Source organism: Rhopalosiphum maidis, chromosome 4 (genome assembly GCF_003676215.2).
Source record: "Rhopalosiphum maidis isolate BTI-1 chromosome 4, ASM367621v3, whole genome shotgun sequence".
In the NCBI taxonomy this organism is placed as follows: Eukaryota; Metazoa; Arthropoda; class Insecta; order Hemiptera; family Aphididae; genus Rhopalosiphum; species Rhopalosiphum maidis.
The window spans coordinates 833,767-902,074 of record NC_040880.1 but is presented as its reverse complement, the minus strand read 5'-3'; the positions used below and the strand labels follow the sequence as shown (position 1 = coordinate 902,074).

The 68,308-nt window shown below is 26.0% G+C and overlaps 6 protein-coding genes and 1 pseudogene across 7 annotated transcripts; 2 read left to right on the top strand and 5 right to left on the bottom strand.

The window, feature by feature from the left end:
• Positions 1 to 10,920: 10,920 nt before the first annotated feature.
• On the bottom strand, positions 10,921 to 13,380 carry LOC113550591 (zinc finger protein 512B-like). Its single transcript, XM_026952526.1, has 3 exons — positions 12,458 to 13,380; positions 11,591 to 12,219; positions 10,921 to 11,532 (listed from the first exon to the last, which is right to left on the bottom strand). The coding sequence occupies exons 1-3, from the start codon at positions 13,043 to 13,045 to the stop codon at positions 11,244 to 11,246; spliced, it is 1,506 nt and encodes a 501-aa protein (XP_026808327.1). The 5' UTR covers positions 13,046 to 13,380; the 3' UTR covers positions 10,921 to 11,243.
• A 275-nt stretch (positions 13,381 to 13,655) lies between these two features.
• On the top strand, positions 13,656 to 16,554 carry LOC113550594 (annotated as a pseudogene).
• Positions 16,345 to 22,938, bottom strand: LOC113550592 (transmembrane protein 161B). Its single transcript, XM_026952527.1, has 11 exons — positions 22,571 to 22,938; positions 19,047 to 19,150; positions 18,811 to 18,958; positions 18,195 to 18,388; positions 17,884 to 18,102; positions 17,700 to 17,816; positions 17,461 to 17,634; positions 17,226 to 17,400; positions 17,061 to 17,157; positions 16,873 to 16,988; positions 16,345 to 16,812 (listed from the first exon to the last, which is right to left on the bottom strand). The coding sequence occupies exons 1-11, from the start codon at positions 22,574 to 22,576 to the stop codon at positions 16,693 to 16,695; spliced, it is 1,470 nt and encodes a 489-aa protein (XP_026808328.1). The 5' UTR covers positions 22,577 to 22,938; the 3' UTR covers positions 16,345 to 16,692.
• A 110-nt stretch (positions 22,939 to 23,048) lies between these two features.
• LOC113550593 (MKI67 FHA domain-interacting nucleolar phosphoprotein-like) lies at positions 23,049 to 25,614 on the top strand. The gene is made up of 5 exons (XM_026952528.1): positions 23,049 to 23,209; positions 23,350 to 23,511; positions 23,588 to 23,699; positions 23,765 to 23,982; positions 25,433 to 25,614. Exons 1-5 carry the CDS (start codon positions 23,066 to 23,068, stop codon positions 25,442 to 25,444), a joined length of 648 nt encoding a protein of 215 aa, XP_026808329.1. The 5' UTR covers positions 23,049 to 23,065; the 3' UTR covers positions 25,445 to 25,614.
• A 3,151-nt stretch (positions 25,615 to 28,765) lies between these two features.
• Positions 28,766 to 42,457, bottom strand: LOC113561255. Its single transcript, XM_026967569.1, has 7 exons — positions 42,252 to 42,457; positions 38,250 to 38,449; positions 31,317 to 31,409; positions 30,489 to 30,636; positions 30,284 to 30,417; positions 30,001 to 30,132; positions 28,766 to 29,497 (listed from the first exon to the last, which is right to left on the bottom strand). The coding sequence occupies exons 2-7, from the start codon at positions 38,428 to 38,430 to the stop codon at positions 29,349 to 29,351; spliced, it is 837 nt and encodes a 278-aa protein (XP_026823370.1). The 5' UTR covers positions 38,431 to 38,449; positions 42,252 to 42,457; the 3' UTR covers positions 28,766 to 29,348.
• Positions 42,458 to 44,249: 1,792 nt separating this feature from the next.
• On the bottom strand, positions 44,250 to 47,076 carry LOC113548636. 2 transcript variants are annotated; one of them, XM_026949611.1, is made up of 6 exons: positions 46,516 to 47,072; positions 46,244 to 46,435; positions 46,048 to 46,186; positions 44,871 to 45,032; positions 44,670 to 44,795; positions 44,250 to 44,583 (listed from the first exon to the last, which is right to left on the bottom strand). In XM_026949611.1, exons 1-6 carry the CDS (start codon positions 46,661 to 46,663, stop codon positions 44,403 to 44,405), a joined length of 948 nt encoding a protein of 315 aa, XP_026805412.1. In that variant the 5' UTR covers positions 46,664 to 47,072; the 3' UTR covers positions 44,250 to 44,402. The 2 variants fall into 2 exon arrangements, with proteins under 2 accessions (XP_026805412.1, XP_026805411.1); XM_026949610.1 differs by having other exon boundaries at positions 46,048 to 46,435; positions 46,516 to 47,076.
• Positions 47,077 to 50,443: 3,367 nt separating this feature from the next.
• On the bottom strand, positions 50,444 to 54,548 carry LOC113549688. The gene is made up of 6 exons (XM_026951095.1): positions 53,836 to 54,548; positions 52,260 to 52,356; positions 52,035 to 52,194; positions 51,787 to 51,942; positions 51,526 to 51,698; positions 50,444 to 51,451 (listed from the first exon to the last, which is right to left on the bottom strand). The coding sequence occupies exons 1-6, from the start codon at positions 53,970 to 53,972 to the stop codon at positions 51,188 to 51,190; spliced, it is 987 nt and encodes a 328-aa protein (XP_026806896.1). The 5' UTR covers positions 53,973 to 54,548; the 3' UTR covers positions 50,444 to 51,187.
• Positions 54,549 to 68,308: the final 13,760 nt, after the last annotated feature.

Sequence of the window (68,308 nt, the reverse complement as noted above, 5' to 3'; positions counted from 1 at the left end):
AAATTATGATTTTTGAGCAATTATTTTACAAATATTACATTCAAGGCTAAATAGTAAATATATTCTCTTAAAATAAATTTGTTCCAACGATATTTCTCAACATGTATTTCCCTAAAAACAGCGTAATCAGTAAATACTTTTGCACACATTATACATAAATCTATATGCAATTACTACACATTTTCAGAAAATACATTTCATAGGAAACTATTAATATATCTTATTTTATGATTTTTACATAGGTTTAGGCAAAAGTACTTAACGTACTACGTGATTTTGACTTCTAAACGAACAAAGGAAAGCAGTCTAATAGTAGATTTATACTATCCTTTATTGTTTGGCTTTTTTAATTTCTCAATTTGAGGTATTAAGCACCCTAAGATTTTTTTTTGAAATTGTGCTTATGCATAATATGTAAATAGCATACACTACACATTTATTATTAATTAATCCGTTTAGTATTATTAATATTTAATTTGTTAAATATTGTATACGTATATATATGTGTTGCTATATTGGCTTATGAAGCTTGAATTTTGAAGTAAGGAAAATATATTTAACGGAAACAAATTAGAATTATTTTAATGTTGATAAATATTTTTACCATTCCTGCATATAATTTATATAACTTTTAATTTCAAGTAATGTAAACATATACGTATATAGCTGCTGTTTTACCAAAATATTTTAAAATATGGGTACTTAGTATTTTATAATCCAACATAAATATTGTAATTACTTTTATATTATTCATTTTATTTTATTTATTATTTTATTCTTTGATTTTTAGTAAGAGTATGATTTTATGTATTAATCTTTAACCATATTAAATAGCATTTAATTAGTTTCTTAACAAACTTCATTATTAAACAAAAAATACTTTTTACAAATGATTAAAATAAATAAAAAAACTACATACGAATATATACATTTAAAAGACACTTAATGGTTATATAATTCAAAAAGACAAAAACAGTCTTTGTCTTCTTTAAATTAATATTCTCAAGTGAATCTTAATATTATAATCACCGACCACTAAATAAAATATAGGTATAAGTACCTCCTAGTTCCTACACTTGACACGCCCCATATGCCATTACTATAATTTTTACATATATTATAAAATATTTGACAGCTATAATTGAAGCAATACAAAAATTATTGTTATTATAATTTTTAAGTTAAAAAAAAAATGTTAGAACAGGTATGTATATACTATATATTGTAGTAGTATAGATACATAATTTTATTAGTGAATATGTTTAGAATGATTCACCATAGCATGTTCATCTTTAAACGCTTATTAACCTCCGGTTCATTATATCCTTTAAGAATGTATCGATTTATTCTAATTCAGATTTTTGAAATTTAATGAGTAATTAATGACTGTATTAACATTTAGATTTTCTATTTCCGTTAAGAAGTATTTTGAGGTAAAACTATTCTCAGTGATGGCGTCAAAATATATATTTACCTATATGACAATTGTCATAGATGAATTCATTAGGTAGGGGATCACCTTTGTCATTAAGTGTGCAAATTTACATTAACCTCACCTAGGTGGGTGTCAAAATTGTATGTAGAAGTTTATAATGCCATATGTAAAATTTTTAACTTCGTCGCCACTGACTATTCTTTAAATGAGAACCCCTCGGTTAGGTTATGTTAATTGTAAATTGTTTAGCAAATGATTTTTGTTGATTTAAATCAAGATTTTTATTATTTAATTTTAACTATTTACTATTATTATGAAAAATAATAACGTTTCTAGTTATTAGTTATTAGTAAACTTATCCAACGGCCAACATAGCCAATTTATTGCAAACATTTTTAAAAACAATGAAAACGTCAAAGAAATTAAACTCACCGTTGTTTCACTATTATATATAATTAAATTATTTTAATATTTTTAAGTACACTGAACTATGTTTTTGATTGATTTTAATTATTTTAAAATGTTGATGCATCTAGCCAATAGCCATCTGACATATCACCCGAAGTCCATCTCCTATAAGGATAAATCGGTGTTTACTAGTTGCAATCAAAATCAAAAATTACGTAGGTACCTACTAGTTGCGGTCAATCAATTAAAAGGTTTACCAAAAATGTTTGCGCTTTTATAACTCAAATACTCAATAGTGGGATAAAAGCACAAAAATAAATAAATATTTCTTAAATATATAGTATTTTTATGTTTCAAAAACAATAGTGATCGACTTCAGTTGAAGTTTAGTGTTATAATAAATTATCACATCGTCTTTTATCGTAACAAACTACGGTTACGGTTGATAATCATTTAAGATTACTATACAATATAATATATAGTATTAACTTACATCAAATTATATTTAATAACTCTAAAGTCAACTCCAATATAAAAGCATGGAACTTGTACATATCAAAACAATTTCCAGATTGGACTTAAAAACTGTCAGCTTCAAATTTAAAATTACATTTTTTAGGTACTCATTATACTATCAACTAACATACTAATTACTCCTAATATATAATTTCAATTCCAAATTTTTTAACTCACTTTATAATTACTGTAAAAGCTCAGTCTTTGCTGTGACCGCAACTTATAGATATTACTTACAATTGCAGTGATCGCAACTGTTATATGTGCGCATCTCAAAAATCATCCATGACCGCAGCCGGATACATTTCATACTTAGTACATGGTATACCTACATACAAATATTATGTTAGATATTAATATTTTATGCAATGAATTGTTTTAATAAAGAAATAACCTTTATTTAATACATATTCCTTCAATAATTTTATATTAATTAATTTATGGATTATTTATAATAATTAATAAACTATCTTAAACTTTCAAGTACCTAATTTAAACTTACATATTCAAACTTTTTTGATTTGGTTAAAGTAATATTGTTGATATCGCTAAAAGTAAATATTGAACTCGCTTACTACGTGAACATAGGTAATATATTAACATTATATGGAAAACGGTACCTCCATAACAGGTTTGGTTGTGTTTTATAGTTCATTGTGCTCATTAAAAGTATTTTTTTACCTATGTAACTATGTAAGTAACCAGCAATTATTTAACAAATAAATATTTCTTATTGCATGTTGCTATACTGCAGTATATTATGATATCTAGTTAATCACGTTTTGGTTTATGTTGTCGTCGTTGTCGATTCACCTTTAAAAAATAAAAATTGTTTAAATCGAGATATCCATTGGCCATTATTCATTACATACACCTGAATAGTAAAATAAAATAAAATAAATAAATAACATTTTTTTCCACTGCAAAATATTATCCATTAAAATTAATTTAAATTTTTTGATTATATAGATACTTGCATCGAAAATTGAAATCACATTTTATTTTTTCATGGCTAAAAGTTTTTACTTTGAATTTTTATTATAAGCCATATCTACTTATTTGAATACGAGTAGAATATAACTATACCGCTATACCTATATAATACGTCAAATTTACATTTTAAAGGTTTGCTGTTATAGACTAGGTTCAAAGTATAATTTTATACAAAATTTGAAATAAGTATAGCAAAAATCGACAGAAATTTACTTTTGAAGTTTTAAAACATGTGCATCACGACCATTTTATACAAAATGGTAGTTTTAGAATTTGATTAATTTAATCATTCAAGTATAAGGGTCTACAGGTATACTTGGTAAATCATCCTTTATAGATCCACTACTGATATGAGTAATATGTATAAGTATAATATTACTGTTTGTATAATGTCATAATCTGAGAGAGAAACCAACAATTCTAAAATAACCAGGGTTTCAATAATACCTGTTATATACAATGCCGGATTAATGTATAGGCCAAGCAAGCCCGGGCCTAAGGGCGCCTTAATTTTAAATCACATAAAGGGCGCTGTCTATCGTCTATGACGTCCAGTACAAGTGGCAAAAACACGAAATTGACGTTCCCTTATAAAAGTTCTGACTAGAGTAAATAGTAATAACATTTTAAGTATAAGTATATAGTAATAGTATTTTCAATATTATGCCATTTTTAGAATAACTACAATATGTATTTATAAAAATAAACATATCATGATATGCAAAGATAGAAAATCAAGGAAATAATAAATTTACCATTACTTTAATTAATATTTAATATTACAATTTAGTTACAATAAATTGTAATTTTTAATTATAACACAAATAGGCAGCACATTATATCTGCTCCACAAATCACTATTCCCTCCAAAGATGTGGATAATTATCAACAATTATATTATCGAAGACAGATTTAAGTTAATCAAAATCCATCCAAGTTATTCATTATTTAATTTTAATTAATATTTTATATTCTTATGGCTTTGCAAGCATAGTGCATCATATTTTCGTATAGGAATATGAATATTATGAGCCTTAAAATTCTAAACATCTAATTACAATTATTGTTTTTCTGAATTTTATATAATTTTTAATTTAACTAAATCATGGTAATATAAAATAAACTTTGCAAACAAATTGTATAAGAAGTGTTTTATTAGTATATTAGGGCAAAATGTCCTTATTACTTGTTAATAAACAAAAATGTTTTTTAAGGGCGTTATGTTATACGGGCCTTGGGGCGCCAAATCTCTTAATCCGGCACTGGTTATATAATATATAATATATAACTATATAAAAGAAAAATAGCATATATTATAATTATAATACAATTTGATTAAATTAAAAAGTACTAATATAATCGTCAAGTAATTCTTAGTTAATTTTCGATAACAATGTTAGTAGGACAAGACGAAACTATTATCGTTGCAATAATTGGTAACTCCTTAAACTCATTAAATAAATTTGTATGAATAATTTATTGCCAATGTCATTAATACATTAACTGTATTGTTTAGTTATAGACTATGGTTTATTTTACTATTATTAAAATATATATAACTATCAAAAGACAAACTAAATTTATAAGGAAAAAAGTTGTTAGCCAATGGCCAGGTTTTGATGTTTTTGTATATTATAAGTAATTATAATAATAAAAAAAAATTATTTCTCTAAGAATTATTTATAATAATTATATAGGCATTCTAACCACGGTTAACTCGTTTTAGTAGTTTTAGGCTCATGGAAATTGTATTTAAATAGGTCATTTGGACAAATAACGGAATCTGTATGCGGTGATTTACAATATTGCTGTACTGTACTGCTGTATGGGTACATCAAGTGTTATAACTTATATGTAGGTACATAGTTTATTGTTAGAGTATTGTACTAAAGTAAGGTTACCAATAGTCTTTAACCTATACAAATTATAAAACGCATTTGGATAAATTGTATCTATTGCATATAAAAGGTGTTTCACTGTGTTCATTCTTCGATATCATAACTCTTTATTATTATTATTTTTAAATATGATGTATTTATTGTACTCAAATTTAATTATCTAGCCATAATTTATTATTACCTATTTATTCTTTACCCCTTCGAGTATGCCACTAATTTAATAACTTTACTATAGTTATAGTACTTATTATATAAAACATTCTTTAGGTTTTTAACACTTCTATAGATTAATCTAAGAATTTACTTAGAAGTGAATTGGGTATGGAAGATGGAACCCAGTTCATTGTTTCCGATATGATATAACGGCATCTTTTTTGGCCTATGCCCCGATCTACCTATCCATAATATCGAACAATTATTTACACTTATACAATTTTCCATAATTGTTTATAAGATAAATTTCAGTTTAGTACATAAAATATATACAAATGCAATGGTGTGTAGCCATGTGGTGGTGGTGGGAGCAACGGGCCATGCCGATGGGGATCGGCTGTATCAACTTAATGTAAAAATGAACCGTTTTTATTAATTGTTGATTATGTTTTTTTAGCATTTTGGGTTTACCCCCACCTCATTTTAAATTCCTGGCTACGCCACTCAATAAATGTGCAATAATATTAGCATGAAAGATTTTAATTATATTTCCTAAGAAACGGATATTTAATACTTTATGAAAATAAGTAGGAAATTGGGAATCTACATTTCCGTTTTGGAAAAGAAAAAGTTTATTAGTTAATACAAAATACAATGCTGTGTATTTAGCACAGTATACTACTTTATTGTAGTAAATAAATATTTAATCTAATAATATTTAATAGTTAATACTTTATTACCTATATAAGGTTATAATAATTAATAATATATTTAATATTATAATTGAATATGTTATGTAAAATAATTAAGATAAACGTAGATAAAAACATAATAATAGAGGTAGGTATAAGGTAGGTAAAGGAATACTACAGAAATTTAAGATTTTATTTTAAACTTGTAATTAGTTTTAATTACTTAAAAATTTTAAAGCAAGTTCAGGTAAAAATGAATTTGTAGATATGTAATATTTGATTGTTTCTACAACAATAATAAAAAATTATAATAGGATAAAAATATAAATTATTTAATTAAATTGATTAGGTAAATAAATAAAAAATGATTTACGGATTTATATTTTGAATACATCGTTGACCATTATATATAGTACACTGTAAAATTCATAATACATGTAAAAGTTGTAAGTTATCACGAGGTCACGAATAATGTATTTGAATTATAACATAGGTAACAATTTAACATTGTTATTTAATGTTAATAAAAAATAATAGTGATTGTTTTTTTTTTAGTTTTCAGTTCTATAGTACCTACATCGATTTTATAATATACTATAATAATATATATATTATAAAATCAATGGTATCTATATGAATTATTAGTGAGGAACATTGTGTTTACATTTTTAAACATTATCTAAAAAATTGAAAATTTTACTAAAATACTTATATAGTTAGTAAATTATCATTTATCATGATTTTAAAAAATGTGTTAAAAATTGAACTTTAAATACATATAGTAAAAAGATAGGCAAGTAAATACCGCTCTGTTGTACATTAAGCATTGAGTTGGTCATTATTATGAATGCATTTAATTTGAATCCAATAATACATAATTCACATCACTGTGTATCAAAAACGATTCTGAGCGAAGACCTCCGCTAGCCTAATCACCAAAAATATATTTTATGATACGTTTTTTTTTATTTACCTAGCTATTTAAGTGATGTGTTTTACTTTTAGCATTATAGTAGGTTGATATATTTTTTTCTGAAAGTATGAAATTTATCTATCTAAAATTAAGTATTTATTAAAAAAACCAAAGGTATTGTTATATTAACATATATGTAAAATGCAATCAAATAAATGAATGTTCTATAGTCGTTTCTCCAGTAACTCGTTACAGTGTATTATAATATTATATTCACAATCGTAACACATATAATATTATTAATTGTGAATTATATTTTATGTTATTATACTTATCAGTTCCGCGAAAATGGTTTAATTAGTCATATTATTGGTTATTTAATTATAGCATCATTTTATTCAAATATTCTATATCTATAATAACTATTAATGCTATGATTAAGTCAATGGTCAATATCAATGTAGGTACTACATCTTTTTTTTATCACACCAAAATAACTGAAATCTTTATTTTTTTTTTGTTACATAATATATTTAATTTTGTCAAAATTTGAATTTCACTCATATTTTAAATTTTAAACAATCAAGAAAAAAAATTGTGTATATCCATTTTTAAAATTTATTTTATTAGAATAGTACCTATTTTCATTTTTTTAAGAATACATTTTTGAAAAGCTTTACATTAAATTTTTAAGCTTTTTAAACATTTCTAAATATTAGGTAGGTACCTTAATAAAAATTGCTAACTCTCTGCCATACATATTAAATATTATACTCTAAATATTTCTATAAACGTTTTCACAATCGTCTGAATATAGCTCACACAAATCCATTAATCTACGATTTATCATCCAACATAATTTCTGATAATCCCTCATGACACTTAAAAAGGAAATGGTACAGAGACTTCTTAAACAATTAAATAATAACTAGTTTAATCAAATTTTAATGAAAAAAAAAATTTCAACAGGAAATGTCATTACTATGTGGCTTTTTCTAACAAGTATTTCAATGTCACTGTAAAATAGCATATATTCTTATTGTACACCATGGTCTAAGATACAGATTGTATATCTCTTTCAAAAATATAAAAAAAACAATTATTATCAACATAAAAAAACTCAAGCATTTGAATTGTCTATAAATAACTTGAAAGAGCCAAAATATTTGATGAAAATGTCAAGTCTCATCCATACGATTATTCCTTTTTGAGTACCTAAGAACGAAATCGATTTATAGTCAAAAACTACATGACGATGACGCCATGGTTAATTGTGTTGCACAAATATTTCTTGTTAGTTCTTCGATTCTTTTTCTAAATTCCCAATACTTTAGAAAAGTAATATTATTAATCACTACAAAAGTACAAACTATAAAAAAAAAAATCAAGTCTTTATCGAGTCACCACTTTTAAAGTTGAAGATTGAAGCAAATTCCTGCTCCAAAACGTGATGACACACAATAAATAAAAAACACACATTGTAAAATCAGTTCATTCTACTCTCTGCTCAGAATATAAAATGAAAACGATCAATGTCAATTAAGTAAAATATTCAAGTATGAAGTTTTTAATATTATGCTCTGTTATTTCAATGCCGATCTTGGATTGTATTGACTATTGGATATTTGGTTTGTATATTATTTTCGATTAGACTCACCCAAAGCGTTATAAAATAAAATTATTAAGACCATGAATACACAATTTAATATGCAGCCTAGCCCTGAATATAATATATTGATATATTCACACTCAGACCGTCAGACACTTCTGCAATATTCTTTATGAAAAATAGCATTAAACAAATTGTATAGTAATATACAATTTCTATATCTTGCCGGGTATTTGTTCACGCTAATAGATTTTTTAAAAAATTTTCATTAAACTATATCTGTATTAACTACTGGTAATGTTTCTAAATATTTATCATATTTTTACCTCGTAAGTATCTAACTTATTTGGAAACTTGCTATTTTAATACTTATCTTTTTTTTTTACAAAAAAAATTGATGTGAGTATACCAATACACAATACCTATTCTCGAAAATCAAAAGTATAGATATTCTGATTGAACCGAAGCATATATTGGTTTTATACTTTTATAATGATTACAGTAATTTGTGTAACTTTTAGGAGAAGAAAAATATGATTCGATTCAATCTTAAAACTTGGAACTGGTTTGAGATTTTTATTTTCTAATTGGTAGTACATTTTAAGTAAAATTTAGTACTTTTCAAAATAATCATAAAAAAGAAAAAATGGAAATGATTATGCAAAGCAATATTAATCGATCAAATCGATTTTTTTGTATATTTCAAAAATAAATTATTATAGACTTAATTTTCCACTAAATAATTACACAGACATTATTCTAAAGACATACTTGATACTTCATACATTGTATAGGTAATTTTCTTTTCAAAATCTACTGATTTGTTTTATTGTGTTAGGTATCTAATTATTCTAATTATATATAATAGAAATGAATGCATGTTTTAAAAGCTTGATATTTAATACAACTAATACAAGATATTTCTCATCATATGTTATTAAATTAGAATTTTAAAAAAGTTAAGTATAAAACCATATACATAAATTTTTTTTGTACGATTAAAGTTCAAATTTTGACAACATTGATATTTTAAATGTATACCTAATGATTTATTCTTTCGCTATTATTTTATATATTATTGTTATTAATTAATTAATAACATTTCAAAACACCACTTTATCAGAAATAATGGTGAGTATCATATACTATAAAGAGGTGTTATAATAGCTTAATAAGCTTAATAGCTTTAACTAGTTTTTGACCTAACGTATAAGCTGAAATAATTAAATGCCTATACTATGTACATGAAATTAGTCAAAATATTTTAGATTCTGAGTGGTTGATGTTTTTTTTAAATGAGTTTTGTTATTTACTTTGTCAGTCAAATATGAATTTGTTGGATGTAAATAATTTAAAAAATTACCTAATATTCATATTTAGTTAAACATTTGAAATGGCTGTAACTTTTGTTGATCAAAATAAGCCAAAATATTTTGAAAATTTTATCAGTTCTAGAAGTTCCTAATAAAAAAAATGTGTGAAAATTACCAGACAGTAACTAATTAATAATTAAATATTTTACATATTATGTAAATAATAATTTGATGTAGTAATTATCCCAAAAAAAAGTTGATAAATGACTTTCAAACAATAATATACTATATACTTACTAAAATCTAGGTTATGAAATGTATGCATACAATTAATTGAGTATGATATATGAACGTTCCTTTGTATCATTAAAATTATATAAACATACATTTTGAGTAAAAAAAAAATAAGTTTAAAGAGTGTATTGTATATTAAAAAATTATAACGAAGAGCTAGTCAGTCTGAGCATTGCGTAGCCCCAGAAATACATTTTCTAAACTGTTTATAACCACATGATATAATTATTTTAATTTTTAATGTCTAAATTAATGAAATTCAGTTCATAAATTAATAATATTGTAAGGAAAGCTCACATTACCAACAGTATCTATATCCAAGTATGGTTTTTAAACATAATTATAAAATTGTTGACTATTTATTATTTAATCATTGTATCATCATGTGTGTTTATAATAGCGATCAAATGTAATAAATATACATACAAATTAAAAGAAATTATATAATAGATACAAATTTACCTAACAAAACATTTATACATTCTAAACTAAATTCTGTAAACTTTGTAGTTGTGGTAATAATCTTAAAAATCTTAGTATTATAAATGTTTAAAATACAATATTAACACTTTTTAGATGTCATAAGTGAATTGTGAAAATTGTTGTTAAAGGTTACATGAGTAGCACAATACAAAATAATTATTACACACAAAATGTATAACACATTTTTTAATATGGTTTCAATAATTTTATAAAAATTATGTACTAAAAGAAAGGTAGAAGAAACTAACAGTATTCCTAATACACGGTATAATTAAAAAACAACATTGAATAGATAATCTAAGCTATAAGAAAATAATACAAAACAATTTATATTAATTGTCAAAACCAGGTTTAATTAATTTTTCACGAAGCTACAAAAATGACAAAAAAAAAGAAAGAACATAAATTATTTTTATAGTACAATAATAGTATAATATTGAACTGTTGGCCGATACGAGATAAAATTGAACACGCATAGTGTATTTACAATTTTAATGTAGGTATGTGAGAATATCAACTTAGATCAATATTAATACTTAAAAAATTTCTTCAATTTCTTCATCGTCTTCAATATTTTCTTCATTGGCATCTATTAACAAACTATCTATATTGGATGTATCACTACTATTATGTGATACTAATTTATGACCATCTAAATGTTTTACAGTTTTAAAATGACCATTGCATGCGTCACAGTAATTTGCTACTCTATCTTCTAAATTGCGATCCTTAAAGGACCAGTAAACACTATCCACATGCTCATCTGAATGTTGTTTCATTTCTAGCATGTCCAAAGCTAAATAACTACAATCTGCAGCAGTACATCTAAAAAAAAAAAAAAATAAATAAATAATTCATATGGTTGATAAAATTGATGACTTACCTTATAAATTTGTTACGTAATAGTTCATCACGCCATTTGGTTAAATGGTTGTAAGGTATATCATATGACTTTCGTTTGACAGAATGTTTCTCTTCATATTCTTCATCAACCTCATCAATTTTACGTTTTATAGGCTCTTTATTTTCAGACTGCAATTCTAAGCCATCTTCAGTTTCAACCAATTTAAAACCACACTCCTCTTCTGTTAAGTGTTTGTAACCTTCTTCATGATGATGCAAAAGGTGTGTTTTTAGTTTATTTGATGAAGTGGTTTTACCTCCACAAATAGAACATTCAAATTCATCGTCTAGATATGGTTCAAAACATGTAGCAAAATGATCATTCATATCATCTACATCAAATGACATGTATTTGCAAGAATTATGATTGCAATGTACATAACCATTTTTTAAATCTATTATCCAATCTTTAATTTGAGCATCAGTTGGATTGTTAACATTCACCTCAGAACAGATAGATTCCGTGTCAGCTAAGTCTTCTTGCATTTTCCATTGAGAATATGTTACTATTTTGCTAGCAGGATTTGTAGCACTTGATGTTGGATGTCCATACTGTCCCATTGGGTAAGATTTAATTTTATTATCTTCATCAAAATCATCTTTATTTTCCTAAAATGAATAATAATAAATTTCACATAAATATATTGGTACTTTTTTAATTGATCACCAGAATAGTTATTTTAACTTAAAATATAGAGAACTTCTAGAAATATTCAAATTAAATGTTATCTTAAAAATACAAGATAAAATTTGGAATATTTTAGTGGGCTAAACAATTTAAAAGAAAATAGGACTATAATTTAAATTCTTAATTAATTAATTATAATTAATAAATATACTATCTTACCTGTTTTATAGGAAACAGTAAATCTTTATGATGATTGTTTTGGTGGAATTGTAGAGCTTGTTGGGACGATGTATAACCTTTACAATGACGACATAAAAACTTAGACGACGTGTCTGGATCTTCACCCAGACACTTTTCATAATGTTGCTCAAGCTCAGAAATTTTATAACTAATGAAATGACAATCGGGCATGAAACACTGAGTATATCCACGAGTCTTGATATCAGTTGTCCACAACGTTAATTGTTGTTCAGTGAGCGTGGGTTTGATAATAATTGACATTATATCAGAATCTTTATGATTGTTTTGTTTATGATAATCAAGTGCTTCTTGCGATGTTGTTTGACCACCACAAGTTGGGCACACAAAATTTCCAGCTACTTCTCCGCGACATGTTTTGAAATGTTCTCTCATGTCATCTATGCAATAAGCTATGTAACGGCAATGCTGAAGATGACACCGTACAAACCCGTTTTTGTTTAACATGATGGTCCATGATTTTATGTGCACTGGTCTGCTGCTTCGTTTTCTAAATAAGCCTTGTTGAACTGGTGTAGTAGGAGTAGTAATCATTACTTCTTTGGACATATTACTCTAATTATTAATGCCGTTAAAAATACGTGAGTATTATTTTTAAAAATTTTTTATATTGAATTATCGTATTGAAAATTATTACACATAAATAAATTTGTTAAACATTTTTAATTAAGCTATTTATTAGTTACGTTAGGTTAATTGAAGTTAGTAAAATAAATTGTGTAAATAGTAATTTTAATTTGATTACTATATAACATAGATTAATATCAACTATGTGTTTACTAAAGTTAGTAGTTACAACAACTTCATTGTCTTTATTACTTGGATAGTAAAGTTGGATATTATTGGGAATTATGAGTTAGGATATCGTTATTGATGCGTTGTTACCACCCTGTACCAGACTAAAACCACTTTGGTACTTTTGAAATACTTTAGATTTTTTTCTAGAATATCAAAAATATTTGTTATTTAAGGTTATATTATTCTGTGATAATATTGATAATAGTTTTTTATTCAGTGATACTATTATCATAATTTTATCAACAATCGGATAATAATCAATAGTCACATTTTTTTTGAATTTTATAGAAGGTTTAATAAAATACATTTTTAGTGCAACTATATATAAGAAAGTAGGCGTTAGGCTCAAGCAGTAAGCTACTGAATTATACGATTAATAAAGTTCACACGATCACTTCTGTACGATTTACATTTTACGTATAGTACTATACGGTGTAGATTGTAGAAAAGTTAAATGATATTAGTATATTATTAATAATTTAAAATAAATAAAGATTCATATTTTTACTTTTAATTAAAATACCGAGAACCGGCGATATTATTACTATACTTAAAATGAGTTTTATAACTAATACATTTTATGGTGGATTAACCGCTGGTATACTGATTGGTCTGACTTTTGATATGATTAAGAATTATATTCTTAGGACTAAATGGACAAGTCAAGATGAAAAAAGTGTGAGTGAAGTCAACAGCCCAAATCGTTAATAAATCAAAAAGGAGAATTCAAAATGGCGTTATTGGTTCGTCACGATTTAAAAATGGGCAAAGGCAAAGTTGCAGCTCAAGTGAGACAATATGAATTAAATTCCATTTTAGAATTAAAATATTAAGTTATAATTAATTAGTTGGCATAAAGTTTTATTACATGTCAAAGCCTAAAATTTTGTTTACTGCAAAAAGTAAAGTAGGTATAACATCATATTTTGTAATTTAAAAAATAGATATTTTATTTCTTTACAATATCCATCCATTAAATTTAAATTTCTAAATATTTGTATTTCAAATATATTGTAAGGTTATATAATCTATTAAGATTTGAAATAACTCGTAGCCATTTAATATAATATTAAATTACTCTTTTTTTTTATATTCTTTGCATCAAATATTATGATCCCCATTTTATTAAATATGTCAAATAATAGGCTTATATCATTCATTATAGAATAGTCTATTCTATAATCAATACCCATACTGAAATTAATTTATACTTACTAAAAAAATATGCAAATATATTAAATTCTTAAAATTCTAAAATAGAATATGCATAAAACTAAAACTAACACAATTTATTAAAAATATAAAAATAAAGAAATAATCGTTTGTAATTTTTAAATTTCTTAATTTCAATTGGTTATTAATATTTGATAAAATTTATATAAAATGCTTGACATATGCTTATATATCCATGATATAAAAATATATTTTTATACATTCCTTCTAATAACTAGTCTGGATTTGTTTGTATTGTATAAAGAGTGTCTCATGAAGTCATGAAGATTTATCCATTGTGGTATCTCCTTAACTAACATTGCAATTGCTGAGTTCATTTTTCTGAAAATATTGACGTTTCAACATTTTAATTTCATTAATCTCCTAGTTTTTAATATCATTTTCTAGTTTTGAAAAAAATATTGTATTATTTACTATATAAGTACCAGTTTATCAAACACGTGGCCCACAGGGGGCTCTGGCCGGTGCTCGTATAATAATACAAAAATATAATATATGTTGAAACGTCAACATTTTCAGAAAAATTACAAAATGGCCATCTTTCATTATTTTTTAGCTTTTATCAAAACATTAAATTAAATTAAAATATAAAATACTTGTAGTTCTTATCCCTGTGAGTATTTAAAAAAAACATACTTATGATATCTTTATTATTTCAGGAAATACCATTATGGGTAAATCCTCACGAGACACTGATATGTAATTTTTATTGTGTGAATACAAAAATTCTATTATCTAGTTAAGTTCTAACTTTTTATCATTTCCCATATGAGAAATAATCCTTTTACAGTTTATTATTTAATTAGGTTATCTAATACACTAGAATGACTACAAAGATGTTTTCTCAGAATGATATTATTTAAACTAAGTAAATATGGCTGATTGTCCATTAAATCTTACAAAAAAACTTAAGGCTGGCTCAGAGCTCTTAGAAAAAGTATAATAATTCGAGGAAGATACATTTTGTAAATACTCATAATTTCTCCCCCATTCTTTATGCATTCATATTCTAGAAACTATTAACTTCCATCTTCAATTGGAAATAATTAAATATATTGGGCTTATTAACCACTTTACTGATTTTCTGACATTTTCTTCCTTCTTAGTACAATTTTATTATTCTATAGTGCTCACATGCAATTGTGCACTGTTATGAAGAAGGCTTGAAGTTAAGACCAAAAGAAATTAATAGCTGGGAATCAAACAATAAGGCAGTAAATATATTCAAGGTAGCAGATGAAGAAACTATGTTAGAATTTCAGCAATTAGCCATTGAAAAAGGATTCAATACCTATGTAGTAGTAGATGCAGGTCGTACACAGGTCGCGCCCAGATCTAAAACGGTGATGGCTATAGGTCCAGTTGAAAGTGAAGAAATTGATTTATTCACTCAGAGTCTCCAAGTGTATACTTAATGAACAATTATTATAACTTAAATGTATATTTTTCTATGTAATACAGTTATAAAAAGATAAGTTACCTAGGTAATTTGTTTTTAAAACATTTGATATATTAAATATATTTAATCAAATAAATTATGGTTGTTTTAGTGTGCAGTTGTATCAGTTATTGCGTACAATAAAACTAAATTATGCAATTTACCCTCCAAATGTGCTAGAGTTGTTTTACGTGCACCAGATTTAAAAACATTGGAGTGTATTCAAAAACAATGCAAGTTATTTGACATTCCAACAGCAACTTTTACTGAAAACGATCAAATGACAGTTTTAGCAATTGGTCCAGCTAATGAAACTTCTATAAATGCTCAAGTGTGCAGTTTAAAATTATATTAATATTATTTACTATTAATACTTCAATAGTAAATATTTCCATGCTTTGTATTTAACCATCTATTTAACAATTATTGAAAAGTGTTTACAATTAAAATATAATGAACAAATTATATTTTATCTAACCAACTAAAGTATACATAATACAATGTACAAAAGTTTGCTTATACTTTAAACATATACAAATAATTTAATTGTTAAATGAAAATAAAACTATTAAACTATATATTTCTAATATTGACTGACTTAAACATTTATTGCTTTTCTGCTGTTTAACATTTAAAACTACCTTAAACTTTTTGTTTCCTTACAAAAATTATGTTCAGGAATTGTATTGACGTATTTAAAATCAAAAACACTTTTAATTAGGTCATTTTACTTAGGTGATAAGTAAGATTGATAGAATACTCCAACTGACAGAGATAGAAACCATGAAAAACATATCCACCATGTAGCAAAACCAAAAATTCCTCGATAGACATCTGCTGTTAATATCTAATAAAATTATAAAATTTAAATATATTTCATAATCTTAATTAAGTCAATAATGTTTACTTGTTTTAATGACTGAATAGAAAAATATTCTAGGTTAGCTTCAAGTAATGAATGTTGATTATTATTATCTACTGTCGAAGAAGAATTTACAATAACTTGAACCCAACTGAAATTACCTAAAAAATAAGTTTACAAGATGTTGATAATATATGAATACTTTTGTACTATGTATATGGGCAATTGTTTACCTAATGTTTTGTAAAAAAATATGAAGAATAACATCATTACAAGCGGTATAACATATTGTAACACCACAACACATGTGTAGTAAAAAATCACAGACACCTTAAAATAAATTCAAACAATAAATTTAAATATATAGATATTTTTAAACAAAAACCAATAAATTATACCTGTTTTTGTAAGTCTACATTAGTAATTCTTCCAGCTTCTTTTTTCTGTTGTTCCAAACGCTCTTGAGCCATATTAAGATAAGCTTGCATAAACATAGGCATCAAATATAATCTTTGAAATACCACTAATACTACTATCCAACATCTTAAGCTTTCAAACTGTTCTAATGTAATTCTAAAAAAAATAACAATATTACCTAACAATAGTTAAATATTCATGTTCAAATGTACTTACAATGGTTTATTTAATCCGGAAAGATTTTTTGCAGTCAATAAATCCACGGCTATTGGTTTTACCCAAAGTAAAACGAGTAAAAAATGAGTAATTAAGCTAAAATTCATAAAACCTTTAATGAAAGTTGAACTATAAGAGAAATATTTGCCATGTAGCTCATTGCATTCATAATATCTAAAAAAAAAGTAATAAAAGGTTATTCATTTATTATAATAAATTATAATTTTAAATATAACTACCTAAGACAATCCCAATGCATTTTAGCTGTACGTATTCCAGGAAATACAAACATAGCACCTGTAACTGCACACCATAAAGCTAGGAAAAATTTTACTATTAATTTTGATGCAGGGCCCCTAAAAAATATTTAAAAAAATGTATTTAGTATAAGAATATTAAATCAGATATTATGTTAGTAATTACTGTGAAGATAACCCATGGTTGTGTAAAAATGCTGTTGAAGTTTCATTAAAGCTTCTGTACGCAGTATCCAACCGAACATCAAGTTTAGACTCGTCTATGACTAAAATAATCATAGCAATCACTAAATAAACACAAGCTGCAACTATTACAGTTGAACGTTCACCCGATGATTCAAAACCACCACGGAAGTATTCTAAAGTAAGAGACATAAGTATTTTGCTGAAAATTTAAAAATTCAGGAAAAAGAACAATTTTTAAATATACATAAAAACTATCATTATTATTATTATACTTATTCAATAAAAGGATACAATGCAAAAACAATGACAATTGAACACCATAGCATACTTAGATTAATTTCATTATCAATAGGTGAATAGTAAGAGTATATTTCAGTACTTAAATAGACTAAAGCTGCATATAAAGAGAAATTTACTAGCCATTGATACTCCATAAAATATCTAAGCTGATATATTTCATGTTCTTGAATAGGTTGACTTACCAACTAAAATATATGGGGATATTTAAACAAAAATAAGATTATTTTCATATAATTAATAAATTATCTTGTACATATTATATAATACATAGTAACATAGGTGCCAGGTCATAAAAAAAATAATGGATGCCTTGGTATCATAGGTATAAATGCATAATTTGGGGGATGGGGCCTTAGCTCCCGGTCAATACAATTCCCCTGTAAAATCCAATATTCCAATGCAGTGGTGGCCAAACTTTTTTTATGTAAATATAAAATATTATTGTTCTTTCAAGGGCCAGATATTAAATGATGGCCGGCCGGAGTTGACCGTGGGCCGTAGTTTGACCACCACTATTCTAATGGATGCTCAGCACCCCATAATAATTTTAGTGGGTTCCTGAGCTCCTAGGCACCCATGTACATGTCACCAATGCATAGTTACTTACTTCAATGTCTAAATTTTTGGGTATCTGAAATACATCAATATTGTCATTTTGAGCATGTATAGTTCGTTTACTTAGTTTTGAATCTTTTTTCTTGAGCCCTGAGAGCTGTCTAAGCTCTTTATCTGTAGGATGTAAATAACGGACAAGTCTAAAAAAAATATTAATATGAAACTATGAGATATTAAATTCCTAAAAATAAAATTAATACATTTACTTTTGTATGAATAATTACTTACCCTGTGGAACATAATGTCCATCGAGCAAATGAATAGATAGGACTAAGACGATGTATTAGATTAATGGCTATCATTGTAATAATTAATTGGACACCTAATAAAGTCTAAAACAGATATATTTGAATTATTAATGATGTTCAATATATACAGTTCATTGAATAGAGTTCAGTGAATAATATGCCAAATACTAAACAACAATAATTTATAAAGATCCAATAAAAATACAATTTATACAGAATGATTCTTTTATCAAACAACACTCATTATTTCAAAAAGTATTAATGTTTTTGAAAATATTTTTTTACATAGTTTTAAGTTGTTAAAAAGCAATGTTTTTATTAAAAATTTATATTTTTAAATATTTTTTTAAGTTTTTTACTTTTTTGAATGACATCATAGAGTTTGATTTCATATTCTAAAGCAGAATAATTTTCTGAGTATTTAGATACATAAAATCCGAATTTAGGATGAGTAGTTTATAAGTTATACTTATTTAAAGTTTAGACAAGCGGAGTAGTGGACAAACATTTGGTAACCCCGTACCACTCCACTTCGCGCAAATAAACTTTAAATACGTATAACTCATAAACTACTAGTCCTAAATTCAATTTTTATGTATCAAAATACTCAAAAAATTCTTCTTCTTTGGAATATGAAATTAAAAATCTATGTTGTCATTCAATAAAGTAAAAAACTTAAAAAATTATAAGGATAAAAAATATTTAAAAATATAATTTTTTAAGAAAAACGTTTTTTTAACAATTTGAAACTATGTAAAAAAATATTTTTTGAAATAATGAGTGTTGTTTGATAAAAGAATCACCCTGTATAATAATAATATATTATTAATTTGATAATAAGAATATTTAAATTAATATAAATAGAATACATTATTTACTTAATACCTATAAATTACAATTATTGTTCTAAAGTATTTATAATAGTCATAAGCTACCTAGCTAATCATTTTTAAAAGAAATTTTTTAGTATTTTCTCACTGGAGACTCCATTTTACAAGTAAATAACTTGTATTATTGCAAATTAATAATTGAATACACTCAGTCAAAAAAGTTTCAATACAATTATATTTTAATTTATACAATTTTTATTTATTAACCAAAACATTCCTTAACAATTATTTAATTAATTCCTATAAAAAGGTTAAGTAAAAATATTTATATAAATGCTTTTAGTAAAAAATCGATATAATAAAATTATTTTCGTCAAAAAAATGTTCTAAACACTCACTTTTCCTTTTCCCTTTTTTTTTCATATTTAACTGACAACAGAGGAGGCTCTGTTTGCACAATACTACTCATCTACTGCCATGTTTATTAGTGAATAAATTTGGTAATACACGCAATATATATACACAATACAATACTATCATACAAATACAAAAAACGAATAGATAGAATCTATTGTCCTGTTTGCAACACTCACTTTTCCTGTCGGCTGTCAGTGTACTTACTGTTACAAAATCTAATGAATATTTAGGTAATTTGTAATCTATCATATTTATATTTATTAAATATTTTTTCTTTACTACATACATTTTATGGAAACATTCTTTTTACTACGATAACCATAGAATAAATTACATACTGAAATGTATGCATTAATTATTTGGCTAAGTGAAGAAGGATAATCTTTTCAAAAAATTGCTAAAATTTTAAATAAATTACACTCAACTGTTCAATATATTGTTAACAAAAAAAAAAAAATCAATAGTTTTTGCAATAGGCTTTGTTCAAGTTGTCCTAGAAAATTAGACTTAACTCTACAAAAAGCAATTCTAAGAATAGTAGTAGAAAATCTTAAGACTAGTGTACCAAAATAAGTTGGTATGGTTAACAAAAACTATGGAGTAAATGTGATATCTTAAACAGTGAGAAATGTATTAAAGTGATAATTGGTAAACTTCTAGACCGAAACCATTAATAAGTAAAGTTAACAAAAGGAAACATTAAGATTTTTCAAGAACTCAAAATATTGATAAACCTTTAGTTTCTGAAACTAAATGATTTTTACTGACAAATTAAAGTTTACCGTAATTTCATCTGAAGATAGAAAAAATGTATGGAGAAAACCAAATGAACAATTAAAAACACAGAATTTATGAGCAACTGTTAAACATGGTGGCCATGTGTTAGTATGGGTGTATGAGTGTATCAGAAATAGGAAATGTAGTGTTTGTAAAAATGGATAATGGTAAAATGGATAAATATAAATAAGATATTTTAAAAAATAATTTAAAGAATAGTGTGAACAAATTGAGTTTGGGGAATTAATTTATTTTTCAACAAGACAATAATCCAAACACATGGTAACACATGTCAATAAGTGGTTTACCAGGGGCAGATACAAGGGGGGCTATGGGAGCTAAAGTCCCTCCCTTAGGCATAAGGTACCTACTTAAAATATTTCAAAACTTTAACATAATGCCTATGCTTTTATGTGCTGGGAATAAATTTTCTTATTTAGCCCCCCCTTATTTAATTTTTAGACCCGCACCTGGTTGATACTATTGTTTATCCTAAACAATGTCATACATTCATACCCCCACAGACATCTGATATGAATCCTATCAAAAATCTATAGGATGAAATAGAAAGAAAAATTAAATAACAAAAATCACCTAATGGCAGTCCTACTATCCTACTATCAAAACAAGAAAATTTATCAAATAAATAATTTAACTAAATTATAAAATTATCGTATAAGTGTTTGGAAACATTTTGGTATATTCAATATTTAAACATTTCTAATATGTATTATGTAATTTATTATAATCATATGTTACATTAAAAGTAGTTTATTTTATTGAAATATAAATTATTAGTATTAAATTTATTTATGATACAATTATCAATCCTTTATGTTTTTGATCATAAAATATTTACAAAATATTTTTTTTTAAAAAAGTGTATGGACTTTTTTTGATTGGTTTAAATCAAAATTTTAGATTTTAAAAATTAAACTAAATAATTTTTAATAACAGATTATTAACTGTATTATAAAGTGGATAGTGATTACAACAATTAAATTATAAATCACGGAAAAATTTGATTTGTACAAAATGTATTTGAAATGATCTTTACACTTGTACGGGAAATAAATTGTTCACATAGGCTTATTAAAAGTATAGAAGACACAAGTACTAAAAATGATCTACATATTTTAATACATATAGATCAAAAATTGAAATTTGACTTTGATTACAGATAAAAACTAAAAAGAAAAAAATATTAAAATGGTTAAATCAATTTTTTTAATGTCATTATTATAATTTCCAAATTTTTATGTTCCAACAGCTAATATTTAACAGAACTAACAAATATTTAGGGAAGTGCCTATTACATATAGTAAGTATAAAATAAAATCACTTAAAAGTGCCTGATAGATTGGTTTTAAGCATCCCAAAAATGGCAAAAATAATAAGTTGGCGATTATTAAAATGGAACTATTTATTATTTCCACTCTAAAAATATTTAAATAGTATGCCTGAATAAAATATAGTTTACCGCCATTGCAAAGGAGTTGATGAGTTGGTTGTAAACTTGTAAATCGACGTCGCTGCAAAACAGAAGAGCTGCCTGGATTGACTATTAATAGACTGACAGAAAAATGCGGGATTCAGATTTTAGGCCGGCTCTAGCCCGAATTGGTCATCAACAGTTTCGCTTTGATCAAACGATGGATTTTTTACTCCTAATATAATAACTGTCATCGTATAATACTGTTTGCGGTTTCATCAATTAGATGATCTAAAAGAATCTATTCAATATATCATATTATTTCTCTTTGCTTCCTTTTTCAATACAAGAAATATATTAGGTTCGATTCGATTTTAAAATTTCAAACACCGTCGGACCGTCTTATCAATAAAATAAATAATTATAAAATGTATTATTTATTTCGTATTCAAATATATGGTTCCTAAAGTGGTCGACCTGTTCTGTAGAAAATAATAACCTAACCTATAACATAAATAATAATTTGGTCTTGTTACTATCTTCATGCAAGTCGATAAGTCACGATATCCCATGATCATTAATGTTCACTCTTTATTTTTTCGAAATTTAAATTATTTACCATTGTCATTGTGCTTAGATTCTTTGGATCATCAAGTAATAAATATGTTTAAAAGTGGTTTTATAAAAGTAAGTAACACCAAAAATGATTTATCGATACCTATAATTTATAATTTTAATTATCTGAAATCTAAATGATAAAAATTTGTGATTCAAAAATTATGAATAGGTGTATCTATTAAAATAATAATTATATTGGTTTAATTTAGCTTAACAAAGGCGAACCGCCCAAAGAAAAAACTACAAAAGCACCTAATGATAGGGGTGTTGTATATCTTGGTCATGTTCCCCACGGTTTCTACGAAAATGAAATGAAACATTATTTTACACAATTTGGAGAAGTCACAAATATTAACATTCCTAAGAGCAAGGTAATTTTGTCACATTTCGTCTATGTCATTAATTTATTAAAATTTTTAATAATATTAATGAGAATAATAACTTTAGAAAACTGGTAAAGCAAAAGGATATGCATTTGTAGAGTTTTTGTATCCTGAAGTTGCCAAGGTAGTCGCAGAAACCATGAATAACTATTTGATGCATAAGAAAATTCTTGTTGGTAAGAAAATTTATTAAAGTAATCAAAATTAAATTTGAATTTTTTTTTAATTTATGTATTTTTAGCTAAATACCTTCCTCCAAACCAAGTAAAAAGTAATACATTTTGGCGTTGCAACAAAAATCAAATTCCTCTAACAATAAAGAATAGGTCAATTCAAAGAAAGGCAATGGAAAGACCATTAAATCCTGAACAAGAAAAACGAAGTAAAGCTGCATTAAAAAGACGCATCCAATCTTTACAAAAAAAATTGAAAAGCAAAGGAATTGAATATGAAGTGCAAGTAAGTTAAATATTAAAAAATCTTAAATTATAAAAGCTGAAGTGTACTACTTTCAATATGTTATCCAGTCTTTTGTTATCAAATTTATTTAGGTAGTTAGATCTTAGATATTGGTTTTAATTTTAAATATAACAAATTATAATATTTATTTATTTTTCCATTAAGTACTTCTATTTCAATATTCAGTGATTGATAATAAATTAGCCCAACACTAAGTGCAATTTTGAACTAAAACGTAATTATTAAAACCTATATAATATAGGAATTAATATTGAATAAAATTATAGCTTCTTAAACATTAAACAACTGAATTTACATTTTCTTAAGTAGCAGTAGTTCTAAAATACAATTGAAAATAAAAGAACAGACGAGAAGGTATTTGTAGCAATTCCATTAAAAAGATTGCAAAACTATTCTAATGACTCACTGAAAAACTGTAACATTTAAATACAATACTTCTCCGTTACCCTCTTCTCCCCTCCATATCTCAAATAAAAAATGGGTAATATGTGGATACTTTAAAAAGTATTTAAAACAACTAAAAAAAAATCATATTAAATTCAATAGTGTCAGTAAAACAGAAATTTGGTACATTAAAAGATTTTGTTATTTTGTATATACTAGGTGATTTTTTAAGTAAGCGCACCCCATTATTATGCTTAAATTATGCATGTATTCAAATTTTAATTTTTACATAATTTAAAGTTTTTAAAAACAACGTTTTTATTAAAAAAATGTATTTTTATCCTTATAATTTTTTAAGTTTTTTAATTTTTTGAATGACAACATAGATTTTTAATTTCATATTCCAAAGCAGAATAATTTTTTGAGTATTTTGATACATGAAATTCGAATTTAGTGCAAGTAGTTAATGAGTTATAAGTATTTAAAGTTTAGATGCGCGGAGTGATGTGGTACGGGGTTACTCCGTCAAAATATTTGTCCACTTTTCCGCTTGTCTAATCTTCAAATATGTCATAATCATAAACTACTCTCCCTAAATTCAATTTTTATGTATTAAAATACTCAGAAAAATATTCTGCTTTTGAATATGAAATTAAACTTTATGTTGTCATTCAAAAAAGTAAAAAACTTAAAAATATAATTTTTTAAAAAAACGTTGTTTTTTAACAACGTAAAAACTATGTAAAAATCAGAATTTGAATATATACATAATTTAAGCATAAAAATGGGATAAACATGCTTAAAAAATTACCTTGTACATGGATTATTGTAGAAAAAAGCCATGTATGATTATTTTGAATTTTATATATGCAATGAATTATGATTTATTATTAAATTCAAATCATCCTTCATGGATGAAATAGTGACTTACTCAATGACAAAGTACACTCAAAACAATAGAAACTTCTCTAGTTTGTTTACTAGAAAAATTTGTATTTGAAAATTATTTAGATTTTGAATTAAATTATTTTTTTTAATATTACAGATTGAAGTATAGAAAACGCAGCTGATGTGGCAAAGAGACAAGTGATTTTGAAAGAATAATTATTACAGAGTATACATTGAACCTTAAATCTTACTTGCTGTTTTTACTTCTATAAATTTTCAGTGTAATATAATGTTTTAATATTTTTATATATTGTATATCTATAAAGACATTTTTATAATTTAGGTCTAGGGTTTCATTTACTTATTTTTTTTGAATTGTTGTCTGTTGAGAATTTAAAGTTTATCAGATGTTGTCATGGTGGTAGTTCTGAAGTTGATAAGCACTAGGAATGATAAAAATGAAATATATATTTTTAATTTCTTAGAAAATTTAATCAATATTGAGCTTAATGTTATGTGTATTATTTAAGCATAGACAGTGATTATCGCGCAACACAATTTAGTTTTGATTAGTATAAGATGTATTTGAAATCTGTAATCTAAGCAACAAGCGGTACACCATATAGATTATGGAATGATTGTCCATAATACCGTATAATTTGGCATTTATTAAGAATTAGTCCAACCTCAAACACTAAAGTTGCATTAACTGTTTGCCTGAACTTTATTGTTTGTGTGAAAATATAAAGTAAAAATATTGTTATATGATAATTTATCTCTTGTGTGAGGGACATTAAGAGTGCATACTTAAATAGGAATATTTCATTTTTAACACAATAGATTAAAAAATTTGAATTTTAAATAAAAAACCTGATTTATAGATTATCTATATAAATTGATTAGGATAGATACCATTTTTATGTGACGATTATGATCCTCAGGACATAACGTGTTACGTGTGTATTACTAAAATTCCCAAGTAGTCACCCATCCGGAAACTAGGAATGAAGTTGCTCACTGAACATCATTGCTGTTTGGCAATTGTCACGTTCATTACACTACGCCATATCCCATTACTCCCATTTATGACTATTATACATTTATTTCTTTTAAATAATATAAAATTATATGTGTTTAAATAAATCTTTATTTTCACTGTCCTATAAGGCGTACCTACCTAACATTCAAAATAATTGCTTTTATAAATCATAATAATTCTTTTGATAAATATTTTTTTTTAAGCATTAATAATAATATCATTTTTGATCTTAGGATTCAATAATGATTTATAAAAATAGGTACTGCCATTGTTTATAGAATAAACTATTCTGCTAAAATGTCCAATTTAATTCAAAATCAGATTGTTCAGTCATTAATTCTAAGAACAATGTTTTTTATAAAATTCTGTGTTTTTGTTAGTTAGGAGATAGAACTTTGTATATACAATTCATAAAATAACATAGCCAAAACTGTAAAGAAACTATGGCAACCAGGCGCCGAACGCTGGAAAAAATTTCGTGAGGAAGAAACATCTCCCTCTGCGTTAGCGCCTGATGGCAACTAATAATAGTAATAATACAGAACAAATAAAAATTATCCATTAACTAAACGAATACACAAGGGACATGCGGAGAAAATGTGTGTTTATACATATTATCATATTGATTATTCAAAAGTGAAAAAGATGTGTACAATTTAAAGAAATATAAATTGTTTTTTCTTAATTCTCGCGTTCGAACAAAATTGTAACATTTACATGTTATATAGGTACCTACAAAAGTGGGAAACTTCCATAAGTAAGTATAAAAAAGGTTTGCCCCTTGTTCAATTTAAGTTTTAGCTAGGGATCGGTGACATAACGATAACGTTAATTGTTTAGTTTATTATTCATAAAATACAGGTTATAAATATTTTCGATTTTCAATATCAAAAAAGGAACAATAATGAAATCTTCGTTTTACGTCTCCATTAAGCAATACAAAAATATTAAAACTGCTACACATGCATAACTTTAAATATAAAAGCTATCCTTCACTTAAACCCATATTAGTTTTCGCACTATATCTTGTTAAAAAATGACTAATATACCTAACAATTAATAAACTTTTAAAATGGCAATAGTTTAGACTTAGACATACTGCACTACTGTAGAGGCTTTTTAAAATAAATAATAATTCCTTATCCATCCGGAGATATCAAAAATATTTATTGCGTGGTGACAACGAATGTATCTCTTCCTACTATTACACATTTAGAATTTATCCTTCAATATTTTATCACATTTTTAATATTTATAGCACAATATGTGTGTAACTTTTGCAAATATATACATATTTATTTGAAATAAACAATCTACCTATACATAAGATGCACAATAAGCTTAAATGCTAAGGATGGTATAATTGACATGAAGGGATTAATTAAGCAGTCACCCCATTAGTGACACTTATCTTGATTTATTTTTTGACAATTATTATTAGTGATTTGGTTTGTAGTAAATCAAGACCGGACACCTCTTTCTTTTTAACCTGTGATGATAATTTCCTCAATTTCTTGGTGTAGTGTTGAGATGGATAGATCTTTTATAAAGGATTAAGGGAGTTGGAATGATTTTTGGAATCGCTTGTAAAACGTGAAAGCATACATATAAAAAAGACGTGCTTCCCCGTCGATAGTTTTCATATTAAAATCGTTAAATAGTGTTCAGTTGCCGGTTGGAGATAAGTATTATATGGTAAGGCGTTGGAGAGACGCCAAAAAGCTATATTTTGGATTATTTCGATTTTATTAGCATTAGATAGATTTTTTTGCAGTCTCAGAGCTGGTTACAGTGGCGGCCCAAGATAGGCAAACCAGGCGGTCACCCGGGGTGCCTCTATTCTTGAGGCACCGAAAGCGCATTTGAAGGTACTCAAAAAATTGTAAAAACTCATGACTTTTATTATATAATTAAAAATTTATTTTAAATATAATATCAATGTGTAATAATAATACATTAATCTACAATAATAAATTGTGTAAAACAATAAAAATGTTATATAAACTATATTTTTAAGGGCACCTTTTATAAACATTTTCCCATGGGCGCCATAATATCTCGGGCCGGCACTGAATCCATAGAGGCATAGACCATAAGTGTGTGTGTATATATGTTAAAATTTTAGATAAAATAAGTCTAAGGTCTAAACATACGCAAGCGGGCATTATGTGACAGTCTTTTGGTACGGACGTATTTTATTATATTATATTGGTATAAAAATTGATTCATAGCATGTTTACATAATATTTATATTTTATTGGTTACCAATATTTTAATACTGTATAGAATATACATCGCGTCAATGAAAATATAACATTAGGCAAAAATAAGTATAAAATAAAATAGAGTGCTTATATTAAACCTTTGTATTATAATAGAAAATCATTATACTGATATTATTTACGAATAAAAATTAAAACTAAATAAATAAAAAAAACTTTCCATAACAAAACATTAAACAGTAGGTAATATGATTATTAAAATAAATAAAACGATAACATTATGAAATGAAAAAATGATTGATGAAAATAATAATGGTTTAAAATGTAACAATGAATGATGAAAATAATTATAGTTGAGAGGTCATCGTACCCGCTTATGTGTTTGTGTCCATCTCATTAACGGATAACATGTCAAATTTGCGTTCAGCCGAACCATTTAATTTTTTTATATACATTTATTATGTTATTATAATTTATAGCTTATTTATTAGAGTAAATACTAAATTTACCTATTATAAAATTGAATAGTAAGAATAATATCTAGTCCATCACGATGACTTTAATTGATATTTTATTTTAAAGTGAGTTATGACTTTATGAGAATTTTAAAGTTTTGATATTTTACATAGCTGTAACTCGCTTTAAAATTAAAATTTTGCTGTAACGCAAAATTTAGAATGATATATATTAATAAGACGGAGACATACATGCAAGTACAACGTTCTCAGAAACCTTATAAATTTCTATTTAAGACTATGTGTTGTTATAATGGCAAAATTATAAAGGTGAAATAAAATCGACCTGTAAATAATTTATGGCAGTAAATAACTAAAATCAAAATCATTAAAAATATCATTCCAAATTTTAGTAAAAGCTGAAGCAACAAGGTCATTTATAAGTGGTTTTACAACTGGCAAACCAACTCTCCATGAGGCGTTTATTAATCTGTCCAACACGTTTTCTGTAAAAAAAGAAAAGTTAATTATAAATTTTATCAATTTAGAGGGAGGAATTATGAAATACTTTATAGATACGCATGGTACGATATTGAAATATGTTTTTGAAACTATTATTGTTCATTGTTCACTGTTCAGTCCAGTGAATAACAAAATGTATTTTTTAGTATATATAGACATATAGTTAACCTAAGTCGATTTTTTTTTTCATTAAGATATAGATATTTTTTAAGATACAGGCATTAGATAGATATCTACTACCTATAAATATAGATACACGAAATCGTTGTTCTTGGCCTAAATATTATACTAAAGCTCCAAACATAAATATCGACTGAGTGTAAAATATAGATACAAAATTAATCTGTAGTTATATTGCGAAATTAACAATTTTAACTGATTTTAATTGTTTTATAGATAATGTAATTAATTATTAGATAAATTAAAACTTAAAATAATAACATTAAAATTGTTGATGTAATAAGTAGGTAGGTATCGAAAAACTTACCAACGATAACCCTTCCACGCAAAAGATTGCTTATATGCAAAGACATATTTCCAATTTCTTCGAGCTGCACAGATACTTTAATTTGATTTGTATTTTTTGGTTTGCTTATTGTCATTGTTTGAATATAATCGTCTATACACAAATTATTTAAGAGACAAAGCACGATGTATTATATTTTTTATTTAAATTGACATAATACGTGCATTAAAAAATATATATATTTATCAAGGATCTGTTACGAAATATTGCAGTTATTAACAATTGATTATAAAAATTATCTTACATAAAGTCAAATTGAATTGGCCAACTGTTGTAACTCCGGGTCGCAGTATAGTATTCTCTGCCTCATAGTAACCTTCTAAATATTTCTCAGGGAAATAATGTGTAAGTTTAATTGTATTTGTATTGAAGTTAGTTCTAAAACACAAACATTAAAAAAAATGTATTTATGTTGCCAATTTTTACTCTGTAAAAAAACAATAGTTTACTTGATTTTTCTAATTTCCGAAAGTCTCCATCCGCTTTCAGTAACATTATGTATAGTTAACTTATAACCTAATAAACCAGCTCCTTTACTTTGTTTAACTTCATTGGCAAAAAATGGATCAAACGGAGGAATTCCTAGTTCTGGTACACCTAGACCAAATTTATTTACATTATTTAATATTTGTGTAAATCTTATAAATGTACCTAAAAAGCATTGTATATATTATATATAATGACAGTGTTTAAAAGTTATTGTGATGTAGAGTAAAGAATACCTAATGAAATCACTTTCCACTGATTTAAATGATTTCATCATAACTTAAGAATTATACCAATATATATACCAATTTGTAGTGTAGATATAACGTACTATTGTATATGATATATTGATACGTATAATTCAATCTTCAGTATTACTGTGTATAAGTTAACGTTAATGTATGAAATTCTGTAATTCTATAAAATAACTAGTTATTTTTGTTTAAGATATCATCTTCAACAGGTTCACTTGTATTATATATTTTATAATTAAAACCATTAATACAAATTATTAATGATGCATTACTATTACAAATTAGTCTTTGGAACTAAATTACCTATCAACACGTAACTTATGAAAGTAATGTTTTTATGGTTCAATAAATTGGTAGGTATAAAATATATAATGTATTCGCTAAGCAATTCGCACTTCCTAATTGTAATAAAACCAAACAAACAACATATGTATACTGATGAATATAAAATTTGGAAATTTCTCGCAATAAACAATATACTGTTGTATAATATAAATGGAATAATTATGTAAAATATGAAAATATAATATAAAATACCTGTTGTAAAGTATGGTCGGACGTTATTGATTGCATTCTTTAAGCATTCGTCAAATTCGATTGTATGTGTTTTACACTGAGAAAAATATTTACCTGCGAATAAATGGAAACATAATTTAATAATAGGTTATTTAATTGAACAGTTTATATTGTCTAGTTGTTATTCATAACTAAATAGTATTATTAGTATTCAATTTACTCATATTTATAACTTTTAATTATAATTTGTTTAATACTTCATATTAAACTCTCACTTCCGTATAGCCAATGGCTAGGACGTGACAACAAACTTCTGTTATTATATCATTATTATTTTTATCTTTCTTTTGATATTATTACTTTTATTATTATTATTATTATTATTGAAATTCATAAGCGCATACGCATGGGGCAACTATAGTTATAATTAACTCCCTTGTGAGGTTTTCCGCTTCCGGGTTTTGCAATCAAAGTATTTAATATTTTTTTAACATGCATATACAAATAAAATCAGTGGTTGTCCAGAACTTTTTTCGTGGATGGGCCACAAAAGTTAAATTCAGAATGGTTTTACCACCCCCTACTCATATCATAATTTGATCTATTTAAGTTTTAGTATTTTCATTCTAAATGACTAATTTTTATAATAAATGGTAGTTTACCTTTTATTAAAACAAACTCTTTAAATATTAAAATTTTACATTTTTATTGAAATACCTAACCTAATAAAAACAATTTTTTTTTCTTACTATAAATCATATTTTCATTTTTCATTGGACATCGGACTTATACTAGTCTAGTAATTATATAAAAATGTGGATGGGCACTTTCCTACTAGGCTCACCCCTTAAACATGCCATTGAATAAAATACTAAAATAATATCTTGTTATTATAAATAATTTTATATTTGCCAATGTTAAGATAGTTTCAGCAATGGTTACTGATTTGTGCTGTAAAATAATGGCTGCGCAATAGTATCATTATAGTATCAATTACATATTACATCTTCAATCACTGTCTCACCTCAAGGCCACCAGAGCTGGAAAAAATCCAGAAGCCCAGATCCCTGGAACCACAAGCTATTGTAATATTCTCTCCTGTTAAGCGCATGCTTATTATTAGTAGATACAAATAATATATTATAACTAGCTATACTTAAAAGCATTATTGGAAAGATTCAAGATTACTTGTCGGTTGTCGAATGGTAAGTAAATATACTGCAAATACACGTGACACATAATATTTTTACGTAAATCGACAATTTTCAATTATATTTATAATATTTATATTTTCCTATAATGCCAATCACGAGAAAAAAAACGAAATGAGTTTGAATACATTTTATTAAGATTGTGTTGAACTTTATCTTTTAAGTTAAGAAAATATTTATACACCAAGTTTTGGTTGACATTTTTATTTTTTGGCGTGTTTTCTAAAAATAATTTGTAGTTTGTAAGGTATTTGGGTACCAGGGATGAATTTCGTATGAGGAAGGATGGGTCCTAACACCCCAAACAAATTAAAATACTTTTAAGAATTAGATGAAGATATTTTGTATTGTAAGTTTTTACTCTAACCTTCATGGACTCATGGTATATTAAAACCAGACTGTATTATTTATAAAATATAGTTATAATATGTCCATTGTCCACGTTACAACCAGCCCGACTAGGTGACCAATGATTCCAAATTTTTTCAAGAACATATATAACATATAAGCATATAACACTATAGCAGAATAAACCTACATTAAAAAGCAAAAATATTGTATGCCTAGAGGCTAGTCGCTAGGGATCAGGATCCCTAAAATGTTTCCAGCACATTTATTAGGGGAGAGGGAACTTAGACGCTTAGTTTAATTTTAGAAACTCAGTTGGCAGCTACCAAGTTCCAAAATATTAAAAATTAAGAACATATTTACTTTTGTCAATAATTAGGTATTTATTATCTCTATTTAATCAATTATAATTAAATACTACGTTTACTTTGAAAATATCTTATAATACTTACACATTTTAAGGATTCTACAATGTAAATACAAATGACGAGTATACCTAATAACATAAACTATAATATAGAACAATAATTATAATTTGTATTAATAAATATGAAATAATACAATTTTATAACCAATATAACCTATCTCTATATATTTTTCTATAATGTATTACCACTGTTACTTATTTTTTATAGCAAGTAAATACGTTGACCGTTTTTGTTGTTTTTAGCAGTTGATATTGTTGATAGCCTAGAGTTAGGACTTTGATGACCTAAAAATATATGCAAAAATGCCCTAAACAAATACATGCAAAAATGCCCTAAAAACTTCAAAAAAATGAACTTAAAAAATCTAATTAAATAAGTGAAAAAAATGTATTTAGGTATAAATAATAATTTTTATTATAGAGATATGAGTGTGATAACAAGATTAGGTTATTTAAAATATGAATTATAATATTAATAAACAATAATATACATTTATTCCACATAATTTATAAAAATAATACTCGATAAGCGTGTATAATCGGTGTATGTCTGAAAGATCACTTGTTTTATCCATGAACTTGTAACACCTTCAAAAGGTAAATCTTATCGGTCCGCGATAAATTTAATCACAAAAAAACCCCACTATAATAATATTAAAATTATTTTTTTGAATATTATACAAATAGAATTTAAGACAAATGCCCCCATATTATACAAAAACTACAAAAAATGACTTAAAAATGACGTTAAAAACAAAAAAATGCAAAATAAAATTAAAATAGTCTGAATCAAAGGAACATGAAACAATTTTTTAACATTGTATAGAATCAAAGGAAAAAAATGCAAGTCATCAACATCCTAACTCTAATAATGAATAATTATTAGGTGCATAACTTTAGATATATTATAATCATTGTCAAATTTTTAGAATAAAAACATAAATTTTGATTTATAATTTTTTTCAAAATATTAAAATATTTGTAAGGATTTATTAGTAAATAAGCAAGATAAAAAAAGATCGATTCTAAACTATTACGTATTGTAAACTCAACTCGACTTAATCTGTGAAAGTTACAGTAAAACGCTTAAAAAAATATAAAATTAAAAAATAGTGAAAAATTAAATTGTGAATACCAAATACTAAATAGATAATAAATCTGGAAAGAGCAAAAATTTATTCATCAAACAATGAATTGAAAATGTTGTGGATCCAAATACTGAAGCTCATACTCGAACAATATAATATGAAAAACCACTTGATTGTGGAAGTTAGTGAAGACCAAATACAAGATAAAAGTTATTTGCAGGTATCTAACTCTCTAGTCTCTATACCATTATAGAACACCAACTAAAAGAAAAATGGTGGAGATCATGTATTCATGTCATCCAAAAAAATAATGAAATATTTTATGGTTTTTATATCAGATTTAAAGAACACTTTTGTAGGTAATTTAATATTTTAACGAGTAATATTTTAGAAATTACATTACTATTTTAAATACCATATAGGTATAATATAAACAAATAATCGGAACTTCAGTAGATAATACGTTAGACTAAAAATTCACTGGTAGATACATTAGACCGGCCCCGGTAATCGAAATACAAAAAATAATTCAACGTTTATTATGGATCTTAATATTTTATGAATTAACCACAGACCAAACATGATAATAGAGCTTAGGAAATAAAAATGCAAAATATGCACAAAATGTTTTTTTTCGTAATGTACTAAATAAATAAAAAAAAAACTCAAATTTTACAGAGTATAAGTATATAGACTGCCTATATCGACATTGGAAAATATATTTATTCATATACAATTCAACCATTAAATATATATATATACCTATAATGCTATAAATACATTACCTAGGTATATCTATATACAGACCCGGATTAATACAATCGTAGGCCCTAGGTAAAGCCGTAGCTAGAGGAGGGTCCAGGGGTTCAGACCCCTCAAGATTTTTTTAAAAATAGAAATATTTTATAGTGTTGAACTGATGAATGAAGTTAATTGACTATAAATTTTCAGTATTTATATTTTAAAAAAATGTTGAACCCCTCCCCCCTCCGAATTTTTTTTCAGTTGCAGCCTTGACCTTAGTCACAGTGCTTTTAATTCCTATGCGCTTATACAGCACTGCGGTGTCCAGAATTTAAATGAGTATAAAACCTTCTATTTAGAAGAAGAAGTGTTGAATTTCGATGTTAATCCTTTAAAAACTAAAAAAAATCAAATCTAATCTTTTATATGATAATAATTTTAATAAATCTTAAAAACAATTAATTTTACTCAGTCTACAAATAGTAAAATAGTATAGAAAATTAAATTGTTAAAACCATAAAAAAACTTAATTTACGCCAATTTGAATATTTCTTTATCCCTCATATTTAAGTATAAAACAAGATAATATTGTAACAAAAAAAATTGTAGCCACGCATTTTATTTTTGTAGGCCCCAAAAATGTTCGTAGGCCCTAGGCACAGTACCTATAGTGCCTATGCGCTAATACGGCTTTACATAGGACATAAAAAACATGAGCATACAGACATATAGTTGATAACAGAGAAATAATAATATCAATGCGATTATCATAAATTATGTGTATAACTGAAGAATAGCGACTATATATATTTACCCGCTGACTACTTATCACAATACTATAACAATTGAAAAGATTTTTTTCATAAGTTATTTGGTCATATTTATCTTTTAAGCTTTTATTTTAAGAAAAACTATAATTTTTATAAAAATATGCAAAAAAATTCATATTTTAACACATGTGTGTATGTATTATCTATGCAATTATACATACAAGAAAAAACATGCAAATTTTACAATTTCTAGCCCTAATCATGACATAATATTATTTATTCTAATAATTTCTAACCATATTTTAGCAATTTTGACAATATCACAAAAGATGAATATTGGATTGACAATTTCGTGTTTTTTTTTTATCTTTTGAAGCATTAAAACAAAACTGAATGTGTGGGGTTTCTTGTAGCATTTTTCGTCTTCTTCTAATTAAAATCGTTTTTTAAATACAATGATTTATCATAGAATTTAAATGTAACACATCCTTATATACATTGACCTACTTAATGTCAGAAAAATTTACAGACGGCAGAAACGAGATTTCCGATTTTGTAATACCATTGATTATAGAATATACTAGTCTATTACATAAGGATTGTAGAGGCCTCCTATTGAAGGAACTACGACATGAATATGTTAATTAGATGAGCAAGTCAAGACACCACTGGCATTTTAATATTTTGGTAGAGTTGCTAGGAATGGTGATAGAAAAAAGTTTGAAGATTAGGCGATGTTTGAGATGATCAATGTAATGATTATAAAACACGTCTTCTTAAAGGTATAATATTTTAATGATTAATATTAACAATTCAAATTTTATATTTTAGTTTACTATTTTTTATTGAGAATAATAATAAGATAATTAATTATAATTATGTATAATATATAATACATTTATATGTGGATATATTGGTATATCCAATTATTCGCATTCATTTTATTTTGTTAAAGGAATGTTTTTTGTGTATAAAGCAAACAAATAGGGAATTGTGCTTAGTTGCGCACCACTGATGTATATTATAGTTAAGAATGTATAAGACTTTGTAACAAACTAACATTCTACCTGCGGTTTTGTTACATCGGGCCAATTATATATTACATTATCTCGTATGTACCTACTATAAATTAATTTTTATAAATGCAAATTATGACATAACAACTCGAAATACATTAAATATGATACTGGTCTGCCAGGTTTCCAGATCAACAAATCCGAGAACATTTAGTGAAAGTTTACCGGTTTTTTTTACTAAAGTAGGTACATGTAATTATATCGGTCAAAAACCTCTTTAATAATTATCCATTTTTAATACTTCTATTTTTTTTATTATTAATTCATTCAAATTATATCATTTTAAAATGTACATATTGTATAATTATATGTAATAAAGTTTGGTACTCAGCTACAATAAGCCAACTATTATAATAAGTATAAGAATGAAGAATTTTAAACATGAAATCAATGATATAATTACTAGTAACAAAACAGATGCTTACTGTGCTTTTAATAGTTAATAGTTGTACTTATTATTTACTTTTTACGATTTTCTTTCAAATTATTGAGAAAATACTATAAACTCAAAGTATGTAAAAAGTAAAATATTTCAAATATTTAAGGGTTGTTGATATTGTTATTAAACAATTCAAAAAGAACACATTTAAGAATCATTAATATAATTTCCATCTCTACATAGTTTTATTTAGGACCTTAAATATTATTGAGAATATCGTTTTAACTAGTCTTAATTCGTAGTGAGTTTTTAAGTTAAGCCTATTACTTATACGGGCTATACGTTCCGTAAAATAATATTTTAATAAACATTTTTAATTTTATAGAATAAAAAGAATATTTGGATAGTTGGGTATTATTCAAAATACTTTATAAAGTCTGGAAATAATTGATAGTATATTATGTTAAAAATTTTAAGTAGGTACCTATCTATAATTTATAAAATTAGCGTATATATAAAATATAAGTTTAAAGAAATAATCAAAATTTCAAATCGATACCTATATGCACAATTTATTGAATGTTCATCCAATTTTTATGAAATTAAAAAAAGGTTCTCAAAACTTGACCAATCCTTATATGTATATATGAATACTTATGTTACATATATAATATAATGTTTATATTTTTACACATTTATTAGTTAACTTATGAATACATATATATTATATATTTATTATATATATATATATGCATAACGCATGCAACTGCGTATATGAAACCTTATAAAGTGGATGAGCATATAGTATAAAAAAAGTCGCGCTTAGTAGGTACATGTTATTATAAACAAATTGATAGTTCATACTTTCATAGTTTAAAAAATACTTATATATTTAATTATTTTATACTTACGAAACTTTGCGACAGCACCTCCATTAGCTTTATTTGGGCCAATTACTGAATTATTATCTGGTGATTGAGCTATAGCTACAGCAGCTAACATCAATAATAATGTAAATTTGATGGTTACACATCTTCTCACTTCGGACAAAGGCATTTTATACTCTATTGACACCCGTATGCAGATATTCATTTAGTTGTATCCTACATAACTGTGTACAAAAAAAAATATTTACATATATATATATATATTTATATAAAATATAAACAGAAGGTATTCAAAAACCCGTTTCATCAAATTAAATATAAAATTTTCTAATATCATATGTATATTATATATATATATATATATATATATATTAATGTGACAAATAAATATACTAAAACTTTAATTATATACATAGTACATTGCATTATTAATGGTTTGTTCGAGATAATACGATATATAATTCGTTTATAATTCTAGGTTTTTAATGTTTTTCTACACTTTTATCCGCTACGCTATAATTACAAATCGTATACACTTATAAAATGTTGACCTTTTCATTATATTCACCCATAGGAAAATAGTAATTAGTTTGGAAAAATCTAAGGAATCATTCTATTAACTATTCTGCCATCACTCATCGACCGGTTGTGTTCTCGCTCACCCACGCATAAACTATACGATCATAATTTACGGAGATTTTGTTATATTTATAATTATTTAATATTAAATGTGTACATAAATAATCTTACACAATCATAGTTACATTTATTATATAGTTATTCATTAATTTTATTAAATTTGATGTAACAATTTTAATAAATAACCTAACTTACTTATTTATATATAATAATATGTAATCTATAATAAACATAACATATATTTTTGATAAATTATTATATGAGAACAATTATTATCAATTGGGAAAACAATTATAAGGCCCCCTTTAAAATACCCCCAGTAGGGTGATGGTGATCTTAAAGTTGTACCTAATTGTTGAGATAAACTAAAAAAATACTAGCCTTCACAAAATAAAACCTCCTATAGTGCATTGAAATATAACAATAAATCGATTGTCTATTGTCAGTAATTTTTTTATTTTCAATACTAATTATTTAAAATGTAATTTTCAATGAAAACGAATAAATAGCACATTAGCTCCTACCAACTTATCATAACATAACATCTTATATACCTACACTAAAATAGGTAATAAATTATTAAATTAAATTATCGAATAATGTGTTTGATATTATTTAGATAGATCTTGCATATATTTACAAACAACAAACACAAATACTAATTTTAGAGGTTGTAGGTGCTACTAAGTCGTTTTATGAATATTCTAAGATTTAATATTGTTCATAAATATACATAAAAACGAGTGTATTTGTCGCATTAAGGCTCATAAATCGTTTATATTATTAAAATTGTTTAATAACTGGATGTCAAAGTCACTATTTCATTATTGTTGTCAGTGGTTGTATAAAGTATATGAAATATTTTACTAATTGCTACAGAAAGATCTAAAGAATAAAAAATATTAAACATAAAAAATAAATGCAATATATTATTAGTTCTGCGTTAAATAAAATTGATTGTACAAAATTTTGAACTTAAAAATTATTATAGACCTAAGTATTCAACTAAATTATAAATGAACCCTATTGCTATATTTTCTAATAATAATGTTGAAGTGTTTATTTTTTAATAATATATTAATCCCATCCAAAAGGGGGTAGATGGATAGTTCTATAGATATTTTGTTTCTGTTAGGCTAGAAACTATAAATACCTATAGGTTCTTCGAGTACACTTCCCTCTTATAAAGCCCGTTTCATATAATCGAGTGTATAATAGGGGGTACCTATCTGCATTTAGCCTACGTATTTACACTTGCGTAAAAATAAACTAACAATGCTATTAAAAACATCTAATTCTACAATTTGGAAATTCGAGTAAATTATGTGTACAAGTTATGTTTACCCTATGTTATTCAAAATCCAAAAGTTTAATAGTAACTCAGAAATCAGAATATTTTAATATTATATAGTTTCCGACGATTCCGTAGTAGTAAATTTCCCTCCAATATATAATATACTTTATAGTTACTTGTATTCACTTTTGGTAAGATACGAATTATTTTTATAAGGTCTACTGTTAGTAATAGATATTTCCTTAACCATATAGTAATTTGTAAGTTCCATCTTAAAAAATATTTGAAGAAAAATGTTTAACCTCTATATTATGAACACTACTTTTATATAAAAAATGAGGAATACGCAGGGCCGGCTCAAGATATAGGCGAGCTAGGCACCTACCTAGAGCGGCACTTAGCTGGGGCGGCATTTTCAAAATTAACTCATACATTTTTTTTTTACTTCTATTGGTATTATAAAAAAATGTTTTAAAATATTCATCCGTGAAAACCAACTTGCCTATAAAATAAAATAATATTGTTTAAAGTTATTACCTTACGCGTTACGCTGCGTCTAATGTAAATCCGAATTGCAGCCAATGTGAACTATTTAATAACGCATTTATCGCAACGCATTCCGAAATTCGTAATTATGTCCATTTTAATTACGTCCGATGCGTAAGATGCATACGATAAACTATAGACTTGCTACAAATATTTTCAGTGCACAATAAATGAAAAAAATTAATTCACTTATTACCCATTTTAGTTTGCTTAGCTACTGCATTCCATTATTTATCCTTTCCTTATATTTAAAGTGCCATTTATTCCATAAAAGTAAAACTCTTCGTTTTTAGACCTCTAATATCAATAACTCCATGATGATATAAGTAATTAAATAAAATATAATACTTAAACAATTATTATATCGGTACCTAATAATTATAATTAAATAGTTATAAGTACATATAATATATTTATAATGCCGTGTCAATGTTCGTACGGCCAAAAATTATTTGTTTTCAAACTAAATTTGTCCGACGAGTACGGCCGATGTCATATCTACTCAATTAAGTAAATGAATCACGAAACGAACCTATTCGTAACCCAAAACGAAGTTTTAAAATTAATTTTTTCAACCAGATTTTAGACACTGTTATACAAATTCTCTATAATGTAATTGAGATTTCTAATTTTTACGAAATTATGAAAATTTTTAAAGATTTACAAATAGCAGTAATAGCACTAACTTTAAGTGATGGATTAAGTTCGAATATAATTGCTGTAGGTATGGCATAAAAAAATAGGGGTGAGTGGAGGGGCTAAGTTAAAATGAGAGCACAATTTTTTGTTTTTAGAGGCGGCAAAATTTGATTTTGCCTAGGGCACTATTTTTGCTTGAGCCGGCCCTGGGAATACGATTATAATAGGTAAATATCACACCTACGTAATGTTTTCTTTTAAAAATTTTAAGTGTACCTACATAATATTAGTACATATATATGTAATTAATTGGTATTTGATACTATCGACGTGAATTAATAATTCCCCTTGCCTAATTTAACAAATGAATGTTCTACAAGTGAATATTTGTTATAAAAAAAAAAAATAGAAGATATATTATAATAGAAACTCTGTAATACTACATGATTGAGAACACATTTACATACGTTAAATATTTTTTTAGTAATAAAACTGATATTTAAAGATTTTATTTTTTAATTTACAGAAATATTGTATAAAAGTATGATATTTAACTACCTATTAAAAGTATCACTGATAGTTGTTACAAAATTATTTTAATAATATTTTAGTTGATACTGTAAGCACAGATAATGTATGAAATATATTTTGTTTAATATCCTGTTTGGCTGTGCTGCAATTCGCAAATAGAACTACCTATTTAAATAGTTTACGTAATCGCGTTTATAAAACGGCTGGAGTGCTCAGTACCTATACTATTTTTTTTTAAACAACCCACATAAAGAGTTAAATATTTAATGTTGAAGTCTTTTATGCTGGTTTAATTCATACAATAATATTAAAAATTACTATAAATATTAATATAAAATAATAGCCATAGACTCATAGTTTAATAAATTTTAACTTACCCTGATTTTGTTGGTCTTAGACTGTGAGAATCATAAAATATGAATGTCCTAATATTTCAGTAGAGCGTATTTAATGAATAATCAACCTGCACTAGTCGAATTTTTCTGTAGCTCATAAGCTAAAACAAACACACTACTAACACAGTATACAAAACAACTGGAATCAGTGAAAGGGAATAGTTACGAGTTACGATGAAATGTTGACAGTCACTGTAATAACGGCAAGTGGTTTGGTAAGCATCCTCTGCTATAATACGTGAACGGGAGGAGTCTGTGACTTAATAGCTTTCCATTACTTATAAGTTTATATGTTCGATATAATTAGAAACATTTCGCCTTCTAGTTAATTCGCCCATTAATAGCCTATATTCAACCCCGTTCACATAATATCTAAAACATGGTTATCATTATTAACTGAAATACACTAAACATAAATCCTTCTTTTTTATGTACATAACCCACCTATTTAAGATTATTTTTAAATGTCCCTTTTCAGTTTTAAGTTATGTAAAGGACAAATACATCATTTTTAATCCATTTTATATAGTTTTATAATAAAATGAGTTACTTAAAGTTACTTAACGCTTAAAGCGTTGTTTTAGTCTAACCAAAGTCCAATAGCGGCAATAGGTAGTTAATAATTATAAATTTAATGTATACCAGGTGATCTATATAACGCAAAACGATCATTAGGTATTTTAAAAACTACTAATATTTCTTACATAATTTTAAATGGTTAAAAAACAAAAATGTTCTAAAAAAAATTAATGTATTTTATATAATTTTTGATCTTTATTATATATCAACTATTTATTATTTTTTTATTCCTTATTCAAAAAATAGAATATAATTTGGAGTACTACGATATAAAAAAATCAAATTTTGGATCCACGTAGCTTATATTTTGTAATTAAAATTGTATTTTTTGTTGTTTTTTTAAATTTTTTATTCAAATAAGCGTCGTGGAGTATAATGATACAGTGATACCCCGCAAAATGTTGTTTCACTACTCCCGTACTCCACTCGTCTAAACTTTAAATACATATAAAAATTAATAAGCTACTCATCCAAAATTCGAAATTTATAGATAGAAATATTACGAATATTATTCGAAATACCTATTCTGCTTCAGAAAATAAACATAAAAATGCATTTTGTAGAACAAAAATGTAGAAAACTTGGAAAATTATAAAATAACAAAAAATAGTAAAAATATAATTCTTTTTCAAAAATGTTTTTTTGTTACAATAATGTATTAATGTAAAAGAAGTATTTTAAAACGCGTTAGTTATAAGTATCTTACTATCTTATATTTAAGTTAAATGGATGACCCCATATACTACCATATTGTAAATATGAATGATATTTCTTAAATTTCTTATAAATTAAAATACTTTACAAGGAAATTAAAAGCAAAAAATTTTTTTTTTGAAAATATTGCAAATAATTTTTATGATATGTAAACACTACTCGTATTATTTTATTAATTATAATATTAATAATTTTACAAATAAAAAAAACGCTTAGTATATGTATAGAGTTTCAGTTTTATATTCAATAATTATGTATTCATATACATACTAATTTAATAATAAGTGATAAAATATAAATTACATATTTACTTTATAAATTGTCTTTGAATCGGTAAATTTGATTAAGGCACTCAAGTTCCTGAATCTTTTTTTTTTACTTCCAAGCATATCCTTTTTTGTAATTTAGCATGTTTTATACTTTTTTATACTGAGCGATACCACAGTTAACAATTTTTTTTTGAAATCATCAATTTTATATCAGTTTGTAATTTTGGTTACATGTATTCATAAATAGTGAGAGCCCAAAACCAACATCATGAAATTTAACAAACACACTTAATGAAAATATATGGTCAATCCCTTCATATTATAAATAAAAAACAAGATAACAGGATATGTTGTTGAACAAAGATATTATAGCAGGATCACAGAGATTATGTAATAAAGTAATAAAAAAATAAAAAATACAGTTTATAATTTTATATTTTAAACATAAAACATTCAAATAATAACAGAAGTTAAAAAATGTAATGTACAAGTATTTATTTTATAAAAGATTTATTGAAAATATTTAAGTTGAACTTAAAATGCAAATATTTTACTATAATATCATATATATTTACTTGCTTTTTTTACTGGAACTTTTAGTTGACTTTTTTTTTGACTTATATTCATTTGACTTGGAAGTTTTCTTCAAAGCAGCAAGACACAGTAATATTACACTTAAAACAGTCAAGCCTAACTTCCATGCCAATGGATTTTCCCTGAGCACATCAAAGCACATGTGTACAAAATCATCACTGAAAATAAGTATTGTATTTTATGCATTTAAAATGTTTGTATGTAATGACTAATAAATTAAAATAAATATATATAATATACTTACAATGTTGATTTTGGTTCAGGCACTTGTCCTTTAACTGTGAATTTATAATCTTCTTCAACAAATTTTAGGAATGATTCAATAGTATAATCAGTTGATGTATAAGTATACATGACACCACGACGCAATCTAATGATAAAATAATAATTCAATCTATTCTTTGAAAGTGTATATTATTAAAGCAAATAAAAATTTTTAACGTACAAAATAAATGTAGGTGATTGGCTAATAGCAAATCGACGAGCAGTTATTGATCCCCCAATATACCTATTGATACGAGCAACATTTACACGATTTTTCAGTTTAGCGCCAACAGTTTCCCAGCGAGCTTGTAATCTTTGACATTCTATACTATCTGATGAATAACTAAAAACAAAATATAAATCAAAAACAATATTTGGGCAAATCAAAGAATTGGATAACTTTAAAATTGATCCAACCTTTGACCAATTTTTTATGTTATATGTAACATGTTTATGATTAGATATTAATATACATTATAATATATTTTGTTTAAAAGATATACAATTTAAAACTAAAGCAATAAACAGCTATTATGAAAAATATTTTTTCTATTTATATCCAATTTTTTTTTTTAAATACATCATGTTAGAGAACAAATTCTATAAAAATAAATTTTAAATTTAATTCAATTTAATTCCATATTTATGAAATAAAATATGATGAATAATGTAATAACTAAGAAACATTGTTTATTTGTATTTAAATTTATTATTAAAATTATGACAAAAAAAGAAAAATTAAATTTCATACAATATCAGTAATCAAGTATAACAAAAATTTATTTCGCATGAATTAGAAATCTAAACAAAAATATAGCATTTTATTAAATTTTTTTCTTAGTAAGTCAATTTTTACCTCCCAAGAAAAATAATGTTATTTATTATACATATATTTTAGTGTATTATTTACTGTGATTTGAAATAGAAGTGAAGATGTGGCAAGGTTAAAGTCTATAGTCAGTGGTGGCGTGAACATTTTTTATTCACGAGACAACACAATGGGTTACATTTGGGTACCACCCACCCCCAAAATTGTCGTTTAAAATTTTTAAGTATTAAAAATAGTCATATACGCATGCCTAATATCTTTGATTGTAAATAGTTTACAAGTACATTACATTTATAATAATATTAATAATATAATTGTAGATATATATTGTGAACCGACTTCTCACAAGGCATCTAACGACAACCACCCAAACAACCATGAAACCTGGGTCTCATAGAGCCTTTGTTAGGCCCCCACTGCCTATAGTACCCTAAATTTACAAGGGTATCAAAATTAAAGGATTTCAAATTTAGATTTTCCTCATGTATAAATATTATTTAGTACTAGCCTTGTAATTAATTATACTTACAATTTAATAAACCAATCCCCTGTTGTGGCTCCAGTCGATGCTTGAGTCAAATGTTCAAAACTATTATCATTAAGTTCTTTCACAATAGGATCTCTGTTGTTCAATAACATGTCTATCAAAAACTCATCGTTAACAGCATCTAGAATATAAAATAAATGTAGTATAATTTCATAATACATTAATATTTTATAATTACCTGACTCTGGTACTAGTAATGGTATACCATGTCGAAACATTACCAATGTTGGTTCTTTAGTAGGATTATAAATGTGAACTAAATTGCTACCTTCCACTTTTACGACCCAAGCATTTAACGAATCAACAAGTTCTTCTCTAATTTGAGTGAGAGTCTCTTCATACTTTTTACACTTTTCACAGTCTTTTAATGCTATAGTATAAATATTTCAAAAATTAATAATTTAGGTATAACTCGAGATTTGAACAAAAAGATAGTAATAAAATACATACTAAATAAGGCAACTACTTGGTTTTCAGAACGGCATAAATCTAAGAGCTCGTTGTCAGTAACCACCTCTAATGTTTGACTCGTAATCAAATTAGTTAGTAAACCACAATAGATGAACATAAATAATAAAAAATAATGTTTATATAACATATTTATTAAATTTAAATTAATCAGTACACGTAAAAGAAGACCAAGATGCAACAATATTGTAGAAAAATATACTGAAAGTCTGATATTAAATTAGTGATAAAATATCTAATTTCATATCCCAATTTACAAAATAAAACCCTCTGCAATGTACATTATAAAAGTTTTTGTACGTATTACATTAATACTTGTACAATATTATGAAGCAAAAACAACAGACTATGGAAATAAATTAATAATTATCACTATACAGTATACATTTTTTTTTTCGAATATTGATTATTAAACGACAAATGTTTTGATGTTTAGCTTGGAAGTAAGTAGTTACTAGTTGGACTTGGAATTATAGATTTGGATAATGGAATATAATATACGCTTTACGCTACTCGTCAGTCGTCAGTAGTTAATTGTCATAACTTAATACTTTCACGTAGACGTTGATACTGCAATCTATTATCTCGTTTGAATACCAGTGTAGCCACTATACTTTTAATATCATACTGTTTCATGGCGCGATTTTTTACGTGAACTATAAATATAAACTTTCAACTTTGTAATTTAATGTCGGAAAAAATGACTAAATCAAAGCTCGTCAGTCATCAGTATTCATCAAAGACCCTCGATTTGTCATTAAAACAACTTTTCTTCTAATCTAAATATTAAAACAATAGAGGATATTTTAATATATGACTCAAAAGTCAAAATTCAATTAAAAACCCTCACATAAGTCACAAACCCTTTCAATTCGCTACTATCATCTAAAACATTTCCGAACAAATGTCCATTTAATATTTATGTTCTAATAATATTAGACATATTATTTTCCCTTAACACTATAATAGTACCTATAGTCTATACAGTGTAGGTAAAGAATCAACTGAACTCTGCAAAGGGAATTATCACTAGTGTGATTGAATCTACTCCTACGTAATGGCTGCCTGTTCTGTGATTATATAATAACGTTAATCGGTAAAAAAGACCAAGGAAAAAAGAACAATTTTTAAAAATTTTAAATTTTTTAATTGATTATGAAAATTAAAAAATGATTAGGGTAATACAGAATTAGTTCCCGGGTGAAATAAAGTGTACGAATTGGTTCCCAAATAAAATTACTTATCAGTATGACAGTATACAAGTGTTACAAAATAAGTTCAAATCGATAATCTTATAATATTTTATTAGGTTTTACGATGTCTGGGAAAATTTATAAATATAATTTTATATCTAGTTGTACCACAGAACAATAGTAGTCGATAATTGTTTAGTTGCACTTAATTATTATTATTGATGTATAAGGAAAATATATTGTATATATTTAGCATATAATATGAATATAGTATACTATCATACTGAGCAACATTTTTAACCACACATAGGTGTAGGACGTTTAGGTATTCTATAGATAGTGTTTGAAGTAGGTAAGAAATATTTTATACATTTATAGTAATTCTATACAGTCCTAAGTCCATAGGTGGAGATTTATTGAATTTTTGGGGGAGCGGCTATATTTGGCAATATTGTTGCAAATAAATAGGTAACTATTTAATACTTTAAAAAATATTCAATAATTTTGAGGAGTTTTCGTTTTTTTTTTGAGAGGGCTAAGCACCCCAAGTACTCCTTCCCCCAATTTTTGCCTATGCCTAATTCTGTATAATATGGGAAGGAAATTGTTCTTTTTTTCTTTTGTTCTATTTTCCCGGGATTCCTTAATAACTTAAATCCACCACATTTACATCAATGCAATTCACTATTAAAAGAGTGGACTAAATGCTTTTTGTATATCCTGCACCTCCGTCCCAAAATATACCTAACGAGTTACGATATAAATACTGGCACTAACACAAAACTAAAATCTAGGAAGCCTACTTATTGGAGGCTCGCCAAAAATTAATCTCAGATAAATTCTATGTAACTACGTTATGGAATAATGAATGGAAAAACAATAATCCTGAATAAAAGGTTACTCAATCTAATTGATAAGCCAACGGAAGGAGTACCGGGCTTTGACTTCTATCCTCCTCCCCGATAAAGATCCTACCCTTACCAGGGTGGTAAGATATGACACATGATGAGCGAGCGGCTCACTGCTTAAGTTCTAATTTTCATACAAAAAAAATTAACGATTTCTTAATCTGTAAGACTGTAATTATTCTTAATAATAATTAACATAATATATATATAGAATAATACGTAGTTTTATTTTAGCCTAGTTCGTTTATAAATAATTTGGTTACATAAGTTTTTAATTAACGTAGTATTTGTGTACTTTGTGAATATAACGTACCTAATACTACGATAATATTATATTATTATCTACTTACCATTATTGTTTTGAGATTAATTTAATTGGTTTAATTAAATTTAAATACTTTATACTTTTGGTTTAATCGTTATATCGTTCTAAAGGCTACAACTTCGAAACTAAGTCCAAGCGACAAATTTTGATACGTATATCGTACTTAAATCGTCGAGTAGTTTCGATAAAAAAAAAAATCAAATTGGCGAGGGGGTCAGGGGGCACTTAACTGCATTTGTTCCACTATTATAAGTATTAATTATTTATTTTACTACACCAATAATTGTTTAACACATTGCTAAAAAGTGAATACATATTGTAACATAGGTAATGCTATATAGTGTGCCACTACTGTAGGTGTTGGGGGTTTTTAAATAATAAGTCATGTTTTTAAGTTAGGAAAACACTTTTATTAATTGGTAAAAATATACGATGAACCTGCAATTCTCACTAAGTCATCAACGATAAAATACAATTATACAACTAACTGTTGACTGTTGACCGTTTGTAGACCCATTGATGACTCTCATCGCCGTGACCTGGACGAGTTGCTTAATCACGCCTTTACGGACGTTGACACTTCGACAGACGTGGCGATCGTAGCAGTAACGCCAGCGACACTACAACTTTACGTTGAGTGATAACCATTTATCTTTTCCATATAAATATAAAAATTATAAAAATCATCCACATTACATTTGTTTAGTACAGATTATAGTAAATTAAAATGCATAGCAGAAAAAGTAAAAAAATGTGGAAGTAGGTAACCCATTCCGCTGAACAGTAGGTATGTTGAATGATTATTGTAATAGATTTGTTAAATTTAATTTGTATATTGTATTGGGTACATAACGTCATAACCACATTACTAAGTATATGTTATTGTATATTTATATTGCTATATTATAGTAATTTATTTTAATATTAGTCATACAGTAAGTTAAATGAATTATTACCAAAAATATTGCATTTAATAAATTATTATACAAAATAGTTAATAGTATATATTTATACCATATATTATTGTTATTAACTTACAAGTTATTAACCGACTTACCGAAGAATGATATGTTGACTAAATATGTGTTAAAATAAAACAAACATAATTTCTAGATCAGCTGTTATAATAAATCAATCAATTAGATTTCAAATAGGTTAACACATGTCACAGGTGATATTAAAATTACCAATCATAAAGGCAAATTATATTTATGTATTACATAGTTTATTTATGTTAAGACAAACTTACTGGAATATATGCATATATATGCATACATACACACAAAATAATCATGCTGCGTTATAAATAATATTTAATATATTAATAATGTACCGTTTTTTAAAACAAAAAAATACCAAAAACTATAAGATTTTACATTAAAAGTAAAAATGTTACTAAAAAAAAAATCATACAGATACAATTATTATCATTAGTGATTTTCCCCAGTCTACAGTAAAAAATAAATTGTTTCAATTAAACGGAATGTAAATAATTGTTTGTACCATTAAAAAAAATTATATATATAGAAGTAAATAAAACAAAAAATTGCTAAAAGGCAGTTTTCTTATTTAAGTACATAAATTAACTTTGTTAATTTATTTCAATGAAAATGGTGCAGATCCGATACATTAATACTACCTACGTATATACATACGTCCGTTATAAATATATGTATATATTTAAAATGTTTTTATGTTTTTGAATGCAAGTTTCCCTTGACCCCCCCATAATAAATCAAAATTTTCAATCAATTATGACAATTCTTGGAAAAAATTACTTCCTAAGGTGCACTTTTATTATTATTTATGAATATTCAGACATCCCTCTATCCCGTAAATCTTAAACATATATAATTATAATTAATTGTATTTACAGTCAAATATTTCAATCATGAAATTACTAAGTTGAATAAAACAAATTAGAATATTACAGGCTTAATTTATTTTGTTGTATAAAATCTAAGTATAAAAAAAATATATTTACGAGTTTTCATGTATGAGTTAAAATAAATTAAATTGTTGTCCATTTAAAAATGGTGAAATATTTTATATGTAAATAAAATTATATAACTGTAAGTTATAATTACATCATTAAGTCTGATAAATATGGAGTTTTTTTTTATCAATTTATTTTGTTTTAAACAATATTTTCTCCAATATTAACTCGTCACTAAAATATTATAAACCTATGATGGTCCATTTGGCATAATTAAAACCATTTAACCAATTTAGTTGCCATTGGCTTCTGCAGCCACTGTTTGGCCTTCATTTTTGAATTTTTTTACAGGGGGTTCATCAGGGGCAGGCAGACTAGATGAGTCCTCTGTTAAAGCTTCAGCAAGTGGAGTTTGGGCTGATTCTGATGTCGTTATAGAGTCATTGGTGATATCATCTTCAGACTTGTCACGGGAATCATCTTCAATTGTTAATTGATGACCATTGGATGGTGGTAATGGCTCAGGGTTACTTTCATCAGATGTTGGTTCATCTAACTGTAATAAAATATAAATATATTAAGTAAACAAATATAACTGAATAAGCATTGAAAAAACAAAGCAATAAAAACCTTTGTTTGATTAACATTGCCATTAGTATGAGCATCGGTATTAGTTTGTTCACTAATTGGCTTCTTAGGTGCTTCTGGAACACTATTTAAAAGTTCAGGTTTGAATTCATTTGCCACATAATGTGTCCACAATGCTAATTCTACTGAATGTGGATTCCATGTATTTTCACTACCTGCAAACAAATTATGACAACATTAAATAAAAGAATTTTAAGAAATATAAATTATTTAAATCTACAATAGATAAAAACATCTACTTACATTCACCATTAAGTCTTTCCACTGTGTTCTGAATATGAGCTACAAAATTCAAATATTCTTTAGCAGTATAATCAATTCCTTCAATAGCTGGAATTGCTTTTAGACATTCATCAGCCATAAAAGGAGCTTTGTCTGGTGCAGCAGCTGCTAACAAAGCTAAAAAAATAAATAATAATAATAATATTAAACATTAAAATCAAGTTATAGTTCCATTTAAAAATTAAATATTAAAAGGTATTTATGTATACCTGAGGCCATTGTGGTTCCAACACCTTTCAAATTACTTAACGCTGTAAGTGCAAGTCCTAAATTGGGTAATTTTTTGAAAGCTTTCTTTGTCTCAGCCATAACAGCGCGTGGTGTGTTCACTTTAATTAAGTAATTCAATTGAGGGAACGTTTTTCCTCTCTGCAACAGAAAATTATTTTAAGTAATTATTCAATCAATACTTGTCATAAAAAATTCAAGTTTACTGTTTGTTTCCATTTCATTATTTGGCAAATTTCTTCATGATTTAAATGTGCATCTTTTCCCCTGGACTTAATTTTTCCTGGTAATTCATTCTGATACCTATGAAGGAATAATTTAAAAAAGTTAAGATAGAGCATTTTGAAAACAAATTATAACACTAACAAATGTATAGTTTACTTTGGAATAACATAAAACATATTATTATAAATTTCTATCCAATTAATAAAAAATAAAACAATAATTAAATACCAATTTCACAAGATCATTAATATTTTTTGGATTAATTTATGAGAACCTTAAAAAGTGTTTAATACGTTTAACAACATAATTAAAATATATATATTTGTAAACATAGGTAATATACTATTTATATTTTATAATAATCTTTTTTTTCACTATTCATCTATTATAACATTAAATCATTCTTATCTTAAAAACAATAAATTAATTTGATTAATTGACTATTGACATCAGCACAAATATAATTATTTCTTATCACTGTTCATTGATAATATTATACTACTCATTTACTGTATGTATTTAATAAACAGAAATGTGTAATCCATGTTTAATGAATTTATATAGTAAGAATCAAAGAAAAACTTAGAAATTCTAGTTAAAATAAATATAAATTATCTCATTGAAGTTTATTGCATCGGTTAAATTTAGCTGCCGTTGTCTAGATTACCTAAAATATTGCTGTATAGTTACTAGTTAGGTTAAGATAAATAATAGGTTATTATTTTATTCATTAATACAAATTCTACTGTTCAGTGTTTCAACTGTTTATACGTACAGTCGCTCAGAGTATATGGAGTTAAAACTGAACAATAATTACTATCGACTCGACTAGAAATCAGAATAAAATATAGCCAATTTTGAGTAAGAACAGTATGCGCGAATTGTGTGTGAATGCAAATATGTTATCGGCTGTCGACACAGCGAACGTCCTGTACAATGTCATTATCATATTTGAAGTTTTTTTATAGGAATATTACACATTATGCAGTCACGAAATACGACCAGGCCGGCGTTGAGACACCGTCCGTGGGGATGATGAATGGCATCAATTGTCATAAACACGAGGTGTATAGCAATAATGTTTACGAATACGAGAGAATGAGAGATAGTCATTACTTATTGCCATGTAATAATCGAATGGTTGAGCATTTATACATCTGTATTACATTATTATTATTATTATGTTTTATACGTTTTGTGCGTCGAACGATGTACGCACATAACGCGCAACGGTGCGCGTTTTCTCCACAAAGAAATCGTTAACGTCATCACGGCCTCGATTGGGTACACAACGGCGGCGGCGGCGGCGGGGCGACCGACCGCCTTGCCAACCTAACCGACCGCCGCCGTACGTTATACAGAGCGCGTCGAATGCGTGCGTTGCGAAACCTCCACCGACCACACGTCAAAAATGAAAATAATATAATACTGAACGCACGCGCGTGAAAAACCACATTATAAATATTATACATAGTTATAATTCACGTATTAATGTAATATATAATGCATAGTTAAATACATTAATTAATTCTACCATAGGGGGAGGGGAGCACTCACCAATTGTCCAGCTTGATGAGGTCTTCAGGCTTTTTCGTTTTGGTCTCGGCTTTGAGGCGCAACGCTTGCGGGTACAGTGAGAGAACGTGCTCGAACTGATTGGCAGTGCCCTCGACGAAAAATGTAGCAGTGTCCATGTTGGGTAAATAGTCTGCGAAACGGTTACGTTGACAAAACTTTCGTTCGACTATTAAGACTGCGGTTGCTAATGATGTGTAATAACGACGACGGCTGTTTGAAATCAGTAATAGACGGTTCCTCCTGGTCTGTTTTGTTGTTCTGTCGACTTGTGGGGTCTCCTCTGTTGCGGACTTGCGCCAAGTTCACATAATATTGTATTCGTCGTTGTGATCGCAGTACGAAGGCAGATTTTGTGTGGAAAAATAAATACCAGTAAAAACGCTGTGTGGCCCCGTCTGAATCAGTTTTCTGATGGACACGAGTCAACTAGCGGAGGAGAATTCAAAAGACGAAGCGAAAAATACGCTCGTGCAAGAATACAATAATTAATATGTATATTGTAATAAAATATTAAATGATTATACGACTTTCGTATCGTTAACTTAATATTATCATAATATACATACTAATATTATAAAAGAACGTTTATTATCGCGCCCGCGTGTGTGTTAGGTGTATGCGGTGTATCTGTGCTACGCCGCGGTATAAGCGGTTCGATACGACGGGAACACTGGTGGGCAAACGACGGCGGCGGCGGCAACCGACACGAACGCGCGGCTGAGTCGGGGGCCCCAAAATCCGGTGGTGGTGCGGTGGCGGTGCGGTGGTGGTAGTGCGGCCGCGGCGGCGACGACGGTGTGCTGTTGGAACGCGAACGACGGCGGCGTGGTGAAGGGAACAAAAAAACACACACACACACCGTATCAAATGACCTCCGCCGCCGCCGTGTTTGGTGGGAGTGACGGTTATCGGTTGCGTCGATGGGCAAACGCGGTGCGCGGGGTCCTTTGTGCGCCGCAATATAGGGGAAAGACGACGCCACCACGCTCGTCGGCTGTCGCTCGCTACCGCCGCCGGTTGGTCGGCTATATAACACGGGCCACGGCCTCCGTTTGCTCGGTTCGGTTTTTGTGTTTTTCTCGTACAGCAACTAAAATAGTGATATTATATTGTATTATATTATAATCATAATAACAGTTACAACTTGGAGTAAATACGTATTAGTATTAGAATTAGACTATCATTATTTCTGTAGAACATAGCCGTCACCACCTCCTCTCACCAAACCGCGACCCATCTAGAGATCTCTCGCCGTTCTGGTTTCTGGCGGAAGATTATAGTCCATATAGGTACCTATGTTCAGGAGTCATGCGACTGAACCGGGATACAGTTTACGGATAAATAATAAATGATGAGCTTGGCGCCCTGATGTTTTGTGAAAAAATTACGAAATTATTCCCGCGTTTATCTATCTGTGTGCCTGTCAGAAGGGGTTCTCAAAACGACGCAACGTAGGTGTATATACATCGTCGAAATATTGTTTTTACGATTCTGAATGACCACTGTCTCTAGTAATCTACCTCTAGGTTTTTTGATTAGATATACAATAATTGTTGTATATTATATATATTCTTTATTTTTATATTTATATATAATATTCATAATGCGTTATGACATGAAAAACGAATTCATAGATGGATTTATGCACACATAAATAAATAAATTGTATAAATATCAACTCATAAGATGAAACACGAAAAGACTTCAAATATCATGTCAAATTGTCATCAATGCATTAATAATTAATATATACGTAATACAAAAAATAATGGTTCTTATACATCGTAAATATGTTATTTCATTAATAAATATTGCATTTAGTTTAATCAAAACAACAATTTAGGAAAAAAATTATATTCAAAAAATCAATTTAAATAAATTTTTAGAAATATTAAATATCTATATGTATCTATAATATGTCAATATTTATGTTAGTATATTTTCCAGACATATAAAATTAGGTAAATTACATTTTACATTCATTGCAACATTGAAATTTATATTTTATAGAAGTTCAGAACAGATTTTAATTAAGAAATTCAAAAATATAGCATGTTATTTAATTTTAAGTAATTTTTGTTGTTCTAAGAATAATTGCATTTTAACATTTTACCTATTGATATATATATATATAGCATAATAGAACAATAACTTACATATAACTAATATTTTCTAATATGTTACTTATACTAATTTATTAAGAAATTTGAAAAATTCAATTTAGTTGTCTTATTTAACTGCTAGCTAGTACTTAATTGATAACTGTTTTTTTATTATGATACGCTGATATACAATAAACGTTACGTATATATTATCTACTTAATTAGAGAGCATGGGCGGATAGGCCTACCGGGAAACCAGGCATTTCCTGGTGGGCTCACCTTCGTATTTCGGTAATAGGGCCTTTTTTAGACTTTTTTTTTTCATGTGGGGTCCCCTTTTTAAAATTTCCCGGTAATCCAAAAATGGCCTATCCGCCCATGTTAGAGAGCTTAGTGGTGTAAAGTATATTATTAGTTTATAAAATATAACTAATATTAAAATTTTAAATGTTGCTGGTAATATATTATTAAAAATGATGAAACAAAAAATTTCGTTTAATCATGTGTTAACGATAATAAATGATATTCTAAAATTATTTAGAGTTTTAGCACTTTAGCAGTACTCAAATTATTTATAGATACACTAGTAAATAAATATTAAAATATATTATATCTATTTAGAAAATTAAGTATGCGTTAAATATGCTAAGTATGTTGCCACTTTATGCTCAAAGGATTAAATATTGTGTGTAGTCCGCACTTCGCATTATAAGGGCATACAAGGTACAACAGACTTATATTACACCATTACATAATAATTATAATGTATAATATACGTATAGGTATAATTGAGCTTATCAATCTTAAGCGATATAATACTATATGATATTTTGGTAATATTGCTAAGTATATAACATTTTTACTTAAAAATACATTTTTAGATGAAGATCTTCTTTTGTAAAATAATATTGTTTAAATTACAATTTTTGATAAAATTCTTATCGTGATCAATAGTTTTTGTGATTTCTATTGCTTTTATTATTTTCTTCTTGACTATACAATATATAAATATAATGACCATGAATTCATTACCAGAAGGGCAAGGGTCTATTTCCGTATCGGGTACATACATGTATCATGTGTGCTCATTATACAATGAGGGGGATATTTTCAGGAACTAGTTCGGTTTATTCAGGGTCTCTCAAACAGAAAAATCAAAACATTTTTATTTATCTGTATTAATCTGTTATAGGAATATAGTATTATAATGTAATAAAAATAATAATGAATAAATTATATCATGATGTATATATTGACATATATCAGTAATATTTCAGTATAATACATCAGTGCTATATTTATTCATTATAAACCTATTGGCTGTTTGCATTTAAATACTTATCTAATAAATAGGAGAATGTTAATTGAATACAAACGTAATGTGTAAAGGTATAACTGCAGCACAAGAGACAAAAGTACAATAATAAAAGTGACGTCAATATTTTTTTCGTAATAAATTAATTTATAACTATGTAAAACCTAAAAATTAATTACAAAAAAATTTTAATTACCAAAAGCCCTAACCTAACCTAACCTTCACACGTGAAAAATGAATTCAAAATTTTAAATTTCTAATAATTATTAAATGATTATATATTTATGGAAAAACATTATTTAATTCGTATAATTTGTACAAAAATCTCAGTATACTTATATAATAAGTTATCATAGTTTAAATTTCATTTTCTACATAAAGTAATTGTAAATTTTACCTACTTGTCACTGTTTTTATTTTTTTCTCATTATATTGTATATCGCCAAAAAATGGGAAAACATGGTAGCTCCGTCCTTAATATTTTAGCTGATTAAAGTTTAGAAAAGATTTTGTCTTAAATTAGAGATGGCTAACTGGAAGCTTGCCAAACCTTTTTGTCCAACTTGCTGCCTTATTTAAAATTTTCTAATAACAAAATATTTGTCATTTTTTAATTAAAATAATCAAGATTAAATTGTTGTGAATATTATACAACATAATGCAATACTTATTGTATAGTTAATTTATTGTATTTAACATAAAAAAAGGGTGAATAAGTGGGTATCGCTCTGCTGTATAGTAGGAATGGAGAGTAGGTCACTATAATGGATATTATGTTAAATTTGAATGCAATGGCAGGTATCGTTGTTTACGAAAAACGATTTTGAACAGAGATGATTTGTCAGTCTATGATAATTAGTAGGATATATTATATTATTACCTATATATTTAAATTATAATATATCGTTTTATTATCTGACGCGATTTCGTAAAAAATTAAATTTCATACGCTCATACATTTTTTTATATATTGACAAATTCAAATTTAATTATTGCAAAATAAAAAAAATCAATTTTGTCGAAAACTGGTTATGCGTAAAAATTCTTGTTTTTCTGTTACTTTTTTAGGGTTTAACCTGACGCTTTCGAAAACTATTGAAAATTTTTTACTTTTGACCCCAAACTACTAACTAGATTCATTTTCTTTTTCAAAGAGGGACTGAAGATAAAAATCAAAGCACTATTAGTACTCCAAAACGTGATGACAGACACAAAAATAAAAAAATATATATAAAAAAACACACCTCTTTGTAAAATTAATACATTCTTCACTCCGATCAGAATCTAAAATGATTGTAGATTTAAAGTTATTATAGGTAATATTTATGTATATTGTATACTATAATAATATAATATACAATACGTGTATACAATAACTGTGCTAGGCGTAGATTACAATGATTACATTATGCATTAAATGATTAAATCATCGTTTTGATCTAACGAACTTTGAAGTCAGCATGGCGTCATGCGTAATATCCGCTGACACAATATATATAATATGGATGAGTATCTGTAAAACAAACTAATCTGTAGTTTTCAATTTTCTTATGTTTTGTCAATTTGCATTAAAAAGTTATCATGATAAATTTTTTTGTTCCTTAACATAATATCTCATTAGTCGTAACAATTTTTCAAAATTTGTGGTTAATATTTTGAATTTTGATTTTATTTTTCAATTTGACTATATTATTAATTAATTTAAATATGAATCTATCTATAACGGATTTATAATTGGTATAAGTAATTATTATATTTACTATTTAGTCACATATTGTTATATTAAATGATATTAATCATTAGGTATGTTAATTATTTTAAATTAAGTATAATATTAAAATATACTTATGGAGTAATATATGTACTTCAGTGCTTGTACCCAGCTACAAATACCTATATAAGTAAACTATTGTCTATTTTATGAGGTAACTATAACTATACATACATAAGTACTTTTACTAACAATACATACAACTAAGTATACTATTATATATGATGGTCACATAATTGACTTTTTTTTTCTTACCAATTTAATTATTTTCTAACTGCTTTGTAAATGACTTACAAAATAACTCCTTATAAATAAATAATGTAATGTAAATATTTATATGGATTATTAAAATGATTTTTTTCGCATAATTCTATATAAACGTTTAATTTCTGAAATAGACTATGTGGCTGTGTAATATGTATACATCATGCAAATATGGATCCATGGGAATTAAGCCTAAAAGGATTTAGTAAATATGTGAAATTCTTCAATATTAAAAATATGTATTATCTGCAAATATGCCTAATATATACACAAGCTAGTATGTAAAATAAAATTACATTGTTTGTCTTTCCGAAGAAACAAAAAGTATCCCTTCCATTAGGTAAGGTTAGGATATATCATACAACTCTTCATATAACACTAACTTATATGAAATCTAGTATAGTTACAGACTATGTATATATATAGTACGATTAATTAAAATAATTAATATTTATTTTGTAAATATTTATTCTCATTTAATATTTTTAATAGTATATAGTATAGAATACATATTATTATACAACATATAAAGTAAATACAATTTTTTTCATAAATATTAAAATAGTATTTATAAAAATAATATAATATAATGTGAACAATGAACATATAAATGTTATTTATATATATATATTTAATTAAATTCAGTACCGGATCTAGAGGGGAGGCGATCCGAGCTCATACCCCGGGCACTATAATCACAGAGGCGCAAATTTCAAATTTTAAACTCATCCTTTTTTATTACATTTTAATTTTAAATTCTAATCGAAATGATGAATTATGTATTGATTTTACAATGATATGTGTTTTTTAAATTTTTGTGTCTGTCATCACGTTTTGGAATAGTAATAGTGCTTTGATTTTTAACTTCAGCCCTTCTTTGCAAAGGAAATTGAATCTATTTGGTTCCTTTGAGGGTTCAAAAGTAAAAAATTTCCAGTAGTTTTCAAAAGCATCAGGATAAACCCTAAAAAACTAACGGAAAAACGAGAATTACGCATAACCAGTTTTCGACAAAATCGATTTTTTTTTTGCTGTAACTCAAAAAAGAATCATTGTAAATATTTGAAAATTTCACCAAATATTTTTATTAGTCTTATCTATTTACGATTAAATTTTCAAAATGATTAGAATTTTTTAAGCTATTTATTGACAATTGAAATTTTCAATTTTTCTAAATATTTTTTTTTGATATGATTATTAAAAAAATTTGGCTTTCTAAAAAATCTGTAAAATTTAATACAAGGTTTATTATAAGTTTTTCTTATTGTAGTAAAAAAAAAAAATCAAAAATCGTTCGTCACAATTTTTGTTTATAAGCATTTAACGTTAAAATGTTTACAAAATATATAAAAATTGCGAAAATTTGTTAGGAATTTTGAAATTGAAATTCATAAAATTTTTGAAATTTATATCTAAAGTTAAAAGAAACCCAATATAAGGTTCTTCATAACTTTTTCTTCAAATAACTGAAAAAAAAAATGTAGCGTAAATATAGAAAAAATTTATCAACGTTTGAAATCTAATTTTTTACGAAATTACTTAAAATAACGATATATTACAATTTAAATATATAGCTGATATTATAATATATCCTACCAATTATCCTAGACTGACAAATGATCTCTGTTTATAGAATCGTTTATCGTATACAATGATACCTGTCATTGCATTCAAATCTTTTGTAGTGAGATTATTATTGCACAAGTATTATTTGTCAAAATATTTTGGATATTTTTATGCTATATATTAGTACTTTAAATTTTCGACATTTTTTAGTTTTTTTTCAATTAATGGATAAAAAAAATGTTGTTTTGGGGTAAAAAAACATTTTTTAATTTCTTGATGTATGAAACTAACTTTGTGCTTGGAAAGCAATGTTTTCAAACATTTAGAAACAAATACAATTTACATTAAATCCGTTCCCTAGTAATATATAATAAACAATAATTAATAATATAATAAAAAAAATGTTACATAAAAAAAATATTATAAAAATTATCAAAGAACAACATCGTTTCGTCTTTTATATTTGGCAATTCATAGATTAGTTCTTCACTGTTACTACTTAAATTTCTATAACAATTAACTAATTAAGTAATGCAAGTCCATTAAAGCGTTCTTCAGATATTCATCATGATCCCAAGTTTTTAATCGGCGAAGACAAGAAAATTTTCGTTCCGCAGTTGCTCTAGAAGTGGCTGGTAATGTTAAAAGTACAAGAAAAAAATTATAGGTTTTCGGAACTATGTTTTTCAAAAGCTTCTAAAGATGTTTTTGGAATTAATTTTTCAATTGTTCAATATGCCATAATTGAAGCTAAATTAAAATTTTTTTTAATTATCCCAGGTTTATTTATATCTCAGGATTGAATTTTATTTATTTTATAGCGGGCCATGACTCACCCAGGTGCCGTTACTGTGTCAATAGTAAAAGTATAGACTCATTAGACTCTATATTTATATTTAACACAATATATTATATTACGCACTTTATTGTTTTTATTATTTGTATGTTATTTAATCACAAAAAGAACTATAATGTCTTTATTTAGTATTTAATTATTAATTAATATATATGGGTATTAGGTGCCTATTATTAATTATTATAGTGTATCAAATGTGTATGAACCAATCGATTTTATTCCATAAGCATGTTAATCAATTTATAACTATATTCAATTACACGTTTGCACTAAATTTTACCTAGTTAACCTACTTATGCACCTATCTTCGATTATAATAATTAATAAGTCTACAGATTCCAATTTATCTAAATGTCCAATCTACTGCGAATACGGCTAAGTCGTTGTAAAGTGTACCATTTAATATTTATTATCTAATATAGTATAATGATTGAATAAAATATTAAAGTTTGGGCAATTGTTGTGCGTTCTTGTGTATCCAAAACAGATACATTATAATAATAAAAATAATAGTTGATAACAGCTCTTAAAAAAATTAAACTACACACTGTTGTAGTGTTATCTATTTCTAAATATTATTCAATGTTTTATAATATGGTGTGTGAAGACCGGATTGGTGAAATTATAAACAATTTTTGGAATACTCAATACTTTATCACTTTTATATATACTTAATCTAGATATTCTAGACATTTAAAAATATGTATAAGTAATAAGTATCAAGTAAGTACTAGTACATATAAATTATGTGTAAATTTTACACTGTCTTACTGTATGCTAAGTTTCAGTATAACACAATAATAGCATATAACGCACAGGAACTGCACTTTATTATAATAGAAATAACATAGTAAATAATATGGTGTTATGCACGAATAAAGATATACAGGTATAATATATAAAGGTATATCTTTATTCGTGGTGATATGTAAACATCATATTATTTTATACCATTCAAAAATCGGCACGCGTTCAACACGTGTCGGAGGTTATGTACCTGGGTATGTAAAATAATATATATATATATATATATATATGTATGTATAACCTCAATACTCAATTACGTAGGTTAAGCGAAGAATATATATCATATTATACACGATGGAAGTTGTTAACGTACAGTATATATATATATATAAGTGACTCATTCACAGTTACTCCCTTCTACCGACATCACACGTACTATATAATAATATATATAATGTTATAAACACAATAATATTATTATCTTGATAGTAATATTTACATGTGTGTATTTTTTTTTCCTTTTCAATTATTTGGATTATCGTCGTCTCGGCAGTAGTGGCGGAGTGTGTAACGGTGACGACGGTTAAGGAGAGTGGAGGAGAAGAGGGTGCCAGACGCCGCCGCCGGGAGAGACAGACAGACTCCTGTCTCCCCTCTACCCCTCCTGACCGTCACATACCCGACCGTGAATTTTATATAGGTCACCGACCTTGACCGATCACTTCATTATTACACACACAAACACACGTACATATAAACGCACACAAAGAGACGCAAAACGTAAACAAAACGGCGACTTATATATATATATTATATTGCGCGTATAGACCGAGAAAACGAGCAGAGGTGGTAGGAGAAGTGTGTATAGCAAGTATGTGCAATATACGGATGATACCACGTGCTGCCAAAATTATATAAGTATATTGAAATATGACGATAACATAAATGTATAATAAACACATACGTTAAATCGCGGAGTACCTATTAAAATGTATGTATAGTTTTGAACTTATACCGTACTACCATAGTATATAATATATTTACTAAAGTCTAATAATATAAACTATTGAGTATAAATAAATAAATAATAAATATTATTTATATTCAATGCTACGGAAATAACAAAAAGTTGACATAAACGCAAAAAATATCTTTGTTAAATATTTAGTGGATTTTTGGTAGTTTATTTATTCAGTAGAATAACTAGGTTCTAGAAAACTACTATAAAGTTACGTCTTAAACAGATTATTGTACCTAACCAGTAGATATTATATCACACTTTTTATATCGAATTTTAAATTTGTACAAAGGTAGGAGGTAGGACTATAGAAATAAAGAAAATTAACGTATGTCTAAATATTTATTGTAAATCTTAGAGTATGTATTTTATCTAAAAAAAATTAATTTGCTTTTAAAACTATCTATACTAATTACCAAGTATCAATTCGTTGTAATTTAAAAAAAAATTATACTTAAACTGTCAAAAACATGTTTAGTAGCGTAGCGAATATAAGCATTTTAAGCCATGTCAGAGAAGGTTGAGAAGTAGAAGGAGTGTATATATATATCTGATAACATACTAACCAGGGGCATCATTTCAATTTTTTTTTTTTGGTACGCATAAATATTGAGCAGGGCACTATTTATTTTTTTTTCGACATATTTGACATTATTGTGATGTGGCCGAGCGGGCCAAAATTTACAATTTAGAATTTTAGGTACGCAAATGTATACCCTGCGTACCGCAAATGACGCCCCTGATACTAACTTACTGTATATTGGTACGATATTTTTTGAACAATTATATTTTATATTCTTACTGCATGTAAAATCCTCATGCAAGCATACAGATACATTCATGTATATTTAAATTAGAAATATTGTTAAATTATTTTGTGTAATTTAGTATTTACAAGTTATAACACTCGTCAGTCATAAACTCATAAAATCATAACTATCTATTTAGTATGTTTAGACTTTACAGATATGTTTATAAACCAAAACAATTAAGCAAGTGTAGGTTACCGCAAATACCGCTCTGCTGTACGTTAAAGTCAAGTGTACGAGTGTACCTCGTCAGTCGTCATAGAGAATAGGTCACTGACCACTATAATGAATGTGTTCAATTTGAATTTGATGATAAATCACCGCATACGAAAAACGATTTTGTAAGGAGATTGTCAGCCTATATTACTAAGTATTTTATTATTATATGTTTATACTACTATAATAGTAATTTATTTTATTATTAGTAATACATACTAATACACTAATATAGTAATATCCAAAAAAATAGGCAATAGTTAAAATTAATCTAATTATAAAAATTTCACTGAGTGTATAATGTGTATATAGTAAAATATAAAAATAAACAGAAAAATTTGAAGTTTATAAAAATATTTGATATAAATTCCAAATATTTCTATTATTCTAATCCTTTCGTTTAAGTATTCAATTTTGTTGAAAATATGTTAGATTATGTCTATTAAAAAATTTTTTTGATGATATATTTTAAATATTTTTGGGTTTCAGTTAGAACTACTATTATGTGGAGCCTTGAAATTAATTTTTAGGCCTTATGCCCTTATTCATTAAAAATTAACATTCTACACAATTTTACATTCAAAATAAATTTCAACTGTTCATGATTTTAACAAAATTTGAACTACAAACGGTTATTATAAAAAAAAATCATACCTATGTAATTTAAATATTGATAAAAGAACAGCCTATGTGAGATATTGTATTATTTTTTAGATTTTTGACTAAACATAAATTGTTGTTGACACTAAAAAAATTTGAATATTTCAAATGTGAATAAATAGTTCAAAAAGAGTCAACATATTTTGAAAATTATATTATGTGTAGAAAATAATAAAATAATCATTTGAGATATTATCTCGGTTATTCGTATTTAAATTACAATAAAATATAAGAAAATCAATTTTGTTAAAAACTTTTTTTCACATTTATATTAAGAATATTATAAAAACTACATATAGACATATAGTACATTATAACTTGGAATTTTTAATTTTAACCCTCGGAGCCCAAAGACCAAAAGTTTCCCCTAGATTTACTTTTTTTCTGGGAAAGACATAAAAGTTGAACATTTAAGCGTTTTTATTGCCCTAAAAAATGATAATTAATGAGAGAAAATAAATTTGAATTAAAAAAAAAAATACAAGTTGTAAAATAAATCCATCACTCCCGCTAAGAATCTAAAATGTTTTATTTTATTTATCTTAATTATTATTCTTATTCTTTTAGATAAAGAAATATATATTATATTTAATGTATTTTAATTTGTTAGTACAAAACATAGGGACATTCTTGTAATTTTAAATAAATTATTGTTTTTTAGTGGGCCACTGAAACTAAAATAGATGTAATTATGTGTTATTTTGCACTGTGGTATAAAATTCCAGGAAAAAAAACCACAAATGAAAAATCCCGGAATACAATATTATTCACAACCATATTACCATAAAATAAAAATGATTGAGTATAAATGTTATAAACGCTCACATCCCTAAAATAATATTGTTATTTAATTTAAAATATATAGCCATCAGGTAGAGCGTTATCTGATTACAATTGTATTTGAATGATTATTTTAAAACATTATTATTAGTATAAAAAAACAATTTAAATAATTTTCAAAAATTTATTATCTGAATAGAAATTCAATACTTTTTAAATGTAACTATAGGAATATTTGTCGGTTATTTTATTAGATTAAAGATTAAATATATTAAATATTAAAAACAATATAGTAAGCTATGTTTTTTAAGTCACATGAATTTTATTTTATTCTGAATAAATGTAAAAATATTATTCAAAGTATATTATAGAACTATAGAAGAACTGAAGAAAGAAAATTATACATTTTAATATTACTTCAATAATTTTCATAATAGGTAATTACGAGTTTACGACAATAATAAACACTAGTAAATAGTAAGTAATAAAAACAAAAATGAAAAAGAATAATCATAATAAACATCAATATACGTATACATATTAAAAAAATGTTAAATTCGATTTCAAAATAACCCTTTCTTCAAACATGTCAATCTGATAGTTTTTTTTGAATTTCGTTATATAATATAATACAAAAAATTATAATATATTATTAAATTATACTAAATTCAATAGTATTGGTATTAACTATTAGAATAATGCTTAAAAATTAATTGAATAATTAAAATTATTTAAATTTTTTTTATGTATATTATCAAAGTTATACGCTACACCGTATACGTCAATAATATTTGAAGTACTAGTTATTGTTGAAATATTTGGAAACGTAATATTTTTTCCTAGGGATTTTTATTCCGTTAAAGGTTATTATAAATCTATAGTTTTAAATTTGAAACTTTCAAATTAATTTTATAATTAAAAGAGGTAGCACTGAAATAATTTTAATAAATTTTAAGTACTTAACTGTCCAAACTACTGTTAGTATTTTCAATTAATATAATAGGCTATAAACAAAAATACTATATATATATATATAATAGGTATTGTATAGTTGCCAGAAAAAGTTATGAAATGAAACAAATCTAAAAACTCCTATTATATACCTTCTTAATTTCCATTAAAAACTATTTAATGCCTTTAAGTTAAAATATGTTAATAGAATACTTATTAGTTTATTACCTATATGACTATTGATTAAACATAAACATAATGTATATTATATTTTATTTATTTTTTCTACTTTTTTTTTTTAAAAGGAATAGAGGAAATTATTAATTTATAATATATAGAAGATACTAAGACTAGTAAGAGTATGAATATAATATTTATTAATGATTAACCTACGAAACTAGTGTTATACACTTATATCTAAATCTAATATACACTTTCATTAGTCATTGATCTGTTCTTTTTTTGTAAAAGTAGTAAACAGGTAGTTAAAACTTTTAAAAAGTTATACATAACAAGTTATTATAGTAATAAAGTACATGTAATTTTACTGAGAACAATGAGAAATTAAAATAATATAAAATTGTATAAGCGTTATGGTATAAAATATGGTTAACCTTAACAAATACATTTATATATAATATACGTAGTCAGGTACATGAAAGGTGGTCACACTTGTCTGAACTGACCTCGTTATACGGATCGACACTACCAAATGCTAACATAAAACAACGACTATCCTTGTCAGTTGTTGGTCTCACACGTGTGTTCAAAAAGTATCAATTTTGCAAAATGTTCAATATTTATCAACATTAAAATCGTAATTATTAATTCAAGCATTATACTTATTACCTAATATATTAACTTTATTTAATTAATAACCTGTATTAAATTTGCCAAGGCGTGAGTTTTCGTAGGAACAAGTTGTTGGAATGCTGGATAACTATTATTTATTTATTTGAACGTCCATCTAATCCGAGCATTGTACCATGTTATATAATTTTGGACCGTTGATTTTTAAAATTTTTCTGACAGTAAAAAAAATGTATTGAGGCCGTTTTATAGATTTTGATTGTAAATTACTACAGTAATAAGACGTTAAAATATGTAGTTGTTACATAAATTGGTCTCGTAAATAAAACTAAATATGTGACGTACAAATAAATTATCCTTTATTATGACGTTTAATCCTGAAAACAACCAGTATCTCAATACCTAGTAAAAATGACAGACTAATAATTTACATTATTTGACATAATTTATTTTATTGGGTTTATAACAAAATTATAGATAGGTTGTAGTTGGTACTTGGTACCTATATACTTGTATAGATCTAAACATCAGTGAATTTAATCAAACATAATGCACGCACAGCACAAAAAGTAGTAAAGTATAGAAAG

Coding starts and splice junctions, on each gene's coding strand:
- LOC113550592 (XM_026952527.1), bottom strand. Junction 17,635..17,699: donor ATGCATTGGGATTGTCTTAG/GTAGTTATATTT, acceptor CTTTTTTTTTAG/ATATTATGAATGCAATGAGC. Junction 17,401..17,460: donor TCCGGATTAAATAAACCATT/GTAAGTACATTT, acceptor TATTTTTTTTAG/AATTACATTAGAACAGTTTG.
- LOC113550591 (XM_026952526.1), bottom strand. CDS start 13,045: ATGTCCAAAGAAGTAATGATTACTACTCCTACTACACCAGTTCAACAA. Junction 12,220..12,457: donor TACTGTTTCCTATAAAACAG/GTAAGATAGTAT, acceptor TATTCATTTTAG/GAAAATAAAGATGATTTTGA. Junction 11,533..11,590: donor TTACGTAACAAATTTATAAG/GTAAGTCATCAA, acceptor TTTTTTTTTTAG/ATGTACTGCTGCAGATTGTA.
- LOC113550593 (XM_026952528.1), top strand. CDS start 23,066: ATGCAAGTCGATAAGTCACGATATCCCATGATCATTAATGTTCACTCT. Junction 23,512..23,587: donor TTAACATTCCTAAGAGCAAG/GTAATTTTGTCA, acceptor TAATAACTTTAG/AAAACTGGTAAAGCAAAAGG. Junction 23,700..23,764: donor GCATAAGAAAATTCTTGTTG/GTAAGAAAATTT, acceptor ATGTATTTTTAG/CTAAATACCTTCCTCCAAAC.
- LOC113561255 (XM_026967569.1), bottom strand. CDS start 38,430: ATGAATATCTGCATACGGGTGTCAATAGAGTATAAAATGCCTTTGTCC. Junction 31,410..38,249: donor AGGTGCTGTCGCAAAGTTTC/GTAAGTATAAAA, acceptor ATTTATTCGCAG/GTAAATATTTTTCTCAGTGT. Junction 29,498..30,000: donor GCGTGGAAGGGTTATCGTTG/GTAAGTTTTTCG, acceptor CTTTTTTTACAG/AAAACGTGTTGGACAGATTA.
- LOC113548636 (XM_026949610.1), bottom strand. CDS start 46,663: ATGTTATATAAACATTATTTTTTATTATTTATGTTCATCTATTGTGGT. Junction 44,796..44,870: donor CAATCACCTACATTTATTTT/GTACGTTAAAAA, acceptor TTTTATCATTAG/ATTGCGTCGTGGTGTCATGT. Junction 44,584..44,669: donor CCTGAACCAAAATCAACATT/GTAAGTATATTA, acceptor ACTTATTTTCAG/TGATGATTTTGTACACATGT.
- LOC113549688 (XM_026951095.1), bottom strand. CDS start 53,972: ATGGACACTGCTACATTTTTCGTCGAGGGCACTGCCAATCAGTTCGAG. Junction 51,943..52,034: donor TGGAACCACAATGGCCTCAG/GTATACATAAAT, acceptor TTATTTTTTTAG/CTTTGTTAGCAGCTGCTGCA. Junction 51,699..51,786: donor GGAAAGACTTAATGGTGAAT/GTAAGTAGATGT, acceptor ATTTGTTTGCAG/GTAGTGAAAATACATGGAAT.